The 60,948-nt window shown below is 38.8% G+C and overlaps 3 protein-coding genes across 3 annotated transcripts; 2 read left to right on the top strand and 1 right to left on the bottom strand.

Moving 5' to 3' along the window:
• The first annotated feature begins 4,747 nt into the window (after positions 1-4,747).
• ctsk (cathepsin K) lies at positions 4,748-18,632 on the top strand. The gene is made up of 8 exons (XM_041987166.1): positions 4,748-4,901; positions 6,726-6,849; positions 10,084-10,206; positions 11,581-11,733; positions 15,198-15,416; positions 16,860-17,025; positions 17,481-17,589; positions 17,805-18,632. The coding sequence occupies exons 2-8, from the start codon at positions 6,727-6,729 to the stop codon at positions 17,902-17,904; spliced, it is 993 nt and encodes a 330-aa protein (XP_041843100.1). The 5' UTR covers positions 4,748-4,901; position 6,726; the 3' UTR covers positions 17,905-18,632.
• A 1,475-nt stretch (positions 18,633-20,107) lies between these two features.
• Positions 20,108-30,137, top strand: ctss2.1 (cathepsin S, ortholog2, tandem duplicate 1). Its single transcript, XM_041987165.1, has 8 exons — positions 20,108-20,213; positions 22,511-22,638; positions 22,759-22,881; positions 24,588-24,740; positions 26,193-26,417; positions 27,995-28,160; positions 28,375-28,477; positions 28,866-30,137. The coding sequence occupies exons 1-8, from the start codon at positions 20,195-20,197 to the stop codon at positions 28,963-28,965; spliced, it is 1,017 nt and encodes a 338-aa protein (XP_041843099.1). The 5' UTR covers positions 20,108-20,194; the 3' UTR covers positions 28,966-30,137.
• Positions 30,138-32,490: 2,353 nt separating this feature from the next.
• On the bottom strand, positions 32,491-43,374 carry onecutl (one cut domain, family member, like). Its single transcript, XM_041987164.1, has 3 exons — positions 43,041-43,374; positions 41,212-42,609; positions 32,491-35,152 (listed from the first exon to the last, which is right to left on the bottom strand). The coding sequence occupies exons 2-3, from the start codon at positions 42,248-42,250 to the stop codon at positions 34,842-34,844; spliced, it is 1,350 nt and encodes a 449-aa protein (XP_041843098.1). The 5' UTR covers positions 42,251-42,609; positions 43,041-43,374; the 3' UTR covers positions 32,491-34,841.
• Between the last annotated feature and the right edge of the window lie 17,574 nt (positions 43,375-60,948).

The raw sequence follows: 60,948 nt of genomic DNA, 5'->3' as shown, positions 1-60,948 counted from the left end.
TAGCAGATGACACCCAACTATAAATAAAACTAATTTTAATAGGAAACACTATCCAAAATGGTTGTACCCTTGATGTGTCCTTATTTAGAAAGATTATTGAAGTTGGATCTGCAAACGTTGCGTATTTGACCACCAATGACTGATCTAAAGTAGCTCGGTGTTGTCTTAAGCTTGGTGCCCAGATTTATCTAATCTTTGAACTCATTCTCAGCTAGAGATTGAGGCTGGTCTCACCATCAATGTATATGTATATTTATATCTGCTAATATTTTTACTTTATCTTATCGTGTTTAATAAGGTTTCAGTTTATATGGCTTTACAAGGTGCTACATTGATTTTAGTTTGTTATTTTTGGTAACCACTCACCACATATCAAAGTTTGTTGTATAAGCACAACATGTTTAATCTGATTTTGACTATGTGCATTTGCAATTTGAAACACAGAACGTTAGCAGAGCTTCTACAGATAAATAGAAAAATAAAAATGCATAAGTAGAAATAAAAGACAAAACATAGTGATGAAACCCCAAACACAAGAGCAGATGATAGACAGTCAGATAATGAACAAAAGGGTTATTTTAATAAGTCCCTGACAAAGCTAAAGCCACTGCAGGGCAAGAACTCCATGGGAAATAAATCCTGAAAAAGAAGCTTTCCAAACAACTAAGCAGATGGGATGAAATAGAACTGAAACAAAGGATCTACAAAGAAGATGGGGGGCATTTTATGGGACTTTTCTGAGAAGAAGGACTTGCTGTACTTCTCTTATAACTAACATATGTTGTAGCTACATAATGAGTGATATAAAATGTGTGATTGGCAATCAGGAACAGAAACCTGATGGGAAGCAAACAGGTTGCAAATCATATCAGAACACGCAAGGAAAAACTATTTAAAAGGTAAAATAAGGAAGTCAACCTGACTGATGCAGAACAAAGACAAATCAGAAGCCAGAAAATCTGAAAACGAAAAGTCAATACCAAAGACGTAAAGTGAAAAAAGCTGAGAAATATGAACCTTCTAATCACTAGAAGTGAAATGTGAAGAGTCTGGCCCTGCTTATTATAACTTTAAAGCCTAACACTATGAAAATTTAATCAAAATCAATTAGAAAAAGAAACAGTCTTTGAACGAAGCATTTGACATAGACCCGTGAGACTTATAATTTTTCAATTAATATTGGACAATATGTTTGATCACCAAAGCTATATAAATATTTAAGCATTACAAAAAAGGTAATATTCAAAGCTATGTAAATATTTTGGGACATGAATATTAACATCACACCCTGAGAGGGTCCATAGCCTGCTCGTATCTACCCACCCAATATTAAAACAAAGCTAGACATCAGTTTAACTTCATAAAAAAGTAGAATAAAGTTTAGGCTCTGTCTGCAGAGAACAAAATCTACACAGGAGCAACTCTGAAGTTGACCAATTAAAACTTTGTCTTGTTCTATTAAAACCTATTAAACTCTGTTAAAAACAAAATATCTCAAAAGATTGGACTGTGCTTTTAAAACTGTCATGTCAGAAGCTGTTCACATTTGAGACGTTAGTGTATCTGCAAACAAACACGGTGACCCACTTTTACTTACACTGTGATCATTTTAAACATCCATCTATCAGTTTCCAGCCATGACTGACATATTTCAAGTCTCACTTTTTCATTTTTTTTTCACATTACCCACGTGTACATATGTTCAGACAGATGAGAATTCAGGACAAACGTGGCTCAGACAACAAAAAGCTTTGACCACAGTAAACACACGTAATGTCTTTCCTTTGACAAACAATTTGAGCTTGGAATGAAAAAAAAAAAGCCATCGCATTTTAATCCACTGGAATCAAAACAAGCCATAAAACCTTTTCAGTGTCTGCTGCACTAATCTCTGAACTGGTCAGTGAAAAGTGTACACAGTTCAGATCAGGATTTAAAGCCAGGCTTCCTCCTTTGATTGGCTGGGAGACTTTGTTTATGGCACTTACACACAATTAAATTTAACTGGGGAACAAAATTAGGGTTACATTATCTTCTCCAAGTGGGGGGGGGGATCATATGGATGCATGTAGAGAATAGGATGTCATTTTATTTCCTCTACGGCGCTTCACTGCTGTGATGTAAGATTACTCTCCCTACTGCAGAGCCAAATTGGTTTTGCAATAGCAGGAAGCTGATATCTCATGATAGTGTGAGTCAATGGGTTGATCATATGGCGAGAGCAGTGGATTCTGGGAGCTGAGCTGCTTGTGTCAAGTTATGATGGTATGAGCTGAGATGGGAAACAGCTGGCTTAACAGAAGGGAGAGGAAGAAAGACACCATGAATTTAGAGAAAGGACAGCTTCAGATAAATATTTAGTGTCCACAAGAAAGACTTCATTTAACAAAAGAAAATCATTCACTTCAGGAAAGCGCTGGCTGCTAATCCTTCCATCAGAATCACAAATCTCACAACAGAAATGGAGTCTGAGCATATGCAGTCTGAGGCATATGTAGGATTAATAAAAGCACCCAGGACAAAGGATGGGATCTGCTGGTTGCCACTAAGGAATATTGAATAATAAATCTATCTGCACACAAACATACACTTACACACAGGTCATGACCCTCTGTGTGTTTCTATGTTCACTGATGCTGAGAGGGACATTGGGGGTTGGATGATGGATCAATTTAGATAGTACCTTTTATGAGTCTCATTATCTAAAGTGGCCAAAGAGTAACCTGGGGGAAGAGTCTTCTTGGAGCTTAAGATGCACTCTGCAGCCCCATGTAAACCAGCGAAGAGACACTTCAAGAAAAGAAAAAAAGAAAAATGTCAGATAGAAGGAGAGCTGTCAGTGATGAAAGCCATTGCCTGGAGCTGCGAGCCTGCGCTGCACTTAACACACCAAAGATCCCAACACAACAGAGATTTCAGCACAGCACCTAATATTGCTATTGACCTTGAGGAACAGCAAACAGGAAATAGATAGAGATGCATTTGAATGATATTTTCATCCTGTTGCTGGGGGCAGTGACAACATTTCACTATCAGTAAGTTATATCCTGTTCTAGACCTACATTTAAGGAAAATGGCTTAAAATGCAGATCAAGGTGGTGGTGAGAGCAACTGCATGTAAAGGGTAAAAATAGAATCCATGACAGTGACAGTCATGTTGTAAAAAAAAATGCACTTAAGAGTAAAACAAGAAAGCAAGTGTGGTTTTTATTGTCCTATAAGCTGTGATTTACCTGCAAAATAGCAGAAACTAATAAAAGAAGGCCCTAATCAAATGAAGTGATTTACAAATCTCTTGCAAAGTAATTACAGCAAACTCTGGCATGCCTTGATCCATCTCAAATAAGCCCATAAGTAGACCAGAAACCGTCCAGCCATTCATTTTTTATACTTAATCCAGTTCGGAGTTAAGGTGGGTGTTAGTCTCTCCCAGCTGCCACTGGGAAAAGGCATTGTACACCCTGAACAGGTCACCAGTCACACAGAAAATCTCCAGCCAAGGTTTAAACCTGTGAGGTGAAAATCCCAGCCATCACACCACCTTGTCGCCCATCTAAGATTGTGCTGGGCAAAGATTTAGGACAAAGGTAGGTGTTGCATTAAATATATATACAGTACTTCTTTGGTCCCAAATGGGAAATTGGCTTCTGCTTTTGTGCTAGAGAGTCCTCCAGCCCCAGGTCTGTTTCTCTAACCACTGGGCCACCACTCCCCACAGTATGCCATGTCTACATATAATGCAACCTGTCTACATTAGAATTTAATTAGCTCTCCAGTGGAGGGAAGAGAAAAAGTAACAGCAGTCAGTAAAATACACATGAATGATACACTAACGACAGGTCCCCCACGTTTATTTTTTTCTGATGCTGAACAGAAGACTTCCTATGATTCAAATTCAGTATTTTTTAGATCATTTAAAAAATAAACTTGATGGTACATTGAAATGTAATGTCAAATGAAGAGAAAACTTTGCATCATAATAAATGTATGAGTTATAACTAGCAATAAATAATAGCATTATTGTGGTCATATCACTACTGTGCCTTTGAAGCTTCTCCTTTAAACTGATTTTGGAGACGTGTTAGATGTCTGAGTAACCTGCCATGTGTCACTGGACATATGAGGAACACAGGATTTTTCATATATTTAGGCCAGTGACTGCATGTTCTAGACTGCTGTGTGACTATAGGAGTCACACGACATGTTCATATATACACACATGACTGGCATGAGGAGGAAGTACATAACCACTAGACAAAAATGGCATGTGCTACGCATTTGGTAAGGACCTATTTTAGTTTTGCTGTGGGAATGCATTATAATCGGATGTTGCTTGTTCTAAAAAAGGCATTTTTGCAACAATCACACCTGGCCCCATGGGCTCCAAGAAGTAAAAGATTAACCATTACTCTTTGTCCCAACATTCATTAGTGATTATTCAGCTTAGAAATCTTGGCCTTGTCACTGCAGCAGCTTGTAAGGATAATTTAGTACAGACTTAAAAGCAGACTACACGTCATGATTAATTTTCTACATGAGTTTGCAAAATTTTGCCAAGACCTTTACAATGCTCTGAGAAATAAGTTCAAGATTAGAGAAGAAATTCAGTCCATTGTTCATTTTTATTAAACTGCTCAAACTGCAGCAGTTCACTCGCCTCTGACATTCTTCAGCATGCCTCTGTAACCTGACACCTGACATCATCTGGATCTATGCTGTTCAAGTAAAACCAGATGTGTAACTTCCCTGCCTGGAAAAACTCCTCCCTGGATCTGGAGTTCCCATTGTACTTCCTTAAAATCCAGCCTATATAAAAAGCTACACTGACCTACTTCGACAGCAGAGGACCCCGGCGTCAGACTCAGGAGACCTCAGTAAACTTGCTGACTTTTAGTCATAAGGTACGTTTGTTTACTGCTGATTTTGCTGGTGCAGAGTTTTACTTTCGGTTTTGTCACCCCTTACTTCTAACAACTTTTTTTTACAGCAAGTTGTTTTGTTTTAAAACATGGAGAGGTGGTGTAACTAAAGAAAAGTGGTGTAGTACTGCAAAAAAACTCACTGCAGGTGATGATCCACTGAAAGCGTGACTTTAAGGATACTCTTCCTATGAATTAAGTTTAAGATAATTTCACTACTATATTTTCCAACAAAGAAAGCATGTAGGATAAGATTTGTATTAAAGAAAGATTTTGACCCAATCCTGAAGAGCTAGAACATTAATGGGAGCCATTTTGAGTTCTGCTAATCAATGTGACAGTGGTGGAGCAAGAAAACTTGTTTTGGGATGACCAGGCTAAGACCACCAGTTTCACTGGGTACTTTTGTTTTAATCGTACCTTTTTTTAAACATGTTTGCATGACTGCCAACTACCTTCAGTTGAGAAAGTAAGAGTAGAAGCAGTTTTTAATATAAAGTTTTGTGAATTGTTGATAAAAGCCACAAGAATTTTACATTTAAACTACATAAAATGAAAACGATAAGTACAAATAATCAAAAATTGTGTTATTAATCCCACAACATTTAGCCAGCTCTATATTTTGACATATGGGTTTATTTTTACCCCTTATATTTTACATTCTCTAAGTTAATTCTATTTAGACAAATAAAGACTGACTGATTTACCGAGAGAAGTTTCTAGTTTAGACTGGAGTTATATGCATACATGAGTGCCTTCCAGGGGAATACAGTCGGTTGTGTGGGCTGGCCAGAGGGTTGGACAGGTTTAAACTGGTGGTCACCCCTTAGCACCACAGCTGGCTGTGCTTTGTGAAAAAAATACAATAGAAGAAGCATAAGCTGTCAATATATGAATTTATTCTTAAAACATAGAGAAAATACCACCAGGAGAATTCATATGACTCATCCAGCTGCAGCTGCATGTAAATGCTGGAAATGATATCTATATTACACAAAGCTATTCAAAACAAAGTTTTATTATTGATTCACCCAAAGCTGAACCCATGTCGAACATAATTCGTGTGTGTAGGAAGCAGAAAATGTAAGCGGAACATACCACACGCATTCAAAGCTAGAAAAAAATAAAAAACAAAAGAGCAATGTTCACTCAACTAAAAGCAGGAACTTAAATTAGTGCCCTTTACTGGAAACTGTACAAAAATGCAGACACAGATTAGAAGCATGACATAACAAACAAAAAACAGTGTAAACTTGATGTATTGCAGATGGCAGGAAAGTACAGCGATGCAAAGGTTAAGAAAAGTTTTCAATGCTGTGAGTTTGATAAAGTGTACATTGGGGGAAGTGTTTGAATTTGAAGAAAAGAAAACTTTAAAAACAACTTCCTTGAGACCCGATTGCTATTACTCATGTATTTGGTATGCAGCTGCTGTAAGATGGTTCCTTCAAACGCTATTTTCCCCACAGTTTGATTTCCAGCTAAGTGGAAACAGACCTCAGACAAGAAATTATGTCTTTTGAGTCTCTGGATGCAGGCTTTCCTTCCAAAATCAACTGGAAAAGTATTTTCTTCAAACTGCTTCTCGGAGTTGTTTTGGTTTTCACAGAATGATAGAAAATGAAAGGCTGATGTGACAGCGGTACAGAAAGTCATGCAAAGATTGATTAAAAAGAAAAAAAAGGGGGGGTTGTATTGCAAAACCATAACTACATAGAATATGTAGTTTGTAGAAAAGATAGAAGGAGTGTGAAGCTCCTTTAGGCCACAATGAATAGGTATTTCAGTGTGGTTTTGTACTTCTAGGATGTTGTCGTGTGTGTGCGTGTTGCTGCTGGCAGCCTCAACTCTTGGCCAACTGGATGAAGCCTCACTGAATAACCAGTGGGAAGAGTTTAAGATCACGATGAGGCGAGAATACAGTACCCCGGTGAGTAATTGTCAACATATCCTGTATTACAAATGCGTAAAAGTAGGGTTGAAATATATGTAAAACATTTTAGCCCAAAAACAGATAAAAGGAACATGATGTAAAAAGAAATAAACAAAAAAAAAAAAAAGAAGTGAAAACATTTAAAAGAGCTGACGCAGGAGATTATGTAGGTTAGGTGACTTTTACAGCCAGCAAATGCTGCTCAAAGACAAACAACAAAACAATTTGGAGTTAAATGTGTTTTACAAAACCATAATCAAAACCATAATTTCTTCATGCTCTAGGCTATAACATTAAATTTACTCCATTAAATCTGTATATTTAAATAATATATTACAGAATGCATGCGAGGCCAAGACAGCTGTTTGACATTATTTATCATAGCCACATTAAAATATTTTCTTTTTCAAAGCCAACTCTCACAGTCAGAGCAACAGTAATTATTTCTTTCCTTTAGCTGTGTTTGCATGGATTCATTAGCAAACTGTGTCTTTATTCTGTTGCTTTGATTCTGCCTCCGTCTTAAAGCCCTTTGTGCTTCCGCTTTCTCAGCATGTGGTCATCTTTGCTTTCTCACTGTCTCTAGGACACAATAAGGCAACCAGTTCATTGTCTTCTCTCGTCTTTAGCATGCCTGTTTATACTTAATTATTCATTCATTGGCTTTTTATATGATTATTTATTTTGAGAATCAAGCTTTGCTTAAAGAATGTTCAAAAGAGTAGATGTTTTTCTGTTGGTTTTAGGTAGTTTTCAGTAACTACAGGGCTCCATTCAGCTCTTTATGTTCTTTTTTACATTTTAAAGTGTTTAAATAATTCCAGTTTATTGTTTCCACAAATAAGAAGCAAAAAAAAGAAAAAACTAATAAGGATTTATTCACACCCTCGTAGGATATTTTCAAAAATGGCCAGTCAGTGCCTCTGCTACACTCGTAGAGGAAGGTAATGGATCACATCTCAGTTAAACATGACCACAAAGATTGTTTATTCACACCCTGAAACACAACTTATATGAGTATTTCAGACAGTAAATGGGAAAACTGAAGAAAAACATAAATCAAAATAGGAAGACAGTTGTTTTTATACTATAATATCAAATTATCCATTAGTTTATAGTAGTTTCCTAATGTTATTTTATTTGGTAAAAAGTTAGTCTTGCTGTGAGGTGTCATTCTTTGCCAAACGCAGCTCTCTTAACGTGCTGTTTTATCACACCTACAATAACTCTGAGGTAAACAATGTCATGTGGAAAACAAGAAACGTGTTTGGTTGCTCTACATCTATGCTTTGGCCTGCAGTGGAAATGAAACAGATGGAGACAAAAGTAAAGCAGGACATGCACAATGAGAATTCACTTTTTTCATGTCTTTCCAGTACTTCAGAAATAACTCCTTGAGGGATAGAGATCCACTCTTTGTTAGTTTGTTTTGATCAAGTTGTTGGTTTTTAACTAAAATTTAAGGAAACTGGCCAGTTTGCTAGTTTAAAGTTGTTAGTTTGGGTCATTTCCTTAGTAATTTCTTACTAAGGAAATTCCCTCAGCATATGACTCAGCGTTCCTCTGATGCTTGAGTTTCCATTCCCCTGTGATATTTATTCTTTTTTAAGATCCTGACTGTGATAATGGAAGGAATATAGGTAAGTTGGTGTTAAACTAGAGCTGACTAAAAATTTACCTCCTGGATGCTCTCTGAGCATCTGTCATCCCTCCCTGCTCTTCACCTCCGGCTAGAGGTCAGCACTCCACAGCTGCTTAGCGTGAGTGTTTGAGTCTGCACTTTATGCGAGTTTGTGCAGCTGCATACATTCAGCTTGTCTATTTTCTGCATTGCTTTTTAAAGATTGTGAGTAATTATGTGCCTTTATTTGTACCTCTTTTTTAAAGGCATGCTAATGATGTGAGCATGTTCAGATGATCATTATGTAGCGAGTGATCTATTCATATTCTTGTACAGTAAGCTGATAATGTGCACATCACTCGTGCAGATTTTAATCAACATTCCTTCATCACTTCCCCAGATTCACCCCTCCTTAAAATGTCATCATTATTAGAATTATTGAAGCATTTGCATTTTTCATTAGTGGAATGGATATCAGTATGATTAGAGTTATGCTAATGGACCATAAGCAGAGAATAAATGTTTTCCAGATAGCCAACCAAACCCTTTGGCTGCATCTTGTTCCCATATTTATTTTCTTATATTAAGAAAACCTTTCATCAACAGTTGATGGTGGTGGGAGGATAAAAAGCAATAATCTTTTCGTAATTCTTCAAAAACATTCTGTATAAACTGTACTGATCTTTGTGTGAATGTGCACTGGTTAAACTGACCTAATTAATCAAATGAAGTTATAATACAGAAACTTCTTTTTTTTTTCATTACTAATTATAATGAAAATTCGCCCTGTTTACCCAGATTAGTTTCCATCAACTGTCAGGTGTTCATGCAGACATTTTCATGTTCGACTAATGTAGCTCACTTGCCTCGGGTGAAATAAAATGACTTGAATATTATTCTGACAGGCCAAAGAGGCGACGGCTCCTCAGTTTAGGAAGTCAGTAAATTAAAATCTTTATACTTTGGGAATGCTGTAAAGATGCTCTGTTTTTTTATATACAAGTGATGTATGGATGTTTCTGCAGTTAGCAATAAAAAGAATGCAAACAGCATGTGGGTCAGTATTGGTCCCGCACATTATTCCTGAAACAGCCTTGCATGTTGGCTTTATGCTACAGTCACAAATCATAAAATGGCTTCAGTGCCTGCAGCTGTGAGCTTTTCATGTCCGATACATGACTATTCAAGCAAAGAAAGTGTAATAGCATGTAGGAATGGCAAGTCTGTCTGTAATATCTATCAGTGGACTGAGTCTTTGCTCATTCACTTTAGTATCTTACATTTAACTAGTTTCAAACTGTTTAAATCAGTGAGCCAGATCCACTTTCACGGAATACACACAATGAACTGAAGTTCTGTTTACTTATTCATGAATGTTAAGATACGCTGTAAAATGTTTATTTTTAATATGCAAACAATTAATTCAGTACAAAATCATTGTTACAGTTGGAACATGCTCATTAAAAAAAAACAAAAAACTATTTATTTGCGATCATCAATCAAGAAAATAGAGATAGCTAAACTGACGAACACATTTTCTCTCTCTTCCTGAAAAGGATGAATCCAGTTCTTTTTTTCCAGGACTTAAACGACTCTTTTGTTTCTTTCAGGATGAAGAGGCAATACGCAGAGCCATCTGGGAAAAGAACATGCGTTACATTGATGCCCACAACAAGGAGGCAGCGCTGGGCATGCACACCTTCACGCTGGGGATGAACCAGTTCGGTGACATGGTGAGTCTGAGACTGTACTTCATGATCACTAATACTAGAAGTGACTTGATCACAATCCAGGTATAATGAAAGTCTTTTCGGAAGTTGAAACAAACAATTTTTATTTTCTTCAGCAGTTCAGGCTTCTTTCAGCTGTAGTCTAGTGTCATCTCTACTTTTTCTTTTTTTTTTTTTTTTTTTTACTTTAATCATTCATGCGTGGTGCAGCAGTGAGGTGATGTGTTTACTGTCCTTAAATCAGCTGTTGTGGGTCTCATGTCATTGCATAAGTGATGACTTTTGCATGAGGAAGCTGCAACAAAGTGTAAATCAAATCTAAGTGGAAAGCAAGCTTAATGAAGTGCAGCGTATCAGCACTTCCGCTCATTCATAGTGACAGAACATGTGTAGATGTTAACGGCCAATTCTTGTTTATGTAGGATTATGTGGTTGTAAATTCAGGATGTCCTTCCATTTTCTTTTTACTGTAATTATGCTAAGAAATGAACAGACAGCCTGTTGCCTTGTTTGAGGTTCTTTTGGATTTTAGACTGAGCTGATCTGGAAACAGTTGAATTCAATAAGGAGTGAATGGAGGTTTGTTTTTTGTTTTTGTTTTTGTTTTTTTGTTGTTGTTTGTTTTGTTTTGTTTTGTTTTTTGTTTTTTTTTGTTTTTGTTTTTGTCATAAGTCTGACTGATCCATTGAGAAAAAGTGGGACCATGTATGTCCTTTATTCTTAAAGAAACAACACGTTTGTTCTGCAACAGTCAGAATTTCATAGTTTTCTTTGCCTTCAAGGAAGCTTAAACTGTTCAGGGAGAATATAAGAAAATACATAATTCTGCATACACTGGTATAACATGCTCTAGAACAGAGATTGTTAAATATAACTGCCAAATACCGTGTAGCCCATCATTCACTGTTGCAAAAAAAAAAAAAAAAAAAAAAAATGAAATTACCTCTGAAATTGTTTTGGTCATGCTCTGTTTTTAAAATTTGATTTATATTTTGGAAGTTCTTACATGAGTTCATCATTTCTCTGATTTTATATTTTGACATTTTTGCTGTGAAAATTATATTTCACTTTGGTGTAAACCATATTAAGGCCATCTGTTCATTAATTTCTTTTCTTCCTGACACTACTGAATTAAATCCTCCTCCTCCCCCTACATTTTATTTTACTTGTTCTTGTCATAAATTAAAGAATAAATTCCATCTACAACCCATGACCTTTGCTTTCTCCACCTTTTGTTTTATTGTCATCGGTTTAACATGAAAATCTTATCTGCTGTTACACACTTTTATTATGTGAATGAGAGTTGTCTGCAGTGCATTTAAGACTTGAATCATGGTGAAGAATTTTAACATGTTTAACATGTCCGTGTTTATGCAGACGTTAGAGGAAGTGAATGCAAGGATGAATGGCCTGATTGTCCCAACGAACCCTGAGCGCAGCTTCACCATGGCCCTGGATGACAAAGTTTCAAGACTTCCCAAGTCTCTTGACTACCGAAAGAAGGGCATGGTGACCCCAGTGAAGAACCAGGTCAGAAGACAAAGTATATTATCACTGACTTTGATGTTTGCTTTGTAATAGATCTTGCAGCTAAATAGCAAAACATCTTAAAACAAGTTCAAAAAGGATAAAAAAAATCTAAATTAGGTTATTTTAGTAACAACACTTCACTTCTTAAAGACAATATTAGGTTATGATGAATTTGGTGGCAGTATCAAGTCTCAAAAAATCCAGATAAGGGCAACAAAAGGCCAGAAAAGTAAGTGGAACTATAAACAGCTGGAGCAACATGTTGCATTAATGAAGTTATTTGGCAGCAAGTTAGTAACAAGATTGGGTAAAAAGAGCACATTAGAAAACCAGAAATGAAGACTGCTGTAGCTTTACTCAGAATCCACAAATTATACAACTGCAACACATTTTAAACCTCCAATACTTCTGGTATCCTAATTTCAGTGATTGTGATCAGTGACATAATGTCAGCCCCTCCTTCAAGACCTCAGCTAATGACTTCCCCTTAGTGGGAACTAGGACATATGACGGAGCCCATTCCTTGATAAGTCTGGATCTTCTGTCTCGTTCATCTCCTTCTGGTCTTTCCTTTTTCTCCTCCTCACCTCTCTCCCTCCCCAGCACCCACCCAAATGTCTTTCTTAACTGCAATTGCCTTTACACCCTACAGCAGGGGTGTCCAAACTATGGCGGCAAACTTTCTACAAAAAAAGGGGAATATGCATCTGTGATCACATCTCTTGAAACAGAATTCAGACAGTGCTTCCAGGATTTTTCTCTCATTGACCAAGAAATCAAACTATTCTCAACTCCTTTCTTGGTGGAAGCTGCAGAAGTGGAAGAGAAACTGCAGTTAGAACTCAATGAAATGCAGTGTGATGATTCTCTGAAGGATCAACACTGTACAAATGAGCTAAGCTCAATTTTCTTAGTGTGCAGCAAATTTGTTCGCTCTGTGTTCATATGACATCTGTCTGGATTTTTGGCACCATCAGCCACTGCAGCTGTATGGTCAGTATCATGACCGAAAAATTACCCATGCAACTGATACACCTGAGTAACTTTCTAAAATTATGTCCATCCCTGTTATGAAGTCCAATTCAGTCTGTTAAAATTGATAACAGTTTCTAATGGCCAATAAAAGACATTTAATAAGCTTAATAACTTAAATATGAGCTAAAAATTTACCCATCCCATTTACCGCTTTCTTGTACTTTCGCTGTACAGGACGGTGAAGGAGATCACCACCATGACTAAGAAGAAATCTGAGGCTGATGTTTTGAAAATGACCTGCCAGCCATTTTTTTAAAATAAATCAGTCAAAATCCATTTATGGACAGCTTTGATGAAAGCTGTTTTTTTTGTTTGTTTGTTTGTTTGTTTTTTTGGTAAACTTATGCAACAATACAGCATATTTCACCAACTTTTTATTCATTTTTTCCAACTTTAATGTTGTATTCAAGTTCATATTCTCTGCATTAAATCAGCAAACCCACGTTGTTGAGGTGTAAGCTTTGCTAGTATATAAGCTTTTTGAGATATTTTTTTTGTTTTTCATTTTGCAGCAATCATTCTGATGCATGTCAGTTATGCTAAAAATGTGAAACAGGTGCAAGTAATAATTGCGGGACATCATGAGGTATTTTTCTTTTATAAAAAAAGAAAAAACTTCCAATATTCATTTATAGCTTGTTAAAAAGTTGGCATAAATTTTATTTAATACCTATATATTTAACTAATTTAGACATTTTAAAGAAAAAATAAGTAAAAATCAATAATTAAATTAAGAAAAAAGTAAAAAAAATAAATGTATAAAGTGCAAAGAAAGCGTAAAGAGGATAAACCTGAATCTTTTGGATCTCATGTAACACCATCAAACCTGCATCTTAATATGGACCTTAATATGGACTTTCTTGTTAAAAACCAGTGATGATAGAAGGAGAAATTAGCAATAACCTAAATAAACCTGCTTTAATCACAAATGCAATAACAGACCTTCTGTCTGACTGTGGTAGGAAAATAGGTTGACTCTGCTGAGACATGCTGAACCAGGAAGAAGAAAAACCAATTCACAGCCAGAAAAGTTGGAAACCTGTCAACTGAAAAAATCTAGAGAGGAAATTATTGATGAGAGATGGTGCATTGCTTCCTGGCTGCTGCTACTGACACATTTATGTTAAATATGAGATTTTGTTTTTTAGGATCTTAGAAGCTTGTTTAAAATGTGCCAAGTATAAGACAGATAACTATGAAACATATTATGAAATGTCATTAAATGTAAAGGACACTGTCACCCCCTGGTGGATGAAATCTAATCTGAAGCAGCAACAGGATTTTTTGAGCAGCTCCTCCACTTCCTGTTGTCCTGTTCATGAATTATGCAACTCATGGCTGTCGTGGCTGCTCCTCTGCATACTAAAAACTCTGTTGAATCATACAAAGCAGCTATTATGTTGATGGATTTCACCTCTATGTTTTTTTTTTGGGGGGGGGGGGGGGTTTAGGTACATTATAGTAACCATGTATCTTAGTGATTGTAACATGGTAATTCAGAGCAGCATCAGCTAAAGTGCTATTTGTGAGGAAGAGCAATAGGCTGAGAGGGCTTTTGAAAAATTTTATAAAGTAGAAGAGAAGGCATCAAATTAAGTTTAACATGATGATTGTAAACAAAATATGTTCTTAGAGATAAACTTAAGCAGATGCATCAAAGCCCTGCTATGGACCGGTGACCTGTCCAGGATGTACCCTGCCTCTCACCTGCTAAATGCTGGGTGAAGCTCCAGCTTCCCCATGACCCTTAATGGACGAAGCTGTTTAGATAATGAATGAATGAATGGATGCATCAACTGCTACATAAATACACTGTTGATACATCAACAAACAGCTGTTGCAGCCACTACTGAACATAATCACTGTGTCATATGCATATTTCTTTGCCAAGACTGCACAACACAAACTACCCAACATCCAACTTGGATACAACCCAACTTCTCTGTGGTTACTGCCTTTCATGTCACAAACAGAAATGGCTTTGTTGTTTTTATTAATGGTCAAAGTCTGACCCCTACTGTTCAGACAGAAGAATGCAACCTTCACTTTTATTTAAAACAAAAATCTCTTAAATCTGATTTCCTTTAAAGCTAATTATATATTTTTAAGATGTAAATATGATGTTTTGCTTGTAGATTAATCAAATTATTCTCATACAAAAAACCAAATGTAAAATTCGTTCAGTTTATTATAATGTAAGCAGTAAATCCTCACAGAAACTGGAAAACAATGACTTATAACTGATTACTAAACTAGCTGCATAAACAGCATTTATTTGTTCAAATTCCACATCATCTAAAGCTTGAGCCCATAGAACAATAGTTTCAATGCTTTTCTTCATATGTTTTCCTTCATAATGAAGGAAATTATATAAATTATATCCAAAGCACATATTCATCTCTATCCTTTCTTTTGTTCAATCCTGACAGGGTTCCTGTGGGTCCTGCTGGGCATTTAGTTCTGCTGGGGCCCTTGAGGGTCAGCTGGCCAAGATGACAGGTCAGCTCATAGACCTCAGTCCTCAGAACCTGGTGGACTGTGTCACAGAGAATGACGGCTGCGGAGGCGGATACATGACCAATGCCTTCAAGTATGTGCAGGAAAACGGAGGCATTGACTCTGAGGCGGCCTACCCATATGTAGGAGAGGTGAGAAAGCCACATAGTTCGCATTAATTACTTAGAAATGTATTAATCTTAATCAGTTGGCAGCAATATTTTCTGAGAATGTGGTTAAGTGTTTGCAGATTCTGAACATTTTTTTCTTTGTTTTTGCTTTAGTCACATGTTCCACATTTACTGTTGCTGGTCTGACCTCATTTTCTGTGACCACAAACCAAAGTTTCCAACAATCTTTTCGAAAGCTGAACCCTTACATAAATCTAAACATGATGCTTATCGTAAAAACAATTTAGAAAAAAAAAAGCAAGCGACTGGTGGTGACCAGACATTTGTAATAAACATGTTTCAGAAATGAGTTATCTGATCATTATCATTGTTGGTCATCCGTGGACCAAAAACTGTGGACGTATTTAGCACAGCGAAGTTTCAGAATTAAAATCTACAATCTACAAACAACACTGGTTTAATTAAACAGTCAATATAAATAATAAGCAGGTCAAGAACAAAAACTGTAATTAACTATTTAAAAATCAGTCATATCATAACTTGTGTATAAAATCTAAATTCCTTAAGAGCATGTATACATACAGGTTTAATGTAACATTAGAATAGTTTAAAATTAATATTTTCCCTCCCTCTATAATAGATAGACACCAAGCTCTATTAAACAATTCTACTTAATTTAATAATAATTTGATTCTGTATAAGATATAAATTAAACATTTAGACTTAGTTAACTTCAATTACGGCCCCTTGGATTTGATTAGTTTTTTTTTATAACAAAGAGAGAAAGAAATACTTTATGAGCATTTATAGAAATGTAGACTGAAACTAAAAAGATCTACAGTTTCTGACTTGTCAGTCAGGATGTCATAATTGTGTGGTTGACATGTGCCATCAAACATTACAAGAAACTTACTATTTCTCAGACTCAGTCAGAAAAACAACAAATTTTGAACTAAGGGAAGTGAGTCAGCAGATGTGATGAAAGGTGAACTGTCCCACAAAGCTAACACAGGTTTTTTGTTCCGGCCTTTAGGAGGAAGCACAACTGCTCAGTAATGAAAAATAACCTGCACGCTCCCCATTGTTTGGAATGTGATCAGTCATGTTTTGTGTAATGAGCATGTGACAGTCACAAGTTGTGGTACAAAAAGCTGTCAGAAGCATTTTCATTACTGATTTAATGCATCTAGTCATCACTGTCATATTTTTTTTTATTTTTTTTACTTTGGTTTTCATGTTGTTAAATTCAATCTTCTACCCTGTAAAAATTTTCACTTTTTTTCAAGCTTATATGCAGCTCAACATTTCTGAAACATGTTGTTTGTATAGTTATTTTCTGTCTTTCTAATAATTTTAGATCTTTCTGTAAACAACACATGTGTGGTTTCCTTAAATCTTACTGGCAGATTCTTTTAAATCAAACAAATAATTGTGGCATTTTCTCCTTCGTTGTCTTGTCTGCAGACCCAGCCATGCCGCTACAATTCTTCAGGGATGGCAGCCCAGTGCAAAGGCTTCAAGGAAGTCCCGGTGGGTGATGAGCATGCACTGGCCGTCGCACTTTTCAAAGTGGGTCCAGTGTCTGTGGGCATCGACGCCATGCAGCCCAGCTTCCAGTTTTACCAAAGAGGTCAGTGAGCAGCTGAGATGACACTGACTGAACCAGGCAATTGTTATGATCTGTGACATTTTAGAGACACATCAAAATGTGCTACTTTACACACTTAGAAAGGTCATTCATATGTATGAACAGCACATAGTTTTTACATGGTTTAAATGTGAAATTAGAAGGTGACAGTGTACTTGTATTTTATTTTATGCTATGGTATTTTTATTTTGCTTTTTTAGCAAAACATAAATAACAATAAAACAGATACAGTAAAAGTAATTAAAAATAATAATAATAAAAGTTTTTAGAGGAACAAGAAATAACCAGTTATCTTAACGGATTAAAGAAAAATCTGAAAATGCAGTTTAAAAAGTTAATTCTACATAAATATTTTGTGAGCTTAGTTTGTATGATGGCTCATGGATGCACTTTGAGCTCATAGTTTGCTTCTTCGCCTTTATCTGTCGTGTGCTCAGGTGTTTACAACGACCCCAACTGTAACAAGGATGACATCAATCATGCTGTGCTGGCAGTTGGCTATGGTGTCACCACCAAGGGAAAGAAGTACTGGATTGTCAAGAACAGGTGGGGCTTATCACCTGTATGATGGCATCAGGTGGCTCCTAAAGCCACTAAAATGAATCGGTGTTCTTTTGATGCTGTTGTGTTGATTTGATGTCTGTCAGTTTATGTTTGCTTGTGACAAGCTGATAAACTGAAAATCTGTTTGACTCCTGGCAATGTTCAACATCTCTCATCTCTGTTACCATTTCTTTTTTTATTGTTGTTTTTCCTGACAGCTGGGGTGAAGAATGGGGCAACAAAGGCTACATCCTGATGGCACGTAACCGTGGCAACGTCTGTGGAATTGCCAACCTTGCCAGCTACCCCATCGTGTGACCAGAGAAGTTCAGATCTCAGAGGAAGATGAGGGACACAGAGGCTTTACTTGCACTACTATCCACACACAAATACACTCAAACATGTTCATAAAGTTGATTTTAACCTGTCAGCAACCACAACAACAAAAGATCACTTTTTTATTATTACTAAACAACTAAAAATAAAGAAAAACTGGACTGCTCTTCTTGTGATTCTCAACTCTCCCAAAAATACTTGATTTGGATGTTTAATTGTCCTGAATGAGATGGAGCGCTTTCAACCAATTAGGTTTCTTATTTTACATCCAAAGCAGCAGATTTGTACAGTTATCTGCTTCATAAATCCAAGGTTCAAATTTCTTTTACCTCCACAGTTTGGTACTAATTGGTGCTGGTAACCTAAGCCAGGAACTTAAGACAGTTTTATGCAAAAGTACAAAGTTAAATCACAAATCTAAACAGCAAAAAAGAAACAAAAAACATTTCTTCGTATTTGTGATGTAGTCAGTGATAGTTTAAGTCTCTAGTTTTAATTACATGTTTAGTGAAAACAGACAGGAAACATTGCTGGGCAATGGAAGCACTTTATTTCCTGTGGTTTAAGACCTATTTCTAATTAATTTTAATGAGTTTTTTGTTTGTCTGTTTGTTCCCTTGATCATTGTGTCTTGCTGTTTTGTTAAGCACTTGTCTTATGATTAAACTGTAAACTTTTGTATTTGAATAAAGTTTCATTTTGAAGTTAAATGCATCATCTGGAGTTTTTGAAATATTGAACAGGAATGCATTGAGAAGGTGGATCATTCAACTTTGAGAAGCAAATTACAAAGAGTGTGGGGGTTTTTTTAGAAGTCCTCCATCCTAAACAAGCGTCAGCTCCTTTATACCTGCTATGCACAGTATTTTACAGTAAAAGTGTAGACTATACAGACATAGGTACTCTTGTTACAAACAGTGTCTACATTAGAAAAGATTAACTAAGAAGAGATGCTAGATAAACAAATACCAAAATGAAAATGAAAATGAACCCAGATGTCCAAAAACACTTCTCTAATTGTTGTACTTTCATTCTCACTCATCACTTCTTTTGGCTAATTCACTGCAAGATCATGTTTTAGGTTAAATACACTGTTTCACAACCTTGGACATGAGAAAAAGTAAATAAATAAATGGGTACCCAGTGAATGTCTGAGAATAAGAGTCCTAATGGATTGTAGTGAGATACGCCTCTTTTGATCATGAAATGCTAAGAATTTACTGTACACAGTTACAAAAAATGAATCTTTCCAAATAATTAATGAATATGAAGCTCTCAAGTAAAAGAGTTGCTAACATTCTTTTGTTTTTGTTTTTTTACCAAGGCAATTGATTAAAATGATGATGTTGAAAAGTGGCAGACAAAGTCAGAGAGCAATGAGAGATGTTTTATCACAGTGGTAATTCAATTAAATTTGCTTTTTAGATTTATTGCTATTCACTTCACAGTGTAAGATGTTACTTTCATTATCATCACACAGCATTTGATATGGTATGTGTTTGTATAGCACACAAGAAACACATTAAAAGCGATTCATAGAGCCTCTCTGTGTTCCAAACAACAGATTTCCCATAAACATTGTGACCTCTTGACCTTTCATCCAGAACTTCTCACAGGTCAAATATTCATTCTGACATTTGCTTTGGTCCAAAAACCAAAATGGAAAAAAAAAAAAAAAAAATCTGCTTTTGGATGGATACCTACTGGAAAATCCAAGATCTTTACAGTGCTCAGGGCCTTAGCAGAGACCTTGCTGACCTTTTCTTTTCCACAAAAATGTTCGCTTCTTCAACTTAGGAAATACTAAAAAATAATGAGCTGATTGCCAAAAGTCCACCCTCCTCACGTGAGAACAAGAAAAGCATTTTCTATCTATTCAAGTGTCAAGACCAGGTCATTTTGAACAATAATTGCCCCTTTTCAGTAATTAAGATAGCCTTTAGTAGCCCAAACATGATATATCCAATCTGATGTTTGACCCACATTACATCCTTTTAGGGATGAAGTTTAAATATTAGCATATATTTATTTTTATGTGTTTCTAAAGTGTATTTGGTCAATATAAGTCATCCGTCTGCATCAGTTTGGAGTCGTTAAGCATATCAAAGAAAACAGAATGACCTCACGCAATGAGCCCGAGGGTTTTACCGACAGCAGCAAGGTGCGGCTTTCGGTTTCTAAAGAGGAAGAACTGTGAACACCATCATGTGACATTTTCTTTATAAATACAAAGCAGGAAAATACAGAGAGGAAGTTCAGCACAGAAGCAGCGATGAGAGCGACTAAAGAAGGCAAGTGACAGCTTTCCCTCGACATATGAACGACTTTCATCCAAATATTCAGCATATTTATGTTAATCACGGGTCATTTTAGAAATTGGAAATCTTGGATAAATGGTTTTAAAGCGCGTTTGCTTTTACTTTCGTTTTTTCTCTCTTTCGTTGTCTCTTTCTTTGTTTTTCAAGAGCGCCTTTTGTTCTCAGACTCAAGGTGAATGTCCAGCGACAAAAAAACCACCCAGTGTTACAAACTTGATAAAACCGAGTACTCTAGTGGTTAATAAGGATTTTAATGCTAAGGTATTAGTGAGAGATCGATTAAATGTGTATCTTGAGGTTAAGTTCTCAAAAAGAATGTACTTGACATTGAACTTAACTACTTCTACTTAAGTATTAAACTTTATATTCAGGCTACTTTTCTCACTACAGCCCCTTAGTCCTTTTATTAAACATTTCATAAGGAATATGTATAAATCAGTAGTTTACTTCTTCTTGGCTCAGCTTACAACTTTAATAGGCCCATTTATGGTCCTGAGTTTTAAATAATTTGAAGTAAAGACAGTAAAGTAAATGAACAGCTTTTATACTGTTATTATAAACATACATACACACACACACACATATATATATATATATATCTTGGAGCTATCTCATTATCAAGGGTAACTTTTTTACAAAAGCATCCCAGTAGGACAGCGGACATCTTCACCAACTTTCAGTTGGAGCTTTTTTTTTATTTTTTTTATTTTACTGCATTTTATATTCTAACTTTTTAAAAGTTCAATGAAATTTTAATTACATTTTTGTTTATTTGTATAGCACCAGTTCACAACACATTCATCACTAGGCACTTTACAGACATAACCAGTTTAAACCAATACATTATGGTGCAAGTAAAATAAATCCACATTGGTCCAGTTTATAATCACAGTATAAAAACTGTTCATTTCCTCATTTCGGGTTTACTTAACATGAGCCATACAGCATTTTTTTTAAATGCATGCTCATTATTTTCAGCTCTGGTCACAAGACCAGCCTGTTGCTCTGTTTGTGGATTCAGAATAAATTTTGTAACATGAAGGTTTTGTGGAAGTGATACTTGGACTGCTGCTGTCAGCAATATTTAACATCCGTACACCAACATACTGTATGTGAGATGTGTTAAATGTGTCTGAGCTTAACATTCGAACCACCTCATGCAATTATACGTGATACAAGTTAGAATTACAGCCTTAAAATAAAAAACTCAAGTCTGTATCTGATAAACTGCTAGCTAATGTGGTTTTCTTTTATACAGCACATTTTACAGCATGTGCTGGTTGATAAATTTGCCTTACCTTGCCTTCAAGATTTGATGAAATTTTGTATAACATCAGTTAACAATAGAAATGCTATATTCATATCATTAGAATAAAAATAAATCAGATTTTAGTCTCTTTTTTTCTAAAGCAATTCTTCATGAAAGAAAGTCCAAACATTGGTAGCTTATAGCATATCTTGTTTTATTTATTCTATTATTAATGATTTCTTCTTTTATTTCTCATTTTCTGTTTTTTTCTTTAAGAAATCAATAAAAAAAATATTATTTTACATTGAATATGGTTAATATACAGCATATATATATTAAGCAAAACTTTTAACACTTAGCTTAAATACAATCCCATATTTATAATTAATAGATCAATTTGTATTTGATTTGTTGACATCTATGACTTTAGTTACTACAGTACAAAACTACCGGTATCTTTTGGAAATTTGTTGATTTTGATAAATCCTCCTCTTATGACTTAAAGTGCATTGGGTTGTCTAAACACAGATAAAAACTTTTAATTTCCAGGGAACGATATTGTTAGCGATAAACACTTCACAAGTAGCTAAATAGCTTCTCTACAATTGTAATTCTACAGTTACACAAATGTGAAGTTCATTTTCAAGTGTCGTGGTTTGTAATGGCATATTTTTTGACTTGGCATCAACAACAGGAAGTGAACAGGTAGACCTAAAAAGAAAACATCCATGTTTATAAACAGCACAGATCTGTTTCCTACTTGAAGCTAGAAACTAAATTCAGGATGCATGCATACAGTTTTCATATTTAACTCGTCTTGCAACATCTAAGAGAATTTTTTTAAGTTGATGTCACAATGTTTTGTCGTATCAAAAATGCCAAGTCACTAAAAAATTGATTTTCTGTGGGTTTATGCAAAGTGTAAAACTATCCTGCCAGACAAATGGTCCTCTCGCTGTGTGCGCCTGCATCTGTCTTATCAAAGGTCAGACAACATCCTGTGCTTTCTGTGTGTCTGTAGACTTGATGTTGGGGAGCCTGCTGCTCGTCTCCCTGTGTGCGACTGCAGCAGCAGCCATGTTTGAAAACAAGCTTGACTTCCACTGGGAGCTGTGGAAGAAGACACATGGGAAGAAGTATCACAGTGAGGTATGCAATTTAAGCAGTGTAGTAGAAAATATGGAAAGTTTTTTTTTCTTGTACACATTGTTCCATAACACTCATTAACTGGTTAACACTGTGTACTCTTTCTGTATGACTGTCTTTAAGGAGGAGGACGTACGTCGCAGAGATTTGTGGGAGAAGAACCTGCTGCTTATTACTGTGCACAACCTTGAGGCATCAATGGGCTTTCATACCTATGATCTGAGCATGAACTTCATGGGAGACTTGGTGAGACAATCTCCCGCCTCATGACTTTTGTTGATTTATGTTTTACTTTTTTTTTATTTTTTTTTTTTTTATTAATACCTATGGTAACAATGATGCTAAAGGCAGGGTACTATCAAAATCTTGTGCTTTATGACAAGTAAACCTCTGTTAACAAGTAATCAGTCCAATCAAAGCAAACAAATCCAAAAAGCAATCAAAAGGGCTTAGCTTATGGGAATGCACATAGTTTCTAGCAAACAAGTCTGACAAGGTTTTAGTAGAGAGTGGCAGTTACAAGGTTAAAACACAATATGTAAGCCCAAAGAAAAAGCATTGGCCGATATTTATGCACTTGTTTTTTGTAATTTACTTTATTTGTCTTTTGTGCATTTTACCTGGGTAATGTAAGTAAGATCATAGCTAGTCGGAAATTAGAGTCCTTACAGCTGGTCTTTACAACAAAGAAATAGTTTTATCTGGAGAGACAGCAGCTGAACCACCAAGGCTCTGTGTTAACTGTCTGCCTTTAAATTTGTGGTAACTGAACTAAAAAAAACTGTTTGAGTATATAAAATATTAAGATACATTACTATCTGAATATATGTGGACAACCTTAACCCATAAGAGCCCGAAGAGCCAAGGCCTGTAATGTTTTGGGTCTAACTTCATGATTGACTAAAATACTCAGGAAGCAAACTGGAATATTAAATGGGTGTCTGGTCTGTGTTCTTTAACCTACTTCTTCTCAATACTCTTTCTTGGTTTATTCACTCAATTTAAGAAACAGGAAAATGGCAGTCTCAAAATGAGGAAGAACTGAGCTCAGATGGCAGATCGGGGATGACATAAGAAAGAAAAAACATGTTTATCTGGTTGGCCCAGGGGTTTTACTGTCTGTATTTCCATGCATTTTATCTTATTAAAATATGTCCTACTAGTCTAAGATAACAGGTTAGTAATCTGCTGTGATCTCACACAACAGCAGCAAAAAGGACCTGAATCCAGCTGTTACCAGTGAGCAGGTGTTCAGTATTATTGTTATTACAATGTTTTACAGTACATGGTTGGAGAAAATGCACATCAATGTTATATTATCATTTTCATTCTTTTGTTTCAATTTATGTTTATATGAATACGAATAAAAAATGAAGTTTTTATGGTGAAAGTCAAAACATTGTGGATTTACACATACGATAGAGCATCATTACCATTCATTTTTGACCACCCAGTGAATTATTTTCAAATATTGCTTCTTTTTCTACTTTTTTCTATTGTTATTTTATGAACCTTTTCCCTGAAAACAGCTCAGGATGAGCCTCACAGGAGAAGTAAGATTAAAAATAGAATAGAAAACTAAAAAGCTGAGAGATGCTGAAATGTTCTCAAGAGCCGAGGGGAACTCTAGAACTGATGACAATTCAAAATGCATTTAACATTTTATGTGAGTTCTTTACTCATTCACTGTTGAATCTTTCAGTCTGTGTGACCTTTATGTGGTGAACAGACTTAGAACATCTTCCTGCCTGTATATACATGCATGTACATCCACTTTCAATCATGCAGCTATCCTTCAGAGGTTCAAAATATACAAAATGCATGAAATTGTTTTTACAGCAAAGTTTGGGTATTATGTGTGTGTGTGTGTGTGTTTGGACTGAATTTAAAACCATTGCCTTTAAACAGATCCTGATTGTTGCTTTTTGCATTATCTATCTTCTTCATCATAGACAGAAGAGGAGATCATGCAGTCTTTTACAACACTCATTCCTCCCACTGGCATCCAGAGGGCGCCATCTGCCTTTGCAGGGGCCTCAGGCGCTGATGTACCGGACACCATGGACTGGAGAGAGAAGGGCTGCGTCACAAAAGTCAAGATGCAGGTAGATGAAAATTTAAAAAAGACAACGACAGTGATAAAAATGGTTTAATAACCATTATTTGTTCTATTGATGGAAGCAGAAACATTTCAATGTTTACCGATCCTGATGCAATCCTAGTGTCTCTACCCACATGCATCCTGTTCCTTGTCCTTTCAGTCTGTGTTCATAAGAAGTCAAACCCACAACTCTCTTTATTTACCAAGTTTTTCACCACATCCATTTTTTATGGAGCTTCGCAAGAGGATGTGAGAGCACTAACTCAATGGTTTAAATTAAACTTAATACTCATTTTTTTAGTTAATTTATTTTTAATCAAAGAACAGGAAAACATTCCCAGATTTCTTACAGAATTATTATTTTTATTATATTACGGCCCAGCTTATCCCATCTTCATGCTGCAGAGGTGAATATTGTTCTCACAAGTATTGATTTTGGCATTCTTTCTCGTCTGTGCAAAATATTGAATATAATTGACAAAAAGAGCATTTCTCTGAGAGTCTGTAGTTTGTTTAACCTCTTAAACTACGCTGGACCCTCTGCTGGCTTCATGGTTGCAAACTCAAATGTTGTGCTGCCAAACATGGAAATGTGCATAAAACGATGTGCCAGGCTCAACCCATGTCCATTTTAATATGCCTGCTGCAGACAAAAATATTTGGGAATAATACTAGTAAATCAATAACAATGAGCAATTGTTGAGTTTCATAATTATATATCATTATGGAAGGAACTAAAAAATGCATAGGTGTCAATTATTACATACATGTGTAGTTTGAAAAAAGAAATTAAAAACAGACTTTCTTTGTACCTCACTCTTACACAGCTCTCAAGAAGCATGCACAAACTTCAATCAAAATTTAAGAAACATTAAAAAGATATTAAGAATAAAAGATTAAACTGGTAAGGGAGATATGGGGGCGGCATGGCTCAGTGGGTAGAGTGGTCGTCGGGGTTGCCAGTTCGATCCCGGACCGGAGAGCTTATGCCAAGGTGTCCCTGAGCAAGACACAGAACCTCCTGATGGGTCGTGGTGAACGCCTTGCATGGCAGCTTCTGCCACCAGTGTGTGAATGGGTGAATGTGATGTATATGTAAAGCTTTGGATAAAAGCACTATGTAAGTACAGACTATATTTGCAGGTGCAGTTAGGAGGATGGGTGTGTACATAGTGCAATGTCACATTTAAGATTAGATCTTTCTGTCACAAAATTATTTAATTCTGAATTACATCTACAAAGAAAGGGAGGTTAAACTCGAGTTAAGCTCAAGACCGTCACCAGGAGTCATCTATGTGATGTTGTGTAACTATTTCAAAACCTGCTTTATCTCATTTTTAATTTAGTTAAGTGGACACATTTTTAGGAATGTTGAACACATGATTGTTTTTTTTTTATTCATTGCATATGACATCTAAGTAACTTTTATTTTTATTCTATTTATTTATTAATCCAGGGTGCCTGTGGCTCCTGCTGGGCATTCAGTGCTGTAGGGGCCCTTGAAGGCCAGCTAGCCAAGAAGACAGGACAATTGATCGACCTCAGTCCCCAAAATCTGGTGGACTGTTCTACCGAATATGGCAATCATGGCTGCAATGGAGGCTTTATGCACCATGCCTTCGAATATGTCATCAAAAACCAAGGAATCGATTCTGATGAATCATATCCATATACGGGGGTGGTAAGTAAAATAAAAGAAAGATGTGTATTTTATTTTTTAGTTATTGTTTGTGTTTTTTATTGGATTGTGTGACATACTTCTGTGTAGGCCTGAAACTAAAAACAATGATGAAAAGGGTCTTTTTTTATTTAATTAGCCGAAACACCTCAAATGTGAAAAATATCAGAGCATTTTAAGCATGAACTCTCATGAGTTTTAAATTCCTTCACTTCTTTCAACAAACAGTTAAAAAGACCAAGTTCAAGTAACACGGTCCAAGTTTTCAAGAGTCCTGCAATAAAAGCGTCGTAAAGGACCGCAGACTGCTGGTGAGAAAACCTAGTGGTAGTGGAGAAAACTGCCTGGTGCAGAAGTGAAACTTTTCTAGCTCCCACTTGAGCCGTTATGAATTCTTTTCAGGTGTGAGTTGGTCCTTTTTTGATTAGCTTTTAGTTTGACTCACCCATCAGAATCTATTCCTGGTATCAGGTAACACACTGAGCAAACAATCTAACTTCCAACCCAAACAAAATTTTACTTTAATGTAATTGGAATGATTAAACATAAAAACAACAACCTTTGCATCTAGCAGACTTTGTTTTTTCAGGACATTGTTATCTGTTGACTATAAGCAAGAACTCTCGATTAATGTTAAATATAAAAGGAAATTATAGCCCATCAACACCTCCATGTAGATTGTTAAACACAACAATGTAAGCCCATATTATTTTATACAGATCAAAGCTTTCTCTATGTTAATTTAGTTGTAGACAGAGAACTAATTTTGAATTACTTTCTGAGGTTAAATGACATTCTTCTGTGAGGTAAGAGAATGTATACTCTCTAATAAAAAGTTGGGTTTGTAGCTAAAAAAAAATGTCATGTGAGAAAACACTGTGGGTGTTTGAACACTAACACAAAGTTAAGTGCAGTCCTTCGGGCTGTAGACAGCAACAATCTTTTCACTTGTCTGTGGTCTGCTGTTGATGTCTCTTTGGAACAACAATAAATTAATCGGAGCGGACAACATGTTTGTCCTCCAGGCTTCAGCTGGTTCACTACTGTTTGTGTGGAGGAGGAGGGCACTTTTGTTCTGGCCTCGCGGAGGTGTCGTGGCTTTAGCTCAACCAAAAATAAATAAAATCTCTATCTGAAATGTAAAATGTCACCGTAGACTGATTTTTGACTGACTTTTCTAAGAGTATTAGCAAATACTTAGCATTATTTGATTGTAAATTCTTTTTGGTTTTGTGACTTTACACTTGCTAAATGTTTTTATATTAGAAATAATTGTCATTTACATAATCTATTAAAATCAGGAATTTAAAACTCAAATGCTTTTCTTCATTAAAGTGTACGACAGTCTGCCTTACCAACCATCCCAAACCCAAATCATTTTGCTCTTTGTTAATTTCACCAAAATTGGTTATTATTATTATTATTATTATTATTACAAATCAGCAGTGATCTAGGCTCTCAGTTTGTTTTTATAGCAAAAAGAAAACACTTCAGAAATCGATCCTTTCATGTGCAACTAAGTTCTTTAAATGCTTTGGTTATATCTGGTCTTTTAACCCTAGTTTTCCCTCTGACTTCAGCAACAGCAATGCCGATATGACCCCAAGAACCGAGCAGCCAACTGTTCCAGTTACAACTTTCTACAAGAAGGTGACGAGTCAGCTCTGAAGCAGGGAATTGCCACCGTTGGACCTATTTCAGTGGCTATTGATGCCAGACGGCCCAGATTTGCTTTCTACAGGAGTGGTAAGTCCTCCATTATCAGTTTAAAAGGTTTTCTTAATTTTTGCTATAGATTTTTTAAATAGTAATAACAATTCCAGCAATCTTTAAGAAGATGTAAATCAATTAGAAAATCTTGTATGTTTACTGTCATTCGATCAAATTAAAAATAAATTAATAGACTTATGATTATTATTATTATTTGTTTATTTTTTCATTTTACCTCTTATCTTTTCAGGAGTTTACGATGATCCATCCTGCTCCCAGGTTGTGAACCACGGTGTGTTAGCTGTGGGCTATGGTACACTAAATGGGCAAGACTATTGGCTGATCAAGAACAGGTGAGACATTTTTATCCACTCATATCTATTAAATCCCCAACTGGCCCACACAAATATAATAATAATGAACAAGGTCCCATCACACCCATTGTGTCTTTTCTAACTTAATGCTTGGCTGCTTTTGAGGAAAAACAAGAAGGGAAACAAGGAAGTTAGAGATGTGCAGAAAGTCCATGATATCAACAAGCACTGTTCAGTTTCACTTAGACATGATTTTGCTGACATTAGTACAATCATTGGCTTAAGATATCACAAATCTTCCAAAATAATTAACACTGGCTAAAGTTGGTTTATGTCTGGCAGTTGTAGAAAATTGTTTCCTTGAAGTAGAAATGATAATTTTACACGAAATCTTGCTCTACTAATTTTTTCTTCTCTCCAATTCCAGCTGGGGAACTAGTTTTGGAGATCAGGGCTACATCCGGATGGCTCGCAACAAGAGCAACCAGTGCGGCATCGCTCTTTATCCCTGCTACCCTGTCATGTAGCTGTAGATGGAAATTAATTTAAGCTGCTGTTATATGTTTTTATTTTTCCTACAGCTCTTCAAATACTTAAGTTTAAAATCAGCACTTTTGGTGCTCTTTTTTTATTGGAATTTTAATCAGTAACCTTTTTTTAGATATGCCCGTGTGTGTCAGTGAGTGTGTGTATGCATGTGTTCAATCTATGATAAAGGACAGGTTTAGGCCTGCTCCTTGCTGAGATTCAGCCAGTGATTTACAGCAAATTTGTATTCATCACTTTATACCAATCAGTCCAGCCTTTAGTAGTTACATCTGTGTCCTGTTGAGGCCGCAGTGAAGGTGAAGTCTCTACTTTGTGTGTTAACCCTGCCATAAAAACTGTCTGAAAGGATTTCATTGACTCTTTGGGAAATTGACTTGTTGGTCAATTTAGCCTTTACATGTTATGACAGAAGGAGGGATAAAATCAATATCTGTCTCCCTGGCAACAAAAACATGCTGATATCATCACATAGCGTATGCTAGGTGCCTGTAGGCAAATGATGTTATCTTTTACATGTTTTTATTTTCTGCAGACCCTCTTATCAAACATCAACCTCCATTTTTAAAAAGTGGGAATAGTTCTTTAAAAAGATTATTTCAACATGTGCTTATTTGTTTTAGAAAAGGAAATGATAGAGATGTACAGCTAGCAGCTAGTTAGCTAGCTTAGCACTGGTAGCAGGGGCAAGAAACCCTGCCCAAACTTAAAAGATCATGTAAAAACAAAAGCTTGTGATGCTATTGGAAGTTAATTCCTGGGCACTTTCTTGAGTGCTAAGTGAATAAAGGCCATTAAATTATTGCCCTAAAATTAAGGTTATTGTTTATGAATGAGGACAAAACATTGAACTGTTTGTATCACATAAATGTGGGCAGCTGTTTGGACAAGGATAATTTAAACCCATAAAACAATTTGTGTATATGTGTGAAAACTTCCCAAAATATCAAATATGTGAGGGTGAATTTGAGGGAATTCACATAAAACTGTGATTGGAATAAATAATAATCTTCTGGGGGTCAACTTGTTTATTGCAAGATTATTTTTTCCCTTTTTATTTGGGATGTATAAAATCAAATAAAACACACTTATAAGAAAAATGATGGTCTCTCTGCTAACACCAACAAAGTCATAATAAAGTTGACAGATCACAGTTTGGGTTACAAATGAGTCATTTTTATTATTTTTTTCTTTTTTTTAGTGCAACATCACAACAAACAATTTTCACATGAGGTATTCAAAGGGATTTCTTAAGTTGTTGATACAAAATGTCCCACCATGATTGACGTTTAAAGTGTTGTGTATCTTTTTTTTTTTCTTTTTTTTTTTAAAGACTTTGGTTGGTTAGCCACATTCATTAGTAAGTCTAACACATGGACAAGGATGGCACAGTAAAGCATGGTGGGTCGAGTCCAAGCTGAGGAAACTCAGACTCAGTCATATTGTTCCTTCAGCTTTTTCCCATTTAAAGCATTCTGTATGGATTTTATTAATTCCTACTTACAACAGTGGGATCAAACAGTATTTTAACTACACTACACATTTGGAAATAACAGGGGTGGGAAGGGGGTGGTTTACAAATGTGGAAAAATAGCTTCTGTCTCATCTGACCTTTTGTGTTTTGGGATGAAAGCTTGATTCTTGGGCTTTTTCTCTTACAGCATGTCACATAATTCTACTTTTCGGAAAACAAGGAATAGGCAACGTTGATTACAGCAAGAACCTCCTTGCTTGGATTGTCACCTCCTTTTTTGGTCTTGAGTATGATTTCATTAATATATACAGAACATGGATCAAATGGACACTAGCATACTGGACTTTAGCTTTGGCTGGACGGGGGCCTCGTTTGGCTCCTGTTACAGATTGATTCCAGCACATTTGGTTTGAAGTAAAAGGCATGAGGAAGAGACGGATGGAGAGACAAGATAGATAAATAGATAGACAGACACCCTGACAGGATGGATTCTTTGGTTAAGGAATATCTTTGCCACACAACATCTCACACAGTTGAGGTAGATGGGTAAAGTCTTCATGTACACACAGGGGAGAAGGCAGGGACAGACACAGAGACAATGGGGTTTACAGAGTCAAAAGACTTCCATCAGAAGACACTGCCTCATGTCAGTTTCTCAGTTCCAGCTAAAAATAATACTGTTTTATGCAACATAAATAGTCAGCACGCGGAACCCCACTGGTGCTTTCATTGAATCCTCTGAGTGCTACGGTAGTTCTGATAGGAAACTGCTAAAAACTACCTATGATACATAATGATTCAGCAGTTACCCATCAATCTTTGGTTGTTGTTTTATGTTTTTGGTTTTTTTTTTTCCTTTCTTTTTCTTTTTTTTATATTTTTTGGTTAAACATTAAAAAAAAGAATACTTTTTTTTGTCTTTTTAATTTTTTTTCTGAAAGTATATATCAGCTTTCAGTTCTGCTATGTCAATATTTACGCACTCTTCAGAATTGCTCTGCAACGACCTCGGTTGCCAGGCTTGTCTCAGGGTCAAGTTTCTAGAAAAGTCACTAGGGGGTGCCGCAGGCTTAAATGGCAATGCGGATCACCTGCAGCAGCCAACTGTATTCACACCTCCCTCCCGCCTCCTCTCTGCACAGAGAGGGAAGAGCTTTCCTGCTTGACACTGAGCAGAAGGTGGCTCAATACAAAAAGCTGTGTCTCCATTTTGGGCTCCCGGTCAGAGAGACAAAGAGAAACCTGAAAGGTGTCACCTCAGCTTTGATACGATGACAGCAGTGAGCAGGGGTTGGCAGAAGAGCCTTCAAGCTCTTTTATTTTTAATTTTTTTCACCCCTGTGCAGACTCAACCAACCCCCCCACATCACTCACCCCTTTGCTCTCAGCATGCTTACAATTGTTACTCATTAAAGTTTAATTCAGCTCGATGCCCCACCACTCCAACCCCTTCTTTTTTTCAAACAACCCCCTCCTACTTCTTTTACACATACACACACTACCACCATCCTCATTCTGGATGATTCAGCCTCCTCTCTGATCTCCCCCCGCCCCCTCTGAATGCCCCCTAAAGCCCACAGGTCTGGCCAACAGCGGACTCCAGACCAGATACCCAGAGAGGAGATGGGAGAAAAAAAGCCTCCCCTTTGAAGTCCACGAAAAGTCGATGGCCTCTTTCATGACCACCCGTCTTTCAAGTGCACACTGTGAAGGGGGCTACAGCAGTCCGCCCCTTCCAACGTTAAAGACAGAGAAAAGAAAAATGAGACGGACCATGAGGGTGAAAAACGGCCATGTTAGCCTCTCCACTCTTTGGCAGCATTTACACAAACATCAGAGATTGAAATCTTTTTCTCCTGATTTATGCTTTTCACCACACAAAACACTTTGAAAGTCAAATCATTTGTGCTATGCAAGTTGCTCAGGGAACCGTAGCGAAACACAAAGATCTCCAAGAAACTCTAAGTGATCAGAAATAAACTGTAAAGCTCTTGCACAGTGAAGGACAAATCCTACAAGTGTTGTGACAAAATCAAAGTTTTTGAAAATATAAGGAATCAAAAACTTACATATAAAATTCCAAAAACACAGGCCTGACAAACTAATGAAAAGGCTTGAAACACTTAGACCCTAACAGTCAGGAATAATTTTGAGACTTTCAGAACCATAGGCAGGATTAGGAACAAATCATAAGGACAATTAAACTTCACAAACTGCAATAGAAGAGCATAAATTAACCTTAAAAACCCTCTTGGAACTGAGACAACTGGCAGAAGGAATTAGCATGTAGAGGACGGTGAGATCACAGTTGGACATAAACAAGTTTCTGCACTGTATGGGGGAGGGGCTAAGGTGAGGAAGATGGCAGTCACAACCATGCATATTTAGCCAGGCAGACACACAGAAAGCATGTTTGCATGTGACCCTGAAGGACTAACACTTCACTTCAGACATCACTTTAAGTGGGTCCCCAGACACTTTGCACACTCAGCCAGATGGCATTGATCTGAACACAACTTAACAAGCAACTTGTCAACCCATAGGATGCCACATCATCTTCATTATTATTATTGTTATTAATAATAGCATTATTAATTATAAATATTATCATAACATTCAAACAAGCTTTGGCCTAGGCATTAAGAGCTGACAGCAGAGACATTTGCAAGAGTAAAGAATTCCCCAGTCTACAAAAAAACAAAAAAAACAAAATAAAAACAGAAAAAAACAAGGCCAGGCCTTGAAGATAGAGAGATACGCAACATCACTGGGTGGATCGGGCTGAATTGGGGTGGGATCGGGTACTAGGTTTAGGGATTCAGGCCGTACATTCAGGCAGGCAATGTTAATCTTTGGTATTACGATGGGATTCTACAGCTAAAAGTGCCCATCAGAAAAAGTCTTCAGTTTCACACAGACATACAGATCATTGTTAAATAAATACTTACAGTATATAGATAGCATAAATAAATTACCAAATAAATAGCAAGAGAAAAAAACAGGGAAAAAACAATAAATACACAAATGCAGTAATAAATACGATGATCAGATCAGTAATTGCATTTGAACCTTTCTGGGTTTGATTTAACTATTGGCTATAAGGAGGCATGTTAAAGCCTTTCCTTTGTGGACCAAAAAAATGACCTTGTACGTCAGCAGGGCTGAAACAAACTGCCCCACACTTCCAACATGTTTCTATAAATAGAGCGATGTGCTTGAAATCTGTACAAAAAGGGCAGAAAGAATCACATTCCTCCATGTTTTTTAGACATCTGTTAAAAAAAAGAATTCAGAATGGAGCAGAGGTGTGTACAGTTATTTGGAAATGAGTTGAAAAAAATAATACAATGTCACTATACACTGACATGTCAGTTGTACCTCTTCTCCATGGAGCCTTTGTGTACAAAGGTTGATTTCTTTCTTTTTTTGGCTTGATTTTGAGTCAAAAATGGCTGTGGAGCTTTTTATTTGGAAGCTCAGTGAGAGTCTTAAAGCTAAAGAGTTGAACCAACAAGTCTGCTTCTGAGTCCTACTTGTATTTATTGATTCTGTCCTGGCATTCGTTGAGATGCACCCCCTTGAAACCTCTGATTCATTCAAGGCGGGATCATTTTGACAAAACGCAGGAAATGCTCCTGTTGATGGTTAGTGATTGACGGCCGGGATTTGCAGACGCTACACAACTCTCCTGATTATTCCAGGCTCCGAACTTGGAACAGCGCCATACAGTCCTGGGAACCATCACCATGGAAACACATGCTAAGAAAGGGGAAGTGGGTTCTTCACAAAAAAAAAAGAGAGAATTTAAAGAAATGCCTTTCTTCCTCTTTCACCGTGATTTTCGAGGAAAAAAAAATAGAAGTACAAGAACATTGGGGGAGGATTAACGTCTTTGGATGATGGTGAAACACTTGATTATAAAGTTACACAATGGGGCTCTCCAGATGTGAGCAAACGGCACCTCTTGATTCGTTGGAGAGATGAGAATAAATTTAAAGGTACATCAAAATACAATTCCTCCTGATTTGTAATACCCTCATTATCTCTAATCTAAATAATCAAAATAACGCAATGAGATGGTGTCTATGTAAGGGTGTGACTCTTCTTTGAGTGAAATCATCTTTGCACCCTTGACTATACAAGCAGGAACTCACATCCTGCAATCATATCACTAGGCATTGCCTCTTTCCATTTCAAAGAGGCAATCAACTTTGGTTTGGGAAAAATGCTTCATCTTCATAAAATCATCTATAACAGCTGGCTCCGTCGCTCCTTCTGATAACGAGGAGGACATTTGTTACGGCTGATCTCTGCCTAGACCAGTCTATATGCCCCCTTGCTCCCTCAGCGCCCTCCCTAACGCACCTCCTCTGTGGTCTGTCATCACGCAGTGGTGCAGGACACAGCGGAGGAGGAAATGCTGGAGCCCGAGGAACCGGTCGAGGAAGGGCGGCCCTCATCTGCCCACTTGTTGAGGTTGCGTCGGCGGGCGTTCATGAAGAAGTTGCTGACTGTCGAGAGCTCCAGGCCGAGCTGCTGGGAGATGGTGACCTGCAGCTCTTTGGTTGGGCGGTGGTTCTCCCTGAAGATGGCCATGAGTGTGCGGCGCTGCAGGTCTGTGAACACCAGCCTGGTGCGCTTCGGTCCCTGGTTGCGCTCCAGCTTGCTCTGCTCTTGCTCCTTACGCTTGCAGGCTGCAGGCACATGGATAAAAGAGAAATTAGAGAGAGGAAAGGGGAAACAAGTTAGCTAACAGACTGGCTGGCTAACTAGGACAAATGGATTAAGCTGAGGGAAAGTGGATTTGTTGAAAGAAAACAGATTAGCTAAGCAACTTTGATTAGTTAAAAGAGATGAATCAGCAACTTGTTTCATTGTGCAGTAAAGGAATCAAGATGTCCAACCTTTCACATCTTGTTGCCAGTGAGCTGCTGGGGATAAAAAGAAAAGGAAAAAAAGCACATTCGTGCCTAAGCTCTTAAGTTTTCACCATGTTTTCCTTACGCTCTTTGATTATACCTTGGAAAAAAAAGTTCTTGTGTTTTTTCATCAAACCTTTTCAAAATTTTTGGTCCTGTCGTCAAATATATCTTTAAAAAAATCATATTAAAAATGTAGCTATATAAAGCCAATAAAAATCCTTAGGAACTGGTTTAACCAAGAATCTCTTTACTTGTTCTTTATGTTCTATATCACGTACACTTTGGGTTATAAACTACCATCAAAACTAAATAGCAGATACAAAAAGTGCAAAAGAAAAAGGAGAAAGCATATAAACGTTCAAATTTGTTTAAGTATTATATTGATATTTAAACTCTGTAAGTGAGACAGAGGTTGAACAGCCTTGTTAAATTGTTTTCTTCTTATCTAAAGTATTTATTAGGTCAGTCTCGCACATAACAAGCACAGAATAAATCTCTGGGTCTGGGTTAAACACCACTGTAGCTGTGGCAGCCTGCCCAATTATATAATTAATATTTGCTTATGAAAAAGTCTGAAATGTAAAAAGACTGTCAAATGAGCCAGCCTTGTGCGAGAGAGCACAGTAGCCTGAAGTGTGTGGGTTGAGCTCAGATCCATTTTGAGAATCAGACGAGCATTTTGAATTCAGGCTGCATGTTTCTCTACATATCCATCGCTGAACCTTTCACCTCTAACAGGCTGTAATTCTGTATTTACAGGAAACACAACACCAACCTCTGCCTTTGTGTACCGAGCCAACTCTCCACCCCACCAACAATCCTAACCCCCCTTCTTCCTCCCGCCCTGCCCTCCCTCTCTTCCTCTATCCATCTCCTTCCACATCCCCTCTTTCTCTTTTCTCTTAGTGGACACTTCAACATCATTAGTTTCTCATAAAAGTCATTTACATGTGGCGGCAGTGAGTGAGTAATAATCACTTTAGGTGGAACTAATTTATTTTCTATTTAGGCAGGGTTACGTCAGGGGTGAGTGAAACGAGCGGAGTCGGCATTGCACAGGGTGTTTAGAAGCCTTAAGTGGACTAAAACATATTTGAGGGAGTCGTGCAATTACCTAAATGCACACTTTTAAGAGGTTTCAATCAGCACTGTGCGGTTGTTGGTCGACTGTTTTGCTGATAGTATCAGATGCATTTCCAAGTGTAAGCACTGGTGTATGTGCACACAGCACAGAAAGACACACATACACACCAACACACATATAAACACAAAGATTACCTTTGCTGGGTATTTAATGTTTTATTTTCTTTTAAGAAGTTATATATCTATACATAAACAATTATTTTATATTAGGCTTATAATGTGAATTATTTGACCTGCTGTTTCAGAAGCTCAGAAGATTTAAAACATTAAAGTCAGACCCGATTTTCAATGGGAGTTTTATTTGCTCAGTTTTCGACTCAGTTTATGTGGACTGTTTTTCAACAATACTGAAAGAAAAATTGCACTTTATACAAAAAAATTCTGAGAAACAAGATTTTATATCGTGGACACTAGCTAAAATTAACCTCGGCTAAGAAAACACACATAAAAATATGTGTCATGTTGTAGCTTTAATGAAAATTAATTAAACAGATGGGAGATATCAGTTAATAATAATCTTGAAAATCCACATTTCCAACAAGATGCACACAGATACAATCCAAATCAGCAATACTACAAATATACATCATATAAACCACTGATGCTGCCTTTTGCTCTCACAGCAGCTCTGACTTGTTCAATTGATTGGCTTACAGCTTCCCATTGAGAAACACCTCAGAGCTGCTGTCGGTGTTTACTGTACGACCGCCTCTTCGCTCCTCAAACTCACAGCAGCAAATTTCTCTCATTAGCAGAGTGCTTGAGAAATAAGTGTGACCTTACCGCAGCCATTCCCATTTTCCACACGAGTGCCATCACAACAGCAGCATCAGACCTCAGTCTGAGAGCTGTGCTCAAACTCATCACCTCCACGTTTTGATTGTGCTGACATCCAGCTGAGTTTCTGAAACTTAAGTACTCAAGTGGACCTGAATAAATCTTGCCACGAATTTCCCGTGAACCTTCTCTTCAAAAATCATTATCCAAAGGAAATGTTTTGACTCGGGGATGCACTCTTGTCAGTTTGAGATTACAGGGGCCTGTTAGCTTTTAGGGCATCCAGAGCTCGTTTGCATTTCTGAGAGTTATCGAACCAAGTCTCATTAAAATCTGAACAGGCCGAGATGTTAGCAGCATGTCAATATCACTATGAGTGATAATATTTTTTTTTTCCAAATGCTAAATTTTTCACGGGTGTTACGCCATCACTATCATCAATATTTCTGGGTTGGGGATGGGGATGCGGCATGTAGCCATAGAAGATGTACACAGTTGTGCACGCTCAGCTCATGTAGTAATGAAAGGAATGACACGATAGTGCTGGCTAGCTTGCTTGAAGTGTGGATTTATGTCTCGTTGGAGGAGTCATTGTGTCCTGCCACTTTCCTCTTCCTCCTCTCCATCCTCAGCTCTCCCTTACTGACGATCATAACGCCGACCATTAAGTAAATGCTTCCTTATGCTGTAATCATGTGTAAAAGGCTCACAATTACCATGCTATAAATCCCTTGCACTGGGGCTACTCCTGGAGACATAAATATTCCCCTATAGGCTTCTTATGATCGTGGGAACAGCCCCTAATCATGATGTATGCCCCTGTCTCGTGTTGCTGAAACGTGATCGAAAGCCCTTTCCCTACCCCCCGGCGTCTAAACCTACACCCCCCTCCCAGCAAGAACCCCACCCCTCCATCCTCAACCCACCTCCCTCCCTCCCTGTCCTCTCCCTCCACCCCCCCATCCCCAGCCCACCCCCTGCTGATTTCTTGGGCCAGGGGCTGATAGAAATTATTGATTAAATCTGTGCAGCTCAGACTCCTCGACCCACAGAGGCTGGTTAACCCCTTCAGTGCTGGAGTGGGGGGAGCTGTAAGAGTCAGATTTTTTTTAAAAAACAACAACAACAAAAACAACAGCCCGATACACTTGATGTCACAAAGCCAGGGCCACGTTGGCCTGTGCGCATCTTCTGATATGCAAATGGAATCAGCTTTGACCTTTGAGCCCAGTTAGCCAAACGTGAACTGTACGCAGCGAAAGGTGGAGAAGGCTTTGTGGCTTTCATTACTGTGGGGGTGGTGCAGGCACAGGAGCCAACACGTAAACCGCATTGACCTTTCTTTTTCATTTGGACCTTTAGTCAAGGGCTTCGGCCATCATCTTTAAACTTATAGTCTCTGATCCCCTCCTCCTTGACTTTAAGTGTCAGGCACGTCTGTGTGGTCTTTATCCACCCTTCTTCTTCAACTAAATCCTGATTGCCTCCTCTACAGCCTGAGGTTGGGTTGGAGATGCATCTCATATATACTGCTGTAATCCATAGAACATACACACATAAACTACATACTGCAGATAAATTCATGGGATCACCTCCTTCGTGTTTAGCAAAGCATCTCTGCAAAACCTCAGTTATTTGAAAATACAAAATGGCAGCAACTGCATGCCATAATTACTGAGCATTGAGCTTTTGGAGAGAGCTCTTGCAGCCCCTCTATACAGAAGAGACACAGTTATGGAAATAACATAGCGCTTCTGACTGACTCCAAAGGGGCTTCTATGTATTTAAGCAAGTGCTGCATTAAGGTGGATCATCTTAAAACTTCAGGCGTGAAGCAGAGAGCACTTGAGCTATCTTCAGACTGGGGAGCACAGGGCACCGCGCATTTTAATTCCAGTCTCGATTTGCCGATGCGGTTGAGGTGTGTGTGGGCAAAGCGTCCTGCTCTTTCCCATGGAAATCAATAGAGGCTTGTAATTAAACAAAAGGGGGTTGGCCAGGGGGAGAAAAAAAAAAACACAACAACCCCCTTTGGAAAGTAGGTTATGTAGAAAAGTGCCGAGCTGTCCAGATTGTGGCTTTGCCAAGAACTAAATATGCAATTTCAAAAGTGTGTGGGAGCAGAGAGAAAGAGGAGCATTGTCAAACATTAGCACACTTCTCTGTGTAGGCTTTAATTTTTTATGAGTTTGATTGATCTTCTGTTTGGACTTGGCACACTGAGCCGTTAAAATAATGTTTGTGTTTGTAAGATGAAGAAACAGATGCAGCAAATAAAGAAGAGTGATTGGTGCTACGTTTCTGCTCGTAAGACAAAGAGCTGCTTTTTTATGACGAGCATGCGTTTCGTTTGCACAACCAAATGTAGTTAGCATACAAAGCCACCAAACGACACAGGATTAAATAAATCAGACCACATTATAGCCGAGTTACAGAGCAAACCCCTGAGATAACTCATCTTTGAGTAAGAACTGCGGTGGTGATTGCTGTGACGTTTTGCTGAATGGAGGATGTACACATGTGCTTTCAGAGTTGAACAATCAAAGATCAATAATTGTGAAGGGATTGCAAGAGTGCACAATCATTACCTATGAACCCTATTGTGTTCTTGGGCTTAATCAGTCGAGCTGCTGACAGAGGGCGAAAAGCAGTGATCAACTGGGCACGCTCACGCACACGTACAGCTCACAGACCCCCGCAGTGAGCAGACCAGTTGCAGATACACACACTCACTCACACGCACACACTTGTCTCGGCTCATCTCATATTACTGTGTTCACTTGGATTTCTTTTCTGTGCCGCGTGTATCAGATGGGCCCTCGGTCCCCGTGGAGGGACAACACTGTAACACAGCACTGTACAGCGTGCTGTCGTGTCTTCAATCCACATCCCCAAAGAATATTAAATGTCATGCAGCAGATTACAATTTGCCTTTAAAAAAATCTTTATTCTTTGAATTCTATATATAAGCAGCAAATTAATTAAAGTTCAATATTTAATTTGTAATTAAAAAAATGCAATATTAGAGTTGAAGTATATTGAATTCAAAACTGTAGAAACAGAAAAAGATATTTTTATAAGCTTAAGCAGTTTTGCTTAATAAGTATATTTTAAAAACAACCAAATTCCTTACAAATAAATGCAATTTGCATCATTTGAATCAACTCAAGAAAAAAATAGATGCACCTGCAATTTCAGTAACCTCTTCTTTTCCAAATCACACAAACCTGCAAGGTGCTGCCTGCGAGCTGAACATTTGTATTTAGCCTTGCACTAATTGCCTCTGTGACGACGTTGATAAAAGACGTCTGGCAAAAGCTCAAGTCTAATTTGCATCAGGTACCTTGCCAAGTCAACTTCAGGCAGGCGCTGAGCAGATATAAATCACTGCTTGAATTAATCAATCGCTCCAGAATGGCATATCTGCACAAATTATTCTGTTGGCTCAAAAGCGATTAAACTGCCAACCCCTGCTCACGCTGATCTTCATGGTTCATTTAAGAGGAGGGCAAATGTCTGCGGCTTGCTTTTATTGTAGCTACTGTACAAATCAATAGGTGATGTTTGGGACTAAAGTAAACAAAGGAACAGCGCATATGGTCCTTTTATTGCTCAAACTGGCCCTCAATGTGCTGCTAAGTTCTTATTATTGGTAGCTGATGAGGCTACAGGCAAAGCGGTGGTACAATCCCACTGAGAAGAGTAGACACATCCGTATGATGCTTTAGCTTTTCCTCATGTATCAGCCTGAGCTGCATACTGATCGCTGGAGAGGGGAATTTTTTTTTTTAAAACATGGAGAAGGGAGGCGTTTGGGGAAATCAGGGGGAGAAAGCATGTCTGTTGTTGAGTTTACTGTGTGAGGATGAAGGTGTATGTGTGAGGCAAACAGAAAGCAAAGCAATCCTTACCCTCCAGCCGGAGTGAGGCCATTCTTTGAAACTCGGGTTCCTGGAGCCAGCGGGACATCCTCTTAAAGGTCTCGCGGCCAGACTTGAGCTTGCCCCAGGGCTTGGGGTTCCTCAGGAGGTCAGACAGTGTGCCCTGTGACCTACACAGAACCCTCTCTGCGAAGATGGCCTGGGGGATGCTGTACCTTTTCAGCTCAGTGATGATTCTCTGGGCCACGTCCCGGGTGTTGATCTCCTCTCCGCCTCCACCACCCTGTGAGCCTGGCAGCATGCCCTCACCTGGAGATGATGAGGCAGGCGATGAGGAGTGCAGGTGCTCTGCCATCTTGGCGGCTTGCTGGCTTGGGTGATGGTGGGGCTGGTAGTGCTGGCTGTAGATGTGAGGGTGATGGCTGGAGGTGTGCTGGTGAGCTTCCATTTTATTCAGCTGATGACCCACTGACACATCACCTCCTCCAAGGCCTGGCGGTGACATCTCTCGGCTGAAATCTGATGTCCGGCAGAACAGGCTCCCTCCATGGACATCATAGCCACTGTGGAGCATCTGACCACCATTACCATTAGGGCTGTTACCTAGACTGCCATACCCATGCATGGAGGAGCCCAGGCCTGAACCTGTGGAGGGTGGTGACAAGCTTTGGGACATGGCCAACTCCTTGCCATAAGGGTTGTAGAAATTGGTGCTGAGGCCTCGGTCCTCACGCATGAGGGTAAAGCTGCCAATAACATTGCTGACGGGGAGGCAGGGATGATGGTGATGGTGATGATGGAACTTGTCATCAAAGGGCTGCAAGGGAGTCAGGGTGGTGTAGGTGCTGCCAGAGCTGGACGGGGAGTCGCCACTGTATCCCAGTGCAGACATGGAGTGGTCAAAGCCCGGAGGACGGGGCTCAGGTTCCAAAGACATGGAGGAGCCCCCAAGGGAAGGCCTGGGGAAAGCAGCTGAAAGGTCCCGGGAGTGCAGCATGGCCCTGCCATCCTGGCTATGAGCCAGCTCAGAGTGACTGTGGAGGGACATCTCCCCTAGACCCCCATCCATCTTTAAATTTAGCAAATAAATTTGGATTTTTATTTTTTCTTCTTCTTTTCGCTTCTGTGCTGTTGCTATTCTCTTGTTATTGTTTTTCAACAGCCAGGCTAACAGTCTGGAAGGTCTCTTGTTACACCAGACTATGGATTTATTGATTTGTGAATTAATTGATTTCCGGGCTTATGGGGTGTCTAATTAATTATCTGATAACGTTAAGTACTGTCTTCAAACTCCCTCAAACTCCCAGAAAACGAGTTTGCAACAGCTTCAGGAGCTTAAACTGATATTTTATTCTCACTTGTACATCTGCACGCTGTGTGTGTCTTTGGTGCTCAGCTGTGTTCTTCGGCAGCAGCCTCGCTTTGTGCCTGTGTGAAACAAGACAAGCGCTGTTACTCGCAGTATTTAAACTTTCACCGTTACAGAACAAGAAAGACGCATAACGTTTGTCTTCTCAGTCTAAAGACGCAAATTTACACGCATGCATCGAAAAAACAATAACAAAAAGAGCACTTTGAGAATTTTGACCCAGACGTCCCACATAACACGGGAGAAAAACACTGACGTTTCGGTTTTATTCATTTTAATATAATAGAATTTTCTAATATAAATACATGGGTTTTTTTTAGCTGTTACGCAAAGTTATGAATACAAAAGCGCGCGCATGTGATGCGACGCAAATTACTGGTACTGTTCTACTCCACGGTGCATATGGCTTTGGCAACATCATCACAGTCATAGATGATTCACAGCCTAAATAACCAGCATGTTTAGCTTGCAAATACATCCAAAATCCTACCTTTATTATCCGCTTCTCAGAGCGCGTCCGAGGCTGTTGTCCGTTCTGTGCATCTCTACGTCTGTGTCGCCGAGCAGCCCTGCAGATTCACACAATTGGTCCGCTGCGCCCCAGGGTGCTACATTCACCAAAACCAGAGTGCAAAAACCATCTGCGGGTTACGGACGAATCTCTCGCGCTATCCTCGTTCCCCTCCTTTTTTTTTTTTTTTTTTTTTTCTGTCTCGCACTCCAAAAAGAAAAAAAATCTCAGGGTCTAGCCTCGTGTTTCTGCTCTGTACTATAGCAGCTCTCCTCTTTTTCTTTCATTATCTCGTGAGATTTTCCTCCTCCTCCTCTTCTCTCTGCCTGCCACTTCATCGATCTCACCACCAACTCTTTCTCCTTCTCCTCCTCCTCCTCCCCCTTTGCTCACATCGACTCCCTGCTTTCAGTGCGTCACGGCCTTAAAAATCTGACAGATGTGCGATGAAATTCCTACTCCAATTAACCCTTTCTCTCCGGGGGGAGGAGAGTTGGGGGTGGGGTGGTGGTGGGGGTGGGGGGTTGCTGGGCGGGGGAGGTGTGGAGGTGGAGATGCTCCCTTTCTCATAACCCCACAGGTTAAGCCTTCTTCAGCTGATTACATGCACAACTTATGAATTATGTGCGGACATCCTGGTCATTCTGCTGCGCTCGGCTGTTTATCGTGCCTGATCAATGGATTTTACTGGCTGCATAATGTCGTTTTGTCCTTTTATGTAACAAGTGATGCTGTTGCTGCTGTTGTCACTGTGCAACATAATGTGTGTCATGGAGATGGAGTGGCATATATAGCGTACTCATGCTTTCCTTGGGTTATTGCAAACTTTTTCAATTATTTATCTTTTTCAACGAAATAAAGAGTCATTTAACACAGCTCTGAAACTATTTATTATATAGAGAATGTGTAATTATATGAATTACCTCACTAACTTACTGACTTTATTAAACAATAACAATAATAATAATAATAATAATAATAGAAAACTAGTGTGCACCATATTACCAAGCCACAGACTGTCTTCATTTAATCTTATAACTAAATTATCCAGAAGGATTTTGTATTATTTCTCTTTTTTTTGTTGGGTTTGGACTAATGTAAATCCACCGTTTTGGTTAAATGCTGTCAAGTGGCGCTTTTGTTTTTACCCAGCTCTTAATCACCACTCAGCACGCGGCTTCATTCGCTTCATTTTGCAAAGTCCCTCAACAAGATCAATGCAACCCCTTTATATATATATATATAGGCCTATATATATATATAATCTTTCCAGGAGATCCACGACCTGCTGCTGTTGCAGCACAGAAATGGCCCCGGAACGTGTGCGCACGTGCGCAAAAGCGTCCACTTTGTGGGAATTTAATGGACATAACAGTGCAGAATTAGAGGCATCGCAATTCGGATTCTACTTTGTTAGAGTGTGAAAGGTTATCATTTGCGTGAGCGCGCTCAAATTTGCGTGCGTGCAGGTTTCTGTGCTCTAGTGCGTGCATACCACTATGTCCAGGCGTATGCAGCCGGTGTGCATTTGTGTGCGCTGGCAAATGTGCGTGTGTAAATCACATGCACGAACATACATTTAGTCTCTACATGAATAGGCCTGTGCGTGCGTGGCCCTACACTCGCGCACACAGGCCTCAGAGAGAAACACAGATATAGACAGAAACAGGGAGGCAGAGCGCATACTAATCATATCTGTCTGTCAGTTTAATTTTCAGAGATGAGCAGTTCTGGCGTTTGGAAACAGCGAAGCGGTGCGCGGTGTGGGACCGCCGGCTTCCCGGAGCAGATGCTGCCCTATCGATCCGCCCCGCGCGTAGCCAGCACGAAGGGATGCGTGTATGGATGGCGAGTAGCTGGAGGTAAAAATGGTCAACGGCTACAAGCGAAAAGAAAAAGAAAGAAAGAAAGGTCCTCCTGAGGTCGGGGTGAAAGTTCACCTTCTATGGCTGGAAAATCCGAGAAGCAGTCTGAGACACGAGCTAGAAGGCGCCCCAACTTTTTTTTTTTACGCTTTGGACCCCGGAACGATGAACACCCAAATAGGATGATGAGGATGTGGGTTTGTCAACCCTGTGAGCCTCACAGAGCCTTCGCCACATATTAGAAAAAAATATGTTCTTACTTTATGACAAGTTTGGATTTTTTATTAAAGTATTCAATTAATTTGAATTCAAGTTTTAAATCTCCTGATCACACCTGATAAACTAATTTCCATTGTAAGCATTTAACTAATGCTCTCAGTCACTTTCTGACAGAGCAGCAGCAGGATCAGCAACATTACCGCCACAGCATTGACATTTTAGTCATTTAACTGATGCTCTCAGAGGGACTTGCAGTGAGGAAACATAGTGGGAGCTTCAATTCCTCCATTACCAGATGGCTACATGAGGAATACACACACTTTAGCCACTATAACTACAGCTCTTATCCAACTACGTTATAGCCCTCATATTAAGTTTAGATGGTGGGGGAGGGGGGTAATCTAAAAGCTAATACTGAGCGTGTTCAGATTTTAACCACTTAGCTGACGCGTTCATCTTAAGGAACATAAATGACTGCTTCACATCAGGCATCGACAATATTACACGCAGCCAATGGCAAAAGGGTCAAGGGTCAGAAGGACACTGCTTTGACCTTAAAAATGACCACACATGAGCTAGAAAATAAACAGAAACACGCCAGTTGAGGTATAGAAGGGTTTACTTTCTGCCGTTGCACTGATTAAGAAGCGAGAAAGCCAAATAACTCCACCCTGAGCAGATGAGTTCCCAGCCTATGGCTTGTCAAGATTCATAAATTCATATTTTATTATAGGCATAGAGAGAAAGAAAGAGAGAGAGAGAGAGAGCAGAGGGTGTTTTCTGCAACAACGGACGTGCTGTGAATGCTGGAACTTAAGGCCCGCAAACGTCTCTCAACATGGTGCTGCAGCAACAGGATGGAGGAGGAAAACAGCCACATTTTCACTCCCCCTCAACAATCCTGTTGTCTAATCAGCAAATACACCTGATTACCTATTAGTATATTAGAAGAGCCCACCCGAGGTTGCAGTTTTGAATGAGGTATTGACTCATGTTTATTGAATGAACCTTAATAATAATTTTAGGCAGCGTGCAAGAGGGAAGCAGAGTCTCATCTAAAGGATTAAAAACGCAAAAGCAACATCCTACATATTCTGTAGAGTCCTAATGCGTAAATTCACCTGCAAAGTCTCCTGCTTTATTTATTGATTTGTCCCTGAGATTTCCACTCACACAATAATAACAGCTTAATAATAGCTACAAAATCAGAAGTTTCTTTTTTCTCTTTTTGCAATGTGCGAAAAGAGCATAGTTGTTGCAAGTTCAGGACGGTGCATAATGAATACAACACACAAGTTGGTCTTTTTCCACATTATTTATTGTCAAAAGCAGGAAAACAACAAGATTTGTGTTGAGCAGATAACATGATTTTTTTAAATTATTTTAAAAGGAAAATCAAATCACACATCGTAAACAAAGTAGATATAACGAAATCAAAGTTGATATAAATATAAAAGTTAACGACGCATGTTATAAAGAAAAAAATTTATAGAAATGTTGAATCATTATAATTTCTTTTTGTTTTCGTTTTATATTAATATTACTTGTGTGACATTACTTGTTGCATCTGGATATGCTAATGAGTTCAATAATGCCACCACTGCAGAGCTGGGAATTTACTCTTCTTGTAGTCTTAGTAATTTAAAATATCATCTGTATATATATATATATATGAGAATTGTCTTTGTTACACCACATTGCAGGACAATGACAGATAAAGAGAAAACAATCTCGATTTGTGGCAGTGAGAAATAAACATTAATTTCAGATTTAGATTTTTTTTGTAATTATAGTTTGATATTAGATTAAAAAATTATTAACCCACTACAAATCCTTTTTGTTTTATTTTTCACCCAAGAAAAACACATTTAAATGTTGCTGTTGATGTATTGTCTGAAGTCTTTATAAGAATAAAAGCTACTCATTTTTACTCTAAAACCTGCTGTGTACTTGTGCTGTGCTGTTCAGACCCAGAAAACCCAGATTTACTCAAAACTTTACAGTAAATATTTAAATAAATTTTAAAAAAGAGTGTATTATTTTTGCTGGAATGTATTTTTTTAACCAATTCTTTAGTATCTGTGTAACAATTGATAGAAAAAAAAATTTAAATGTTGTTTGACTTTTCTTCAGAAAAAAAAGCTCAGGGTATGATGTTTTCTAACATGACCTTTAATTTTATTTTCTATTATTTAAAAAATATTTCAAAAATAAAGTGATAATTAAGTGTATTGCCTCTACAGAGATGATAAAAATATAATAAATTAATAAGTAAAATATATGTTTTTAAATGAAAGGAATTATTTTAGTTAATTGAAATTAGATTAAAAGTGATTTGTATACTCATATGAAATTAAAACTCAGGACAGATTGGAATGACTTCCGGTTACTGTGACATTGCACTGTTTTCTCTTCCTTTTTTTCCTGTTGTCAACTCCCTCTTTATTCCTGTGCCATCCCTAACAAATCGATCAAATCAATGATTACCACGAGACCTGGCGTTACACAGACCACAATGTGAATAATCAATAACTGAATTAATGTGGTCCGAGAATACCTAATAGTGGCAGAATTTAAAATAAATGGACAAAATATTAATGATGGTAATGATGGCAGCATTTAGCATCGATGTAAAAGAAAAAAAAACACCATATTGACTCATTTAGCATCAGATAACATGAGTGACGCTCAAGTGAACCTGCAAGATTGAGTGTTGCATAAATATGGATGATTACGAGCTCAAGGATCGTATATCTGACTCATCTGTTACGCAACATGGAAATTACGAAGATTAACCTGTGGTAAAGTGATCTTTTCTTTGCACATTTTAATTTACATATTTCCCTTTTAAGGCTGGAAATAAATACGACTAACCCGCCGGTTAGTGTGTGCGTTGATGCAGGCCTACAGTTTTATCTGCATTAATAACGTGTGCAAACACACACGGCTACTACCTGAATATCACCACAGCAATTAACACTGACAGCAAAATACATGATGAAAAACTTTGTATGACAATATTTTAAAAAAATTCAGAATTAAAAAAGATTTAGGTTATAAGCCTGTAATTTTAAACAGTGTTTGTCCTTAGTTTTTGTTTAAGTAAAACAGATTAAATTAAATACACTCCAAATCAACCTTTTATTTAACTCTCATGAACCCCACCTGCCTCCATCAGGTCGAAGATGTAAAACAGTGGAGCTGCTGCTGGAAACTTCCAGCAAAATGAATGAATGATAATCACATTATTTTCTACTATTATTTGAAGATTTCGTTGCAGTAATGATCGTGTACGCCATGATGTGGAACTTGACTTCACAGCGTGAATAATGTTATTATCGATCATATCTGGATTAATGCAAATTCACTCGTTTAATTCACTGGGTTCGGCTCTTGTGCACATCAGCCAATAACCCACCCAGAAAGAGAGCGAGAAGAAACATATGTATATATTTATATAAATATATATATATATTTATTTGATTTTTTTTTACGTCGAACAAACAATAAAAGAATTATTTTAAATATTGAGTCGAGGATTATTTGCAAGAATAACGTGTTATAATCGTTTTTCAAGTTCTTAAAATATATATTTTAATTAAATGAAAAACAAATTGTTGTAAAGTTCTTCATTTAGGGAATTCAGAGGTTTACATTTGTGAGCGCGCATGGGCGCGCAACAACTTGTATCGATCCACGCATTTCAAACAGCCTCCTATTTGCCCTACAACTATTTTTCATATAAAATGTAAATATCTCCCTGTGTAATTGGCTCTGCATTCTTTATGTAAATGAAATTATCTGGTGGCCCAAGCCGCGAGGGGAGAAAGGAAAAGTGTGTAATTTATGGAAAATGGAGCTGGAGGGGGTGCAAAGGTCGATAAGTTGAAACTTGTCAGAGTTTATTTCTTTGCCTTCTGTCTGAGTCAGACCTCATCATAAGTTTTTGAGAAGTTCAGCAATTAGTAGTTAACAGTAACATAGCTGGAGAAGATGTCAGCTAGCATGTTTTGCAAGTTTTTCAAGGACATTTAAATGTGCTGCTTTAAAAATTAGGCATTTATCTTCTGATACTGATAATAATTTATATTAAATTCAGATTTTGGTTAGCATTTCATTATTGGTTTTGTAGCTTTACTAATTCTGTCAGAAAGGCAGTGATCTAGCAGAATGTATCTTATTTCTATTTTAGAGGTGATTGATGGTAAATGGAAGATTTCAAGTTGTCACATAATACAAATTCTTTCCAAGACAAGAAAAAAATAAAAAATAAAGGTTACTTTAAAATTACACACACTTCGAATCAAAGATAGCAATTATAATAATACAATATACTTAAAGACAGTTCATTTAGTTGTTTTCTGCTTATTTTCTGACTTAACAGAGTGAGACATCTTTTTGGCAAACATGGCTATAAGGAAAAATAGACACATGAACAGCACAAGGCCTTTAACACACACATGGAGTCTGCATAAAGCAGCTTAATAACCACATTAAATACAGCAGACATTACTGTAGCTGCTTTTAAATTACAGCAAACCGTTTGAACCGTTTCCCCAAACGAGACCTCATGCAAATTTCAGTCTCTGATCAGATGCTGCAGCTTGGATAATCAGTCAAACACACCATGCATAAAAACACTGGCACACTCAAACTCTTTGACACAAACATATACATTAATGAGTGCATCCCCTGCTTTCTCTATTTCCCTTCCTCCTTCCATTTTGGCCTCCACACTTCCTGGTCATCTAATAGAGTAAAGAACACTGTTCTTGTTTTGTTGCTTTTTTTTTTTTTTTGTTTGTTTGTTTTTAGAAATCCTTGATCTGCTTCTTAACAAATCTCTCACCACTCACTGATAAAAATACCATTTAAAAAGCATCTGCATATTGATCACAGAAACACTAAAGGCTATTTTCTGCAACGATAATGCATGCTTCTGCCCAGGCCTGTCCGTCTAAGAGGATGTGTGTGTGTGTGTGTGAGAGAGAGAGAGAAGATGCACGTGTGTGTAAGTGTGTGTGGCAGTAAACGTGTTTGTCTCACAGCTGAAAAGTGTGTGCCAGTCTCTCCAGCCAGTCAGCCAGTGTAACTCGGTGGGGGATCAAAGACAGCAGGGTTTCTCTCCTTTTTTTTTCGCCCATCCTTGGATTTCCAGTCAGGTCAGCCCCACCTTTGCATCCACTCCCCCCCCCACACACACACACCACCCACCTATACTCCAACCCCACCTCTTTCTCATCCTCCTCCTCTTCTTGCATGCCTCTCTCCACCTCTTCCCAATTATTCCCTGAATTTCCATCCCTGCTCGGCTGTTAATAAATCCACTCTGCATCCTTCTCTCTTCCTCTGCAGTGGCTCCTGGTTCCTCTTCATCCGTCCGAGGTGAGGCGAGGAGTGTGCAGCCTCATCCGCCTCTCTTTCACTCCCTCTCCCTCTCTCTCCCTCTCCCTTCGCTCTTTAATCAGCATGTTAATAAGAAAGGTAACTAATCAATACATTCAATGGCCTGGCTTGGCGATTGATACGATCTCTATTCACCTCCCCCTTCACTCCGTGCTGCTAAACACACAGACAGAGAAATACACACAAATACACAACCACAAGACAGTCCTGGGTTAAAATAGGCCCTGTGTGGTAATTCAGTTGAGTCACTTTCTTTTGAAACATCAAGGGTAGACCATAAAATTTTACTTCCTGTGCATGATCAAGCACTGCAGGTTTGTAGTGGATGATGTGATTTAAGCCTCATGATAAAGAGTCATGGTAGTAATGGTCATAGTATAAAGCGGAAGCTAAAAGTTTCATTGTATGGAGGCTTTTTTAAAATTATTATTATTAAAAATAAAGGCCTTTCCCAGTTGAGAAATCACATCAGCAAAGACTGAGATGCATCTCCAGTAAAGCTGTCAAAAGATATACAAGAGCATTGGTTGTTTGTTCAGATGCCAAGAAAGGCCAAGTTAACACAGACAGGCCTCACGTCAGCATGCAAGCCATGGCTACAAGCAGATTTGGAAGTAAGAGACAATAATGCAGTAGAATTAGAGAGGGAGGAATTCAGAGTGCACTTTAAAGATTGGTGTTTATGCCATTACTACCCTTATTGACATAATCAGCTTTTTTTATTTATTTATTTTTGCATGCCTATTTCTACACAATCTTGAAACAAAATTTCCAATCTCCCCTTTGACCTGCTGCAACTCTGCACCACCACATTGGTGGCCAGCACCAGATATTTACTCAAAACCTCCCAACATCTCTGTGCAAATTTTATTCTGTGAGGAGCGATCAGGTCATTCCTAAGGATCAAACATTCTGACTGTGATGTGAATCAACATTACAAATGTACTGCTGTGGACTCATGCGTATGATTCATTTTCAAAAGAACATATTTAGTCACTTTTTAAGGAAATATCATGAGTGTTATTTCAGTATTAAATTCCCAAAGACAGTTTGTTTCATTTTCTCCCCTGTGGAACATCCATAGACTACAGGTAAGACTTTAAAGATTACAGGGATTTCCCATCACCCTAATGCAAAATAATTAGAGTGTTTTGCTGGAAGGAAGCAAAGAAGAACCCAGGCTGATGTTTTGTACATCAAGTAAATCAGGTAGAACAAGCTGAATTTGCACAATTATGCTGGTGTGGATAACTTTTTCTTTACTATGGTGCATCCAGCAGAAAAAACTAAGATTTTTCTAAAGTTTTGTGTCATTTTTAAAAAAGGACACAGAGGTATCTGCAGTATTGTATGATCACTTGAAAAGCTTTTGGGTTGAAGGCAACAATTCCTTATGGTAATATCCCTAAACACCTGGCACACATTTTGGTCTGTACTTTGTTCTTTTCTCTTTCTCCCAGTTCTCATCTTTTACTCTTCTTCAACCACCCAAGCCCTACATCCTACCCATTTAAAAAAATAAAAAAATAAACAAATAAATAAATCTTTTGCCAGTTGCTGTTAAAGGTATGTGGATATTTGGCCAGGGAGGTCCATGTAGCCCTTAAGGGCAGAAGATAGTTTGAAATCACTAGGGAGGGGAATATTTAAAAGCAGAATACTTGCACAGCTTACGGCAGCAAACAGAGAAACATCTCGCCTTGTACCAAAGTAAACATCCACTTCTATCTCCCTGTCTCTCTCCCCAATATTATTAATAGATAGGAGGGAGAAAAATACACAAGCTACACACAGAAACACATAAGTCCTCCGTCCTCAGGATATGGAACTCCAACAGACATGAAAACGTTCAGGCTCCTTCTGAGGAGGACATAAGAGGCATGGCACAGGATGAAGGGAAATCCTCCATACAGGAACAACACAGGCAACAGCAGAAATGCAAGGTGGCCTTTCAGGGCCCACTGAATGGGTTTCTCCCCATGACCCTCAACCCAACACACACACAACCCTCCCACCCCCTTCTGTGCTGCTTTTTGCCTTCTGGTAACTTCTATCTCTCAGTGCAGAGCTTACAATGTGATGTAGATCCTTTTACATTTGTCTCCCAGTTTATATCCACCCCCTCCCCTCTTCTTCTTCTTCTTCTTCTTTTCCTCCTCCTCCTGACTCCTCTTCTTCTTCTCTTTTTCCCTCTGTATCATTTTTCACCCGCACGGTGGAACAATCGATATGTAGAAAAGCGCCATGGTATCATGTATCATTGTGGAATATGTGATATAGATTAGGGTCAGTTCATGTTTACAGTATTTTTCTTTTGTTCTGTTCACTGTTTGCACACTCACTCACGCACTTAATTCTCACACTCTAAGTAAAAGATGTAAATTATTCTACCTGCCTGACTGTAATCAGTGTAAAAAAAAAAATCCTGTTTTTATACAGTGCATTAAAGATTTCAGTCAAAATGGGTGAATAAACTATTGTGCTGTGAACCCATGCACCACAGTGCAGTGTATGTATGTCAACAGGATTTAACAGGTTTAAAGAGGGATCCAGTAAACTGCACATATCTGTAAAGTGCTTCAGTCATGTAACAATAACAGTCACACATTTTTACCATGATACAGAAAAATAAAAACAATATCCTCCATCTTCAAATTTAAACAATATGTTTTGGACAATGACCATTTGAATAGCCCTTTGTTTGTCAAATCAATATTTTCATATGTGGTCTACGGTCCTTTTGTAACCACATGGGTGCCATAAATATTTTTTATAGAATTTATTTTTCCTGGACGATTTCCCGATGTAAAAACTGAACCGTCACATAAAAAGGCAGACACAACAGATGCTCTCCAATTTTATCTCCTCGTAAGATATTTTATAAAGACATACATATACTGTAGCTTCAACACATTTCGCCGGCTGTGCATTGATCACAGCCGTGCAGAACAAATATGGTGGACAACACTCTCCTCCCTCATATTGTCCTTCTGTGTTTCTGCTTTGCCTGCTCCTCGCTGCAGCTTAGGTCCAGTTTCATTGCATTATCTGCATGTCCGAAGCATCCCAGAGGGGCTGCAGAATGACCAGTGGCCCTGCTGACCCTCAGAGCTGCTGTCACCCTTCATCACCCCTCTCTCCATCTTGGATGGTGTGGTCACCTAGCAACCAGGGCCAGGGTTCGCCGCTCATGGACCAGAGGCTATTGGGAAATCAATCGATACGCCTCAGCCCAACCTCGAGAGCTGCCTGGCTGGCTGGCTTCCCCTCCCCTTTCAATCCCTCCCCTCCTCCCCTCCTTCCTTGTTATGGCCAAATGAAGACGATGCAGTTCTCACTTTTCCACACCTCGCTGTATGTGGATATCCTGTTACAGGATAAGAAATGCCTCTGCTTGCCAGGGGCTTGCAGCTCTCGTGGCTGATGTATTTGTCCTGTCAACCGGCCTCCATTTCCACCAATATTTGGATTGAGAGGCGGAGAGACAGCAATTAATCAAATTTCAGAAGAGGATTTCTTTCCTATCATAGTATTGGCCGTGAAGAAGTGCTGACCAAAGATTACACTGGTGCACAATTGCAGCCCACCCCTCTCCCCCACTACATTTATGAATTTCTTTCATCACACTGGAGAACCCTAGTCTTTCTCAGAACAATAACTCCACCTCTCCAATCATCTCTAAAATTTGGATAATTTCCACATAGGTCTATGTGAATCTAATTAGAAATCAGACTTGAAGGCAAAGATCACTTTCATTAGCAGAGCTATGATAAATGTTATTGGGGTTACAGAATCCCCAAAGATTTAAAAAATCTGATTTTTTCTTAAGCTCATAAAAACATCAGAGGGTCAGATCTGCTTAGTATAGGACCCCTATTTATTATAAAAGGTTCCTCACTACATCAGGGTGGGGTCAACAACCTCTGATCCCCTCTGTCCATAGTGGGAGGATGGGCTGAATTCGATCACCTTAAACAGTTTAAGACAGAAGGTCTCTGGGAGAAGAAGAGGATGATGAAAGGATGGGGGAAAACAGAGGTTGTAAGGAGGAGAAAGAAGGGGTGGAGGAGGAGAAATATGGGTGAGGTCAGAACTGAAAATAACCCAGAGCTAATCTGTTCTCAGATCAGGGTCATCAAACTAAACAGCTCAGCTTAAAGATGCATCTGGGTTTCTGGGTGACCAGATCTGCAGGACAGGAAGTCTATCTAAAAAAATCTTCTTTAAAATCTTTAAGTACAGCCTAACAGATATCTAAGCTATATATATATTTTTTTTTACTTTTCAAATTTCAGTTAGTTATAGTACAGTCACTTCTGCTACAAAGTTGAAAATTAATATTGTTGCAAACTACATTAGTTGGACAGTTTGAAAAGGTCTAGAAATTTTAGAAGCGTAACTGTTAATTGTTTGCTTACAAAATAAGACTGGGAATTGTCATCAGTAAGACTGGAAGAAAAGATTAAGCCAATCTGCAGTTAAAAGATCAGAGACTTTGTGAGGTGCAAACACTGCTCCATATTAGGTGAAAGAGTAACTGTGCAGCTGCAGTGCCCCCTCCCATCTCACTCCAGATTACACCGACAGATTTCTTGACTTTTGTTGTTGTCCATGCGTGCAACTAAGAAGGAGATTCTACTTCTGTTGAGGGGTTTGGCAGATCCCCAGATGGTCATCCAGCACGTGGCAGGAGGTGGGCAATGAAATGACCCCCCAGCTGGACACTGTGGCCAGGTCACTGATCTTTGAGCCTCCCCTAATCCCTCCCTCCTTCTTTCCTTCTTCTCTTTTTTAGGGCCAGCTGCCATCGTTGCAGTCCAATCCTAATGGGGTAGGACTGCCCCCCCCACCAACACCATCAGTGACAAGCCAGGCCACAAGGACTGTCCAGCTGCCCCTCTTCTCCTCCCCTCCCTGAATCCACTGGCCTTTCACTGGACATGGGAGAGCCCCGAGAAGTGGGGGCAGAGTGTAAAAGGATGGGCCTGGGGTCCATCCCCCCCCCCCCCCCCCCCCCCCACATCCTCCTGTAAAAGAGAGAAAGAGAGGCAAATGAGAGCATTCACTACGAAGATGAGCCATTGCTACATGGGCATGACATTGACACAAATGAAAGAAAAGAACCTTTTAACCATAAAAGTGGATGAGTTGCCTCTGGAAATAAGAGGTGACAGTAAATGCATTTGTGAGTGCCAGGGTGTCTTACTCATTGTCCCCACTGCATGTCTCATAGGGTTCAGGAGAGACAAGTGTGGAACAGGGTGAAGCTAGATGGGCAAAGGAAGGGGGTGAAGCTTAAAAGCATTCTCAGTGACATCCCCACACATGCATCTGCACAAAAATACTGTTCGGTTGTGTGCAGCTAATGCGCCGCTGCTTCCACAGACTGGTACAGTTGGATGACTTGGCATGGGCCCACCCGGCACAGGGGGAGGTATGCCTCTGCTGGGCTGGAGCCTGGCTGCCTACTGAGAGAGGGGGCTTCTGGGTTCGCTTGCCTGGAGTAATGTCAATAAATCAATAGGACACACGTCACTGCAGGCCCAGAGAAGCCACATGAAACTGTCATTGATCGGCATAAGGTGGAGTGTGTGGGGGTTTGGAGGAGGGTAAGGGAAGGGAGGGAGGGATAGATGGTGTTGGAATGGGAGGGGTGAGGCTGTGGGGGAGGGAGAACCCAAACACATGGAGCCCACGGGTCATCTATCTCCCCTCTACTCCCTCTTCCTCCTGCTGCTGTGTCTTCCTCCTCCTCCCCTAACAATAAAGGCCGTTGCATGGATTGGGTGTCAAAGGTCACAGCAGTGGCCAGTGGCCCCTGAACAACATTGCAGAGCCACGTGCCTGTCAATAGCTCTCTGTCACAGCTCACAAAACATAGAATGCCTCTGGTGCTAAAGGACTGCTGCTGTGTTGTCCACAGTGGGGCGGAGTGCAGTTTGCTGAAATGCTGTGTTCATGCTCAAGTTTCACTCTGCTGTCATTCAAGTAAATCCACTGCGGTTTTGTGATTTGTCATTCATGACTGCTGTGGAAAACACAAGAATGCTGTCACAGAAATGCATGTCAGGTGGCTGTGTTGCTCTTTTGGCATACAAGACTCGAAGAAGCCACCACTTCCTCTTCTGAAGAAATGTCGGCAACCACAGCAGCTTGATACAAGAGCACTGACCGTAGCAAGACGCCACAGCTGATTGCCTTCCCTCCCACTCTCTTTCTTGCTCTCTCATTCCCAATCCTGCCTTTTCGATTGCCGATCAATAAAGTAGATGATCAACACAGGTCCCAGATCATGATATCCATCCCCTTCACTTAGGGAGAACCCCCTCTTAGCGCCATGGCTTTGGAGCCTATGAGCCTCCAGTTCAAAGAGGGTTGGAAGTTCAATGCCCACCATGGTCAGACAGACAGAGATATGCTGATCGTCTGGGTGTCAAGTTCTCCTGACAGTCTGTCTGGCTCAGCCTGCTGAGTTTTGATCTGGAGAAAGCTTGGGCTAACCTGAACCACAGCACCACTCCCACCCTACTGCTGTTCTTTTTCACTATGCATCTGCTCTGATATACAGTATTTCTCTGCTTTTACTCCAGCAGTTGCTAACAGTGAGCTAATGGCCAGCACATTGATCATGCTCGCTCGACCCCCAAATTGGGGTCAAACAGAAAAGAGGCCCTGTCTCCAATTTCAGGAAACAACTGCAGATGTCATATGTGCATGTTTTTTTTTTCTTCTTTTTTTTCTTTCATAAATAATAACTCAGAACCCAGGCACATGGATTTGTACCCAAATTGTTGCAACCTAGTTTGCCTTGAAGCGTCCTTCAACCCACATTGGGAAGAGGAGGAGGTCACCAAATTCCCCCTGGCACCCTCTGCCCTTGCCCCCATTTTTTACCACTGATTTCCAGCAAGCTATTAACCTTTATGTAATTCCTTAAATTGTGAAAGTTGACGCTGGGCTGGAGCCCCATGTCACCTTTGCATTCGTTTCCCTGACACTTTCATTATCACAATAGGTATATGAAATAGACAGGTGCAAAATGCATGGCAGCCCTCTGTCCTTGCTCGACCGGTTGCCATAGAAACGGCTGATAGAGTAGGTTATCGATCGCTGTGTCCAGTCCCCCTCCATTCCCCAACCCCCTGTACCGACTTTTTTTTCTGCAGTGATGGGCGTGGATCAATAGCCTGTATATTGTATGCTTTTCTCGCCATTCGTCCTCCATAATAGCAAAAAAGAGAGGGGGAATTGTAAAAATGTAAGTGATATTATTTAACTGGAGAGATGAGGAGTTGAAAAAAGGATGATAATATCAAAGAGAAATGCCTGGAGTCTGATGACATGTAAATACAATAACAGCGCTTTGTATTTTAAGCACTGGGAATTCTTTCTTTTTTGTGGTTAGACATGAAAGAAAGAAAGAAAGAAACGAAGGAAAGAAAGAAAGAAAGAAAGAAAGAAAGAAAGAAAGAAAGAAAGAAAGAAAGAAAGAAAGAAAGAAAGAAAGAAAGAAAGAAAGAAAGAAAGAAAAAGGAAAAAAAGACTGCAGGGACCCCAAGCAATTGTTCAACCTCCCTGTCACTATCACTTCAAAATCCTTTCTTTTCCTCTCCCTGGCACATGTTTACACATACATGTCACGGCACATTTGCAGAGGTTTTTATTTCAATTTATCCAAATCTTCTCCTTTTTATTCAAATTCAACCATCAGAGAAGGTCAATTCATGCCTTTAAAAATGTGACGATGAATAGAAAAGCCGCTGCGGACCTGGGGGAGCTCGTTTAAATCTCGCCTGAGGGATCCCTCAAGCGAGGGGTCATGGTTGAAGTCATGGAGCAGCAGATTTAAAGGTGGGCACTCCTCAAGGTGTCTCTGTTGCCCCGAGGCACGGTCATCACAATTCCAAGAGAGGTGGAAATAAAAGTGTGCTGAGAACACAAAGGTTTTTATACACTTCTGGAGAAATTAGGCGGTCAGCTCACTGATGGTCAACAACCTTGGCTTAGCGACAAACAGCCCACACCCCCTTGTCTACTCTTCTAAACGACTTGATCCCATACATCACAATTCATCCCACCATTTCTCTGAACAACACTGATATTACACTGACAAATGAATCTGAAACAGACAGTTAAGCTGTAATGGTTTCAGAGGTGCAAATCTGCCAAGCTCCTCATGCGTGGAGCATCTTTTCTCTCAAATTCTCTGTTCATATTTACAAAGACGGATGATGACTGAGATAGTCTGTGTGAAGTGTCATACTGTCCAGTTTTTTCCTTTGGCACCCAACAGATATTATATACAGTCTCTCCCCTTATACACATATGTCAATATGTTTGGTCTTCACTGGGAGGAATGTGCCCTGAGGCTCCCATATAAAATTAGTGGACCATTCCCATGTTGGCTTCCTTTCATGCCCCCACTTGCAAAGCGGCCAACACCACAATATCAATAATTCAGCCACAATTTAGTTGTAGTTGGGCCACATGTTTCGGGTCAGTTGTAACAAAGTCTGTTGCCGCCGGTTGCCTGTTCGGTCAGATGGGCTTGTTTGAGGTTTGCGTCCAATTGGCCTGAATGATCAGTCACTGTAGTCTGACTAATGTAGATCTGCATGTGAGCCTGTGGAGCTCTGCAAAGAGCTTTTGAAAATAATGTAGGTCATTGTGTAATAGAAAGTTTGATTTACATGTAGAAGAGATGCAGTGTGTTCAAAGGTACTTTTCGCTTTAAATGATTAAGAAATTATTAATTATCCTGACTCACTTCTTTCCAGGTATACTTTTCTAATTACTTTTTGTGAAAAGAAAACTGTTGACAGAACGCTCTGTGGATTATTCACACTGAACAACGCTTTGCTTTTGCGACAATATGTTGCTAATGAATTTTTTTAAATTAAATTTTCCACTGCTTTGAGCACCACAAATCAAATTGATTCACTTGCACTGTATGAGAGGCAGAGACGTCAAGTAAGGATATTTTGAAAGGAGAGCAAATAAAACAGACAACAGTAAATAAAATCCTTCACCTTTAGTTTTATGCAGTAGTTGTTTTCGGATGCAGCTGCACTAATGCCTGATCTGCTTCAGTTTATTTCCAATATTGGAGAAAAGAAGCTCCACAAATAGTAGCAAGATGTTTTCAAAAAATGTAAACCATCCAAAACAAGAGGATTAACTTATCTGATTAAATACCTGCTCATCAATACTCAGTTTAATTAATTGATTCATTCAATCAGCCATTTTCCATACCAGCTTTATCTTTACCATGGATGTGGTGAGTGTGGTACACCCTGGACGGATCACTGATCAATCTATTTGAAAAGTGTGATGAAAACAAAGAACCTCCATCGGATCAAACTACTCTCACTAGTACGAGGTATTTCAATATCTGTTTGCAATGCATTCATGAGGCTAACAATCTGTGAGGCCCTTTGAGTTGATGACAAACCGACACCTCAAATTACCGCTCATCCTAAACAACCACATATTAGTTTTGAGGATTCATCCATGAAATCCGCAGCGGCCTCAGACAAGTCTTAGGGGATCTTCTCCCCCACATGCATCCCACCAACACTGCTAGTTGACTGCCCTCCTGTCTTAAGCCAGCCTTGGGGTGGTGAAGCTGCTAATCTCACTCTACAGCCGAATTGGAAATCCACATGTGAGTGCTTGCTGGATAGGAGGAAGAGGTTGGGAGAGGACAGAAGTGGCTGCCCTTGCACCTTGGCTAGATGAAAAACCCTCAGCCTGAAGAGGAGGAAAGCACTGGAAGGGCAGAAGTCAAACTCCCAAGGCCATCAGAGAAAGGACGATAAACAGGGAGAGAGAAAAAATGTGCAAACTTTTTATTCTTCCCTCTGGCAGATTGTGGTATAACTGTGGACCCATTGCAGAAACTCAGAGTTAATGTATATGACATGTACATTCAGTCTAGTGAGAAACTTGTGAGAGGCTACCATGCTGCAATGACCTGCTTTCCACTGCATGTTAAGTTTAACTTATTTACTGAGATTTTCAGCAGTTTTACTTATTTGCCCACAGCACTGCATCATAGTAAACTCTTTTATTTAAGATGTCTCCTGTATACTTCATGGGGAAATGCTTATGTTTTGTATACAGTAACTGTATGGACCAACACAAATTTGCAATGAAAAACAAGATTTTGTTAATGCCAGCTACAGTTTCATCATTGAACTGATTATGTTATGTTACATATTTTATTGATTTATTGATTTATTTATTTTATTTCCTTTTTACAACTCATTCAAACACTGGTTTGATGGAAAAGCAAAATTTACCCTGGAAGAATCACTATATTTATTTTCATATTGTCCCTGCAAAAACATCTTCAGGCTTGCAGCAGTACAGGTTCATCATTGTCACACAACTGCAGG

The sequence above is a fragment of the Melanotaenia boesemani genome, chromosome 6 (assembly GCF_017639745.1).
Source record: "Melanotaenia boesemani isolate fMelBoe1 chromosome 6, fMelBoe1.pri, whole genome shotgun sequence".
Classification (NCBI taxonomy): Eukaryota; Metazoa; Chordata; class Actinopteri; order Atheriniformes; family Melanotaeniidae; genus Melanotaenia; species Melanotaenia boesemani.
This window is presented reverse-complemented; position numbering and strand designations above follow the sequence as displayed.

What these genes read in the sequence shown, in the direction of transcription:
- ctsk (XM_041987166.1), top strand. Translation starts at nt 6,727, where the DNA reads ATGTTGTCGTGTGTGTGCGTGTTGCTGCTGGCAGCCTCAACTCTTGGC. An exon ending in CCTACCCATATGTAGGAGAG is followed by an intron (nt 15,417 to 16,859) that starts GTGAGAAAGCCA and finishes TCTTGTCTGCAG; the next exon opens with ACCCAGCCATGCCGCTACAA. An exon ending in TACTGGATTGTCAAGAACAG is followed by an intron (nt 17,590 to 17,804) that starts GTGGGGCTTATC and finishes TTTTCCTGACAG; the next exon opens with CTGGGGTGAAGAATGGGGCA.
- ctss2.1 (XM_041987165.1), top strand. An exon ending in TGAACTTCATGGGAGACTTG is followed by an intron (nt 22,882 to 24,587) that starts GTGAGACAATCT and finishes TCTTCATCATAG; the next exon opens with ACAGAAGAGGAGATCATGCA. An exon ending in TCACAAAAGTCAAGATGCAG is followed by an intron (nt 24,741 to 26,192) that starts GTAGATGAAAAT and finishes TTATTAATCCAG; the next exon opens with GGTGCCTGTGGCTCCTGCTG.
- onecutl (XM_041987164.1), bottom strand. Translation starts at nt 42,250, where the DNA reads ATGGATGGGGGTCTAGGGGAGATGTCCCTCCACAGTCACTCTGAGCTG. An exon ending in GGCCTCACTCCGGCTGGAGG is followed by an intron (nt 35,153 to 41,211) that starts GTAAGGATTGCT and finishes ATGTGCCTGCAG; the next exon opens with CCTGCAAGCGTAAGGAGCAA.